A 72,089-nucleotide genomic window follows, 5' to 3' on the forward strand; every position below is an offset into this window, starting at 1 on the left:
TTAGGAAAAAATAATAAAAAATAATTCTAACCAATATGATCATTTGAGTAGGGACCACTTTTTACACTTTCCAAACAAACAATTAAAGTTACATTTGTAAACCAAACAAGCAATTTATGATTCCAATGGAATCAAAAACAAACAAAGAAAAGTATAAAAGTGAAATTGATGAGGTGGACAACAACTTTCCAAGTTGTGTCATAAATACATAACTTTACCAACAACAACCAAACAGCCCCTAAAGGTGATTTACGTATAGATTGAAAACAAAAATGATTTCTGTAAAATGACCCCATTTTAAGGTGGTTTATAGGGAAAAACCTAAATGTGTCCCTATTAGCCTAAATGGTATGAATAGAGTAGGATGAGGCCCTGAGAGACTTGATAAGTCCACTATCACGAGGAGCCAAACCAAACATCTGATTAATCAAATGAAATCTTGCAAAGGTACAATTGGTGAGCTGTACTTGCAAGGATTTTTTACTGGCTGCTCTCTGCTACGCAGATTTCATGCACCAAGAATAACAATGTGGCAATCCAACATCAACGCGATGAGTTAGATTCTCGGAATCTCAGATCAGAATCTCTCTTTGGTGTACCAAGAATAACATGGAATCTCAGAATCGAACAACGAGTTTGAAGAGGGGAGTTTGTCACACATCTGTAGCCGTTGCTTGCTTATTCTGGATTCTGACGAGACATTAAGCTTCAACTTTCATGCTTAAAAATTCAGTTCTTCTCCGTGTGTGATCTTTGCAGTTAGTTAAGCTGGTGTTTCGCAAAATGTGTATTGTTTGATGTATTGTGGTTTGCTGTAAGAGTTTGAAGCTTCATGTTGCATGTTGTATGAAGTATGTCGCACCTATGTGCTTGTTGCAGGCATTTCAGAATATCTTTTCTCCTTTATCCTCCTTAATTTACAGGTTCTAGCTATTTTCTTGCGTGGAACTGTGAGGAAGAAAACTCAAATTTGCTTTGTTTATTGTACAAGTTAACTGAAGGAAAATTTGTTTCAGCAACATCATATTGAGTTTACTCTTTCTCCGATGTCGATTGTATAACTTTTGAGACGGTTATATCATCCTCAAAACTTAGGCACGACATGCATCTTCATCCGCACGTAGTCACGTACAAAACTTAGACGCACAACAGCATAGAATTCAACTCCATCCCCTTTGTTAGAGATAGAACCTTCACTCTGATTCAGTACAAACAAAAGCATTCAACATGACTCGATATTAATTCCTCAACATCAATGCATAAATTCCTCAGAACGCAACAATCAGGCAACAGATAATGGTTCAAATTTAAGATAAACAAATTCCAGAAGAATAACAAGGACTACTATAAGATCATAGAGAATTTACACGGTCTGGACACAGAAGTACGTGTTATGGACGAACCCGGGGATTCAGGATTTTGTCCGGTGGTGTCCTTTATATCACTTACTAATTCTAAAAGTAGGCCGCGAATGTGACGATTGTACAATTTTATCGTTCTTAGTGGTGTCCTAGGTGTCCCAAACAGGACATACAGTGGTGTCCCGCGACAGCACATGGCTCTCTGTAGCTCCGCCGCTGCTCTCATCTGATGCCGCCTTCAGTGTAATTCCCTCGCCATATCGCCCAAATTCTGGCCACTCCTCCTCCTCCGATGCCCCTTTCAGGGTAACCTTCTCGCCATTCCTCCTCCGAAATTGAAATGTTCCGGCATTTAGATTATATGCCACAGTTCCAAGCGACCTGAGCCAGACAGTTCCCAGGATAATCTTAGGTTCACTCATCGGAACGATAAACAAGTTCGATGGCATGATGACTCCTTGTATATCCAAAGGCACAGCCTCACACATTCCTTCTCCTCGAACCTTCTTTCCATCGGATAACACGGCTGAACGGCGTTTGTTAGTGTTGATAGGCAGTGCGGCTCTTTGTACAATCCTGGGATCCACATAATTGTTCAAAGCTGCCATGGCGACAAATACGCGTACCTCACAGCCCTCGACCTTACCTGCAAACTGCATCGGCTGCAGAGAACCTAGATGGTCCTCTCGCACCTCTGGTGCTCCCTCCAGCGAATCAACCTTATTCGACTTCAATCGGCCAAATAGCTTCCTGAAAAAGAAAAACTTCGTACCACCACCCCTAAGGTGGAGGGTAGATTCGTTCCGGATGCTGTAGTCTGCGAGGGTGCGGCCGTCCTCCAGCTGCTTCCCAGCAAAGATCAGCCTCTGTTTGTCAGGGGGGATGCCCTCCTTGTCCTGGATCTTGGCCTTCACGTTGTCAGCGGTGTCCGAGCTCTCGGCCTCCAGAGTGATGGTCTTGCCAGTGAGGGTCTTGACGAAAATCTGCATCTGTAGAACGTACCAACGGATATGACGATCGACAGGGAATTTTTTTTTTCTTTTTCGAACAAAGTTCTACGAATAAGAATCCGATTCGTCAAAAAATTAGAATTTTAGAGATGACCCTCGTAACGCAGACGGGCAAACTAAAACCCAAACATATACTGCATGAGCAGCTTAAATCACGATAGTGAGAAACAAACTTAATGCATGAGAACAATCAGAGGGTGGATTGCGATGAAATTACTTCTAATATATACCAGTTTAAGTCGAGTCTCAAAGAGCCTAACGGCATAAGAGGCTAAAAGAGAGAGCACTAAAACCCCAAGAACTCATTGAATAAAAAAAAAAAAGAGAGAGATCAAGACCGAACCTTTGAGAGAGAGAGAGAGCAGTTGATGGTTGCTTCAAACTCTGAGAAAGAGAAGCTTGTGGATTTGGTGTTTTATTTATACACCAAGAAAGTCCTATTCCTATGAGAATTCAGTAAACTTTTTAATTTCGGAAGAATAAAAAGGCTTATTTGTAAACTTTACAGTCCTGAGTATGAGAGACTCCTTAGCTACGTTATGCCTTGAACCGCCGATACGACTACGAGTGAAAAGATTTCCGTAAAAATAAAGGGTGTACACTAATAAAACCCCAAGGACTCTCAGCATGCATTTTGAGGTAAACCCCAATAACTTTTAAAATTGCAACAAACCACCAATAACTTTTGGAATTGCAGAAAACCCACAATAAATTTCCACGTTTTGTCTATAACCTCATTGGTTAGAGCCAAAAAAACAAAATAAAAAGGCATTTTCAAAGTTCTTGGAGGTTTATTGTGATTTACCCCAATCTCTTTTGGGGTTTAGTGCAAGTTATTGGTGGTTTATTGCAAAAATCAGAAATTTCTCGGGGGCTTAGTGTAATTTACCTCTTTCTTTAACAACTTTGATAGCCTAAAGTTTTTCTTCACATGTAAAAATACCTTAAAGTTCAACAAAATTTAAATTAGATATCCCAAAAGTTAACGAAAATTTAACTACCATATCCGGACTCTAACAAAAACTCGGAGGAGACCTTGTAAATTAACAGATACTAATTTACAAGAGTAGCATAAATTAAAAAAATAATTCTCCAAAAAAATACATAGACCGAACATTTGAGAGAAAATCCGATAAAAAATTGAGAAAACTCTTTAATCAGAAACCAAAAAAGGAGGCTTTTGGGTTTCCTTTTTTAACCGTGCCTGCCCTTGTATGGCTTCTTTTAAGGGCGTTGTTTTTAAATTCGTCCCATGTATCTTTCATATTTTTAATGTTAGTCCCTTGGTTAATAAATGTAATATTTACTCTATGGAATTCTCTCAGATATCTTCAATCTTAACCAAACATTGTTGAGATTTCTCCCTTCTTATTTATTCATCTCGTCATAAATTGAGTCACGATATTACCACGCTCCTCATATGACAAGGATATACATGTTTCTCACATAGAGACTTCACTATTTCAATTAATATAATTTCTTTTCCATTGAAAACGTATAAATTTCCATTTCGCCTTCCAATAAACTAAAATATCTTCATTTAATAAATATCTTCATGTTATTAAATAATCTAAAAGGTACTTAAACGAAAATTTTGAGAAAAGTAAAGGGAGGGGGTAAAATATTCAATGTAAAATTAGAATTCACCTCCTACGTAGCTATGGAGTCTTATTTCAAAAAGTCGAAGGGTTTTTGGCCTTGTCTATTCCCAATTTCTAATTATTAGGTTTCGTAATATTTGTGCTATTCACTTGTACTATTAACAAGTAGCTGTTATTAAGCCAAAGTTTCTCGCATTAAAAAAATCACAGTTCAAAAAATAAACTAATAAATCAGTAAAAATTGAAAGGTGGCTTCAAAGTTCAAACGCTTACAAATTGGAATAGATGTGTCAAAAATTACAGAAATATAAAAGATTCAGGGGGTGGTATATAAAAATTGAAAGACCGCTTCCTTTTTCTCCCTCAACATGAAAAATCCGTGTTGTACAACCAAAAAACCCTAGTTTTTTAGTTCTTCTCTCGCTGCCGTCTCCTCTTCTCGCGATTCCTCCGCTTCTTGCATTAATCGACTTGCTCCACAGACGATTGAATATGATCAATTTGATCATGATTTAGTTTCTGCCCTTTTTTTCGATTATTAGTTGCTTGATTTTGGAAAATCTAAAAGCTGTCTTCTTTTTAATTATTTTGAGGAGATATACTGATTTTTTTTGCCTCCATTGATTGTTGTATAATGATGTATATTTGAATATGTTTTGGTGTTGGTTTTATTTTATTATTTACCTTTTTTTTTTTGAGTCTAAGTATGTTCTTTGTTATGCAACCAGTTCTTTTTTTTATTTCTTTTATAGCTTCAGTAATCATGTCTGTAATTGGGGACATCAAAGATTACATTTTTCATGTTGCAGCATGTTTGTTAAACTAGACAATGGAATTGAATTTCGAGTTTTGAGACAAAAGAGATAAAGGAAGAGGAGGAGTTGAAGAGGGATATAGAACAGGAATTCTATTCTATATGTAAATGAAACCAAATCCTAATTTTCTCTAAAATGATGAAGGGGGAAAAAGGATGGAGATAATGATGGTGTGTTATCGAAAAATTATTATAAATTGCATCATATAATTTTAGAGGGTTTGTCGATTACTTGAGCGTTTGGCAACCGTTGTGTTTTTGCTGTTTCTGTTTTTGTTTTTGTACAATAAAACGCGTTTGGCAACCGGGGCGTTTTTTGACTTGACCCTTTACAAAATCCAAAAAATAAACACTTTCCTCAAAACACCAAAAATGTGTTTTGAGATTCTGTTTTTTCATCTAAGTCGTCGAGGTCGCGCATGCTGCCAGCCCGTCGTCCGGCAGCCTGCAGCCACCCGCCTATCTCCGTCGCGTGCCCCGGCCGGTCGTCTGCCCGCCGGCCGACCCATTCGCGCGCCCCCGGGCGCGCCGCCTGCCCGCCGCGCCATGCGCCGCGCCCGGGGGTGAAAACAACACAATTTAGAATGAAACAGGAGGAGGTTGATGTGTGTTTAGTGGCTCGCGGCCCGACGTCTCAGCGCCGCGCAGCATACGCCGCTGCGCCGCACATCGTCGCCTAGCGCAAAAAGCAATACGTCGGAAAATGCTAAAAGAAAAAAAAGTGAGCCTATTGCCAAATAAAACCGCACGGCCCGGACGGCGACGTTGGCTGCCCACGCGGCCCGCGTCGCACATACCCGTCGCCCACCACCGCCCCATCGCTCGCCGCCGCCCGCATGTTGCCGGCCCGCCGACGGTATTGTTCGTGCCCCATCACCGACGTTTCGCCATCGGACGTCCGCCCGCCCCGTCGGTCAGTGCCGCGGCCACACCGCTCGCCGCCGCCGCCGCTTTATAAATAATAACTATAAACGGTGTTTTCAAACATGTTTGAAAAAAAACACCATGACATGGTGTTTTTCTAAAAAATACAACAAAAACAAACACCTCGATTAATAAACAGTAAAATGCTACAAGGTTTTTGTACTGTGAATTACTACTTCACGAAGGTTTATTAAAGTAACTATAGAGAAATAGGCTATAAGATTTAAAGTAACTGTAGAGAATACGGTATTTAGTAATTGAATCTTTACTTTTATTTTCAATGATTGGAAATTAGCTAAACATATGGCTTCCTCTCTATATAGGTTTTACTTGGGACCACGAAAGTTTGTTGATATCAGAAAGATGGAGCCAAACCCTGATTTTCTTGAATCTTCAGTTCTTTTAGATGAAACCCAGTAAAGTGAAGGCTATAACAATGGTTATAATGATGGCTTGCTCTCAGGAGAGGAAAAGGGAAGAGAGGTGAGTCTAAAAGTAGGCTTCGAAGTAAGAGGAGAACTAGGATTCTATCGTGGATGTGTTGATATCTAGAAATTAGTTGTTCAGATTGACTCAGGAGCATTTTCGTCAAGAATCCAGAAAACCATTGAGCAATTGAGCGAGCTGTTGAACAAGTATGCATTTCTTGAACTAGAGAATGAGGGGATTCAGGAGACGATGGATGCCATTAGGTTGCAATTTATACTTATTTCGGCGAATTTCAGAGTGAAGTTGGAGTATCAAGAGTATCCGAAATTATCCAAACAGGAATTTGAAGATATTTAGTTTCTAACAGTTGTATGCAATGTGTTTTGGTTATATATTTTGAAGAACAGCACATGAGGACATGTACTTTATGGTTCCTCTTTTCGCCCTTCTTTTGTTATCTTTTTTTTTTTTTTAATATTAGAGTATTAGACTTTGTTGTAAGTACTTTTGAGTTCAAATTAATGTTAGCATTACTTTATCTTGGACACAGAATGATTATTATATCATATTGAGCGTGTTCATGACTTCGCTCTTTCATGATTTTTACTAATATGTTCTTACCAAGTATCAGCAATCATATTGGTATATGATGATGGACCTACTACACATGGCATTCATGTGATACTGAAAATATCATGATGTCCTTTTCATTGGTTTGGAATCAATTACGTTTCCTTACTAGCATAAATTGCAATATCTGGTTTTGAATGCCTTCTATATATGGTGTATTGGCTTATAGTTACTAATGATCATGAGACATGGTAGGCTATATTATTCTCATGTTTTCATATTTGTTTTTATACTTTCCATAGTTACATTTTTCTCGCAATATTTGAAATTAAAGGATTAATGAGAGGAGTGTACATGAAAAATCCAATTCCATTACCTCTTAAATAATGGGTATTTTCAAAAATACTCACCACATCTTAGTATTTACAAAATTACCCCTCAGATCACCACCTTTGTGAAAAAATATCCCTAAAATCAACAAATTATCAACTTGGTGCTAGAACTTTGACTATTCTATTGATAATTTTTACATAGTGAGTATAAGTTCTTATCAAAGTCGATGATTCAAGGAGTAATTTTACAAATATTGAGATTTGGAGGGCATTTTTGAAAATACCCATGATATAAGGAGGTATATGAAAATAACCCTGCATTCTATGGATAACTATTTACTTTCTCAAAACTAACAAATTGAAACAATGGCATCTTCTCAAACAAGCAACTCACTTATAGTTTCTCTTTCCTTTTCAATATCCTCTCAAAATAACCCAAAACCCATTTCTCTTAAATTACCCACTTATAGTTTCTCTTTCCTTTTCAATATCCTCTCAAAATAACCCAAAACCCATTTCTCTTAAATTACCCAAGACCAAGCTCAAGTCCATAAACCTCATCCTCTCAAAATAACCCAAAACCCATTTCTCTTAAATTACCCAAGACCAAGCTCAAGTCCATAAACCTCATCTGTTTTTGTTCTACTTATCCTAAAACCTTTAGATTCAAGAGCTTGTCTCTATCATTCTACTTTAGAAATTAGCTAAACATAGAGCTCCCTCTTTATACAGGTTTTACTTGAGACCGCGAAAGTTCGCTGATAATAAAAAGATGGAGCCAAATCCTGATTTTCTTGAATCTTCAGTTCTTTTAAATGAAACCCAGTACAATGAAGGCTATAATGATGGTTATAACAATGGTTTGCTCTCAGGAGAGGAAGAGGGAAGAGACCCAGTACAATGAAGGCTATAATGATGGTTATAACAATGGTTTGCTCTCAGGAGAGGAAGAGGGAAGAGAGGTGGGTTTAAAAGTAGGCTTCGAAATAGGAGAAGAACTAGGATTCTACCGTGGATGTGTTGATATCTGGAAATCAGTGGTTCGGGTTGACTCAGGAGCATTCTCGTCATGAATCCAGAAGACCATCGAGCAATTGAGTGAACTCTTGAACAAGTATCCACTTCTTGAACCAGAGAATGAGGGGATTCAGGAGATGATGAATGCCATCAGGTTGAAATTCAGACTTATTTCGGCAAATTTGGAGGTGAAGTTGGAGTATATATGAAGGGTATCCGAAATCATCCAAACAGGAGTTTGAAGATATCTAGTTTCTAAGAGTTGTACATAATGTGTTTTGGTCATATGTTTTGAAGAATAGCCCATGAGGATGTGTACTTATGGTTCCTTTTTTCACACTTCTTTTGTTATGTTTTTCTCAAGATATTTGACTTTGTAGTCCTAAACTTTTGAGTTCAAATTAATGTTTGCATTACTTTATCTTGAAGACAATATGATTGTTATATCATATTGAGTGTGTCTCGACTTTGCTCTTTTAGGTTTTTTACTAGAGTGGTGCTAGGGACACACCCTTAAACCACACTCCTAACCACATCCCTCTCTCTCTATATTGTTTTTTAGATTTTTTTAATGAAACATGTGGGTCCCAAGAAGCACTATAGAGAGAGAGGGATGTGGTTGAGAGTGTGGTTTAAAGGTATGCCTCTAACATTTCTATTTTTACTAATATGTCCTTAAGTATCAGCAATCAGATTGGTACATGATGACCTAATACACATGGCATTCATGTGATACTAAAAATATCATGATGTCATTTTCATTGGTTTGGAATCAATTACATTTCCTTACTAGCATAAATTGCAATTTCTGGTTTTGAATGCCTTCTATATATGGTGTATTGGCTTACACTTAATAATGATTGTGAGACATGCTAGTCTCTTTCATTCCCATGTTTTCGTATTTGTTCTCATACTTTCCATAATTACACTTTCCTTGAAATATTTGAAAGCAAAGGAATAATAAGGGGTGCACGTGAAATATCCAATCATATCACATCTTAAATCATGGGTATTTGCCAAAAATACTCTCAAGGTTTTAGTATTTGCAAAACTACCCCTCAAATCATTATTTTGTGAAAAAAAAATATCCCCAATATAAACAAATTCTTCAACTTGGTGCTAAAAAATTGACTACATTATTGATCATTTTTTCATTGCGATTATAAGTTTGCTTATCAGATTTAATGATTAATTGCTTTGAGGGTAATTTTTTCCAAAACAATAATTCAAGGGGTACTTTGCACTACTGAGATTTGGAGGGTATGTCTAAAAGTACCGATGGCGAAAGGGGTTTATATGCAAATAACCCTACATTCTACGGGTAACTATTTTACTTTCTCAAAACTAACAAATTGAAACAATGGCATTCTCTCCAACAAGCAACCCACTTATAGTATCGGTTTCCTCTTCAATATCCTCTCGAAATAACCCAAAACCCATTTCTCTCAAACTACCCAAAACCAAGCTCATGCCCGTCTCCTCGTCAGAATTCAGCACTCTTCTCCAATCCTGCATCGACTCTCGCTCTCTCACACAAGGAAAAGAGCTTCACTCCCAAATTAAACAAGCTGGGTTTGAAAAAAACAGAGACTTGCTTCCAAAACTCATCAAACTCTACTCTGTTTGTGGCCGAATCGATAATGCTCGAGAACTGTTTGATAGAATTCCAAAGAGGAACTTGGATACGTTCATCTGGACTTCATTGATCAGTGGGTACACTAGAAATGGAAACCCAAGTGGAAGTTTTGACATTTTCTCTAAAATGCTTGAACATGGAGCTGAACCAGATGGTTACACTTTTTCGGTCTTGTTGAGAGCTTCAGCTGAATTGGGTTTTCTCAAATTAACAGGTCAGTTGCATTCGTTATTGGTTAAGTGTGGGATTAGAAATCATTTATCCGTTGATAACTCGCTTATTAATGCTTATGGGTCTGCTGGGGTTATTGATAATACAAAGAAAGTGTTCGATAGAATGCCTACCAGAAACGTCGTTTCTTGGTCTTCTATGATTCGGGTGTTTTCCTCGTTAGAGAAGTTCTCTGAGTCGTTTGCATTGTTCTACGGAATGCAAGTTGAGGACGGTATTAAACCCAATGAGGTTACCATTGTTTCGTTATTGCCTGCTTGTGGCTTCTTTTCTAGTTTTAGGAAAGGCCAAGCTATTCATGGTTGGGTCATCCGAAACGGGTTCAATTTGAATTTGATAGTTGGTTCCTCACTAGTGACGATGTACTCTAGATGCGGAGATTATGAAGGCGCTTTTAAGATTTTTAATAGCTTGGGGAGAGGAAACGTCGTTCTTTGGACTTCTATGATTGAAGGATTCTCAATGAATGGAAAATTCGATTTGGCATTAGAATTGTTTCGAATAATGCAAGATCAAGGGTTGAAGCCAAATTATATCACTTTGGTTGTGATCCTTTCGGCTTGTAGTCATGGTGGACTTGTTAATGAAGGGATTGAGATTTTCGAAAGTATGTCAGAGAAATTCTGTATTGAGCCTCGTATTGAACACTATTCTTGTGTAGTTGATATGCTTGGGAGAGGGGGAAGACTTGATGAAGCTGAGAAGTTTATAGAGAAAATGAGGGTAAAACCAACTGGTAGTGTATATGGAACATTGCTTGGAGCTTGTCAAGTTCATGGTAATGTAGCGCTTGGTGAGAGATCAGCCTACAAGCTTTTCGAGCTAGAACCCGAAAACGCAGCAAATTATGTGATTTTATCAAACATTTATGCCTCAGTAGGGAGGTGGGATGATGCAGGAAGAATAAGGAAGTTGATGGTCACCAAAGGATTGTCAAAAGATGCTGGGTATAGTTGGATTGAGATTAAAGACAAAGTTTATATATTTGGTGCTCATGATAAGTCACATTTGGAGATTAATGAGATATATGAGATGTTGGCAAGATTAGATGAACTTATAGTTAAGGCAGGTCATGTTCCTTCTCTGAAATTTGTGTTGCTTGATATAGAGGATGATGATAAGAAAAAATTGCTGTGCAGTCATAGTGAGAGGCTAGCCATTGCTTTTGGTTTGTTGAAAGCTCCTCCAAATGTGCCTATAAGGATTGCAAAGAACCTGAGAGTTTGTGGGGATTGCCATAATGCAATCAAGGTAATATCTAAAGTTGTTTCAAGGAAATTTATTATTAGGGATACTAATAGATTTCATCATTTTTCACAAGGATCTTGTTCTTGTGGGGATTATTGGTGATTACAGCCAAAAACTTAAATTTCTTGTTTTTTTTGTGTGGATATTCTAGTGTTTTTGTATAGCCTGTTGTTTGAACAATAAGATCGATAGCATCAATTGTTTAGTTTCTTTTGTTGATTTTATTGGAAATAAATGTCTGGATGCATAAATGCATTATCCACTTATTCAGTTGGGATGCTCACAAAGCATGCTAAGCAAAAGACTTTTTCATCCTCTAAATTCTCATTATTATGTCTGGAAGTTACGAGTCCCCTTCCTAATTGACAATTGAAATCATTTCAAATTCAGCTGACAATTTGGAAGAATTACTGATCCAGGTTCACCACCTAGTTGCCTTACTGAAACTTCTTCTCCAAAATATTAATTTCAATGAAGAAAACGAATTACTTTCTAGATTGAACTTTCCAACAGTTAGTCATATAAAACAGGATTATTACTACCCTTTGATTTTTTTCAATGTCTGCCAAGATACATGTTTGATGTTTTGTGTATGGTTTGATGTATTGTGGTTTGCTGTAAGAGTTTGAAGCTTCATGTTGCATGTTGTATGAAGTATGTCGCACCTATGTGCTTGTTGCATGTTGTATTTTGCAGGCATTTCAGAATCTCTTTTCTCCTTAATTTACAGGTTCTATTTTCTTGCGTGAAACTGTGAGGAAGAAAACTCAAATTTGCTTTGTTTATTGTACAAGTTAACTGAAGGAAAATTTGTTTCAGCAACATCATATTGAGTTTACTCTTTCTCCGATGTCGATTGTATAACTTTTGAGACGGTTATATCATCCTCAAAACTTAGGCACGACATGCTTCTTCATCTGCACGTAGTCACGTACAAAACTTAGACGCACAACAGCATAGAATTCAACTCCATCCCCTTTGTTAGAGATAGACCCTTCACTCTGATTCAGTACGGACAAAAGCATTCAACATGACTCAGATATTAATTCCTAAACATCAACGGATAAATTCCTCTGAACGCAACAATCAGGCAACAGATAATGGTTCAAAATTAAGATAAACAAATTCCAGAAGAATAACAAGGACATGCTACAAAAGGGGAAAAAAGAAAAGAAAATAAAAAACTCCGCAGTCTGCCTTTGGAGTTTACTCCTATCCTCCAACTGGGGATTCAGGATTTTGTCTGGTGGTGTCCTTTATATCGCTTATTACCTCTAGGTGTCCCAATCAGGCAATACGGTGGTGTCCTGCGATGCCCCTTTCAGGGTAACTTTCTCGCCATTCCTCCTCCGAAATTGAAATGTTCCGGCATTTAGATTATATGCCACGGTTCCAAGTGACCTGAGCCAAACGGTTCCCAGGATAATCTTAGGCTCACTCATCGGAACGATAAACAAGTTTGATGGCACGATGACTCCTTGTATATCCAAAGGCACAGCCTCACACATCCCTTCTCCTCGAACCTTCTTCCCATCGGATAGCACGGCTGAACGGCGTTTGCTAGTGTTGATAGGCAGTGCGGCTCTTTGGACGATCCTAGGATCCACATAATTGTTCAAAGCTGCCATGGCGACAAATACGCGTACCTCACAGCCCTCGACCCTACCCGCAAACTGCATCGGCTGCAGAGAACCTAGATGGTCCTCTCGCACCTCTGGTGCTCCCTCCAGCGAATCAACCTTATTCGACTTCCATCCGCCAAATAGCTTCCTGAAAAAGAAAAACTTCATACCACCACCCCTAAGGTGGAGGGTAGATTCGTTCTGGATGCTGTAGTCTGCGAGGGAGCGGCCGTCCTCCAGCTGCTTCCCAGCAAAGATCAGCCTCTGTTTGTCAGGGGGGATGCCCTCCTTGTCCTGGATCTTGGCCTTCACGTTGTCAGTGGTGTCCGAGCTCTCGGCCTCCAGAGTGATGGTCTTTCTGGTGAGGGTCTTGACGAAAATCTGCATCTGTAGATCAACCTTATTCGACTTCCATCCGCCAAATAGCTTCCTGAAAAAGAAAAACTTCATACCACCACCCCTAAGGTGGAGGGTAGATTCGTTCTGGATGCTGTAGTCTGCGAGGGAGCGGCCGTCCTCCAGCTGCTTCCCAGCAAAGATCAGCCTCTGTTTGTCAGGGGGGATGCCCTCCTTGTCCTGGATCTTGGCCTTCACGTTGTCAGTGGTGTCCGAGCTCTCGGCCTCCAGAGTGATGGTCTTTCTGGTGAGGGTCTTGACGAAAATCTGCATCTGTAGAACGTACCAACGGATATGACGATCGACAGGGAATTTTTTTTTTCCGAACAAAGTTCTACGAATAAGAATCCGATTCGTCAAAAAATTAGAATTTCAGAGAAGACCCTCGTAACGCAGATGAATAACAAAAAAGAAAACAGGAAACTAGGGGGGGAAGTCCTCAAAAGTTTAGGTAATTTTCTCTAAAATAACAAAAAAAAGTGGCAACTCAAAAAAAAAAAAAAAAAATCAGTCTTAAAACTTCTAAATAACTTAGCTTACCTTATAACCCCATAAAAGTGAAAGAAAATGGTATCTTCGTAGAGCCAGATACAATATCCACTAATCAAACTCTATAATCAAACTTATCAAACACATCCGAACATCATAAACCTACGTAAAGCCTTCTTCATGATTCTAATTCCTTCAAAGAACCACAAAAACTTCAAAAATTAATTGAAACCAGTGGAAAGAAGATAAAAAGACTATATGATTTTTATAATACGATACTAATAAACAAGCTCTATAACCAAATAAAAATATTAATTAGATTGCTGAAAATTCTTCAATTCCTACTTTTCTATATATATAGTTTCATCTCAAAACAACTCTCAGATATACAAGAAAAATAACTCTAAACCAACAACTACCGATTGAAACAATAGTCGAATCAAAATAGTTTCGAGATGCACAACATTAGGGTCTCATATTACAACATAACAATACAAGCAGTAATTGGATAAAAAGTCATCATTGAATAAAAAAGAGAGAGACCAAGACCGAACCTTTGAGAGAGAGAGAGCAGGTGGTAATTGCTTCAAACTCTGAGAAATATTTGGTGAGAAAAAAAAGTGGATTTGGTGCATTATTTATACCCCAAAGAGTCCTATTCCTATAAGAATTCAGTAAACTTATTAATTTGGAAAGAGTAAAAAAGGCTTATTTGTAAACTTTAGAATTTTGAGTATGGGAGGCTCCTTAGCTACGTTATGCCTTGAACCGCGGATAAGAGTGAAAAGATTTCCATAAAAATAAAAAGGTGAATTACACTAAAACCCCAAGAACTCTTGAGCACTTTGCAGTAAACCCGCAAGAACTTCTAAAATTGCAACAAACCACCAATGACTTTCGGAATTGCAGAAAACCCATAATAAATTTCCACATTTTGTCGATAACCTCATTGGTTAGAGACAAAAAAACAAAACAAAAAGGCATTTTCAAAGTTATTGGAGGTTTAGTGTGATTTACCCCAATATCTTTTGGGGTTTAGTGCAAGTTATTGGTGGTTTACTACAAAACTCAGAATTTTCTTGGGGCCTTAGTGTAATTTACCTCTTTCTTTAACAACTTTGATAGCCTACAGTTTTTCTTTGCCTAGAAAAATACCATAAAGTTCTACAAAATTTAAATTCGATATCCCAAAACTTAGTGCCTTTTTAGAAATAGGAGTTAAACTTAGGGGCTCTTTAGACTATCTACTTAGGGGCTCTTTAGACTATGTACTTTCCCAAAGTCTAATTTATAGATATATCAAATTAATGAGAATGATATAATCTGATATTCCATGTGCCAAGCACAATCTTAAAAATTTATATTTAGCATGAATATACAGTATATCAAAGTTAAAAAACAATAGGCTATACGGATATTTTGCTTTTTATACAATTATCATAAACATAATAAAAAAATGAAAAGATTGACATTTAAACCGTACTCGAAAGTTTTCATTGATGTATATGCATGTTATAGTAACCAACTCAAAAGTTTAAAAATTCGTTCTTTGTAGAGCACCGGATAAGTTAGCTTATAAGTCCAATTCCAAAAAGCTAGTGTATCCTAGTTTTTGAAAAACTAGCTTCTAATTAAGCTCACCGAAACAACCTAGGTTCAATCAAACAAATTTTTGTTATAGCAAAATAATTTTTATAGTATTTTGATCATAAAAGTCAAAAGTTACTAAAATCTAGAATAATCTCTACCTACCTAGCAATATTTTTATAATTTCACATGCGGCATGTATGTTCACATTAAATTCGAGATGTTTGCTACAAGTATTTTTTTTATCGGAATTACTAGTTGGAATTGTAAATATCATATTACAGGGTGTTCCAGTTAATTACGTGGAAGTACATGGTGTTGTAAGAAATTCCAACTACTCCTAATTAATTATATAGCACTTCTAATTCCATCAAGACACTTTTCAATTGAAGCGCAAAGACAGCTCTGGTCAACCTATCTGAAAATATTCTGCATGATGTTGTGAATAATTTCGTTATTTTAAATCGAGGAAACTGAGGATATTTTCCCAATTTAAATCTAATGGGGTTATTCCACAATATTGAGTATTTGCTCTCACCAACACAAACCGGGTTAGATAACTTCAAACCCGTAACCCGCTAACTACCGACTCGGGCACCAATCGGGTTAAGGCTTCGGATAAGAGGGACGTGCGGTGAAAGATTGAGAAACCGCGGAACAGAATACCGCGTGGGATGAGGTCACCGCCGTCTTCTCTTTTTAAAGAAAAATTACTCAATGACCCAAAATATGGGACTAATAGAGGGGACAAGTGAGGTGTCTCCTCCAATTGAATAATGAGTTAACCATTATTAATGATGACCAACTCATTATCTAATAAGAAGAGGACACGTCAGTTATCTCTCCTATTAGTTCCATATTCTTGGTCCCGTAGCAAAGCTCCTCTTTAAATACACAGAAGAAAGAAATCCCTTCTCCCTCGTGATACTTCGATTGTTTTCCACCTTTTCGTCAAGTCTCGAGCTAGGGTTTCCGATCTCAAAACTCCCAAAGGCAAAAAGTTAGTTTCCTTATTTTAATTCTGTTTTACTTATCGCCTGATTTATAGAAAGTTCTGATCTTGTTAATTTATTTGTGAATCTGAGTTATTTCTGGTGGAAAAATCTGTTCTTTTTATGATAGTTACGGTTGATTTCTTGATAATTAAGGGGGGGTTTAGTAGATCTAGTTAGATATTTTGGTTTAGTTTGAGTTATGTGGATTAGGTGCTGCTTGTCTATGCTTGAGAAATTGTTTGATGTTATAATTATTGCCCTTTTCTCATCTTTAAGTAAAGTTGAAAGGAATATATTATCCAATTTAGGGAAATTAATTAGGGTTAGAAGACAGATTATATCGCATGGCAACTGGTAATTTTGGGGTAGAGATTGCAGTTCATCTATAATTTTTCACATATCCCCCTTACATCATGGGTATTTTCAAAAATACCCTCTAAATCTCAGTATTTGTAAAGTTACCCGTTGAGTCATCAATTTTAGAAAAAATTAGCTCAAAGTAATTAATCAACTTTGATAAGCTAATTTATAATCACAATGTAAAAATTATCAATAAAATAGTCAAAGTTTTAGCGCCAAGTTGATAATTTGTTGATTTTAGGGATATTTTTTTCTCAAAGTTGGTGATTTGAGGGGTAATTTTGCAAATGCTAAGATGTGGGGTGTGGGGTATTTTTGAAAATGATCGTTATTTAAGAGGTAATAGAATGTGGATTTTCATGTACACCCTCATTAATCCTTGCTTTCAAATGTTGCGAGGAAAGTGTAATTATGGAAAGTATAAAAACAAATATGAAAACATGAGAATGAAAGATGCTAGCATCTCTCACAATCATTATTAATTATAAGCTAATACACCATGTATAGAAGACACTTAAAGCTAAAAATTGCAATTTATGCTAGCGAGGAAATGTAATTGATTCCAAACCAATGAAAAGGACGTCATGATATATTTTCAATATCACATGAATGCTATGTGTATCAGGTCATCATGCACCAATCTGATTGTTGGTACTTATTTAGGACATATTAGTAAGAATTCTGAAAGAGTAAAGTCATGAACGCAATATGATATAATAATCATTCTGCGTGCAAGATAAAGTAATGCAAACATTGATTTGAACTCAAAAGTTCAGAATACAAAGTCTAATACTCTAATATCTTAAGAAAAAAATAATAAAAGAAGTGTGAAGAAAGGAACCATAAGTACATATCCTCATGGGCTATTCTTCAAAACATATAACCAAAACACATTACATATAGCTGTTAGAAACTAAATATCTTCAAATTCTTGTTTGGATGATTTGGATACCCTTGATACTCTAACTTCACTCCGAAATTTATTGAAATAAGTCTGAATTTCAACCTAATGGCAGCCATCATCTCCTGGATCCCTTCATTCTCTAGTTCAAGAAGTGGATACTTGTTTAACAGCTCGCTCAATTGGTCGATGGTTTTTTGGATGCTTGACGAGAATGCTCTTGAGTCAAACCGAACCACTAATTTCCGGATATCAACACATCCACGGTAGAATCCTTGTTCTTTGCATACTTTGAAGCCTACTTTCATACCCACCTCTCTTCCCTCTTCCTCTCCTGAGAGCAAGCCATCATTATAACTATCGTTATAGCCTTCACTGTACTGGGTTTCATTTAAAAGAATTGAAGATTCAAGAAAATTAGAATTTTGCTCTATCTTTTTTATATCAACAAACTTTCGTGGTCTCAAGTAAACCCTATATTAAGAAGGAGCTTTATGTTTAGCTAATTTCTAATCATGAAAAATAAAAGTAAAGATTCAATTACTAAATACCTTATTTTCTACATTTACTCTACATTTTGTAATCTGTTTCTCTATAATTATTTTAATAAACCTTCGTGAAGTAGTAATTCAAAGTACAAAAATCTCTTATCATAGTAAGTAATCGACAAACCCTCTAAAATTATATGATGCAATTTATAATAATCTTTCAATAACACGATCATCTATGATGCACAGATACGGATATGGGAACGCATACGACACGGACATGGATACAGGATATGACAAAATCCAAAAAAATAGGATACAGAGATGCACCAAGGATTTTTTTAAATTATTATTATATATAGAAAAATTTATAAAATTCAACTAATAATCTAAGATATGAATCTATCACAAAATAACAAGTTTGTAAACAAAAAGGAATTGGAGTACATACTCATTCTATCACAAAATAACAAGTTTGTAAACAAAAAGGAATTGGAGTACATACTCATTCTATCACAAAATAACAAGTTTGTAAACAAAAAGAAATTGGAGTACATACTCATTCTATCACAAAATAACAAGTTTGTAAACAAAAAGAAATTAGAGTACATACTCATTCTATCACAAAATAACAAGTTTATAAATAAAAAGTATATCAAGATGAAGTGGAAGCTAGTCCGATGACTTCTTCATTGCCTTCATCATCAGCAAATAATATGGCCTCCATGGTGGGTTCATCAAGACACAAGGTGGCGACATCAAGAATTCCGACACCCTGAAATGAGTCGAATGCATCTCCACCAATATCTCACAGCTTCGATTCTCCTCCTTGATATTCTTAGGATGGCCGAGAAAGCAAACGAAGATTGTTATGCACATACACAAGATCTTCTGCCCTTGTCCATGTCATATTGTTCCTCTTCAAAGAGTGAATGAATATGTACTTCAATTCCTTTCGCAGCAAGAGGATGAGCAGGGTTGACCCGGAAGCTTTAAGGCCAATGCTTGCAGATTGGGAGCTGAGGATCCATAGAGCACTCACCATAGTTTTGGATCTATCAATCCTCTATCAGCAAGAGCATCTAGATCACTAAAAGTGTCAAGAGAGGCCGAGAATCTAGCATATTCCAAGTTAACTGTCATCCGTTCATCAGCATTAGGATAATATCTTCTTAGACACTTAGACCTTTCTGAAGAGACCTTCTCATCCTGATGGGGTGCTTGCCGATGGATATTCTCATTGAGCCATATCTCGTGATAATATCTATTAAAGTTTAACATTGAATTAGACATTATTAATAAAAATAATCACATCAAAAATAATGATTTGATAACATAATCTAAATTATTACATTGGATTCAAAGAGTGCGCCAAGCACTGAAGTGGCGTGTTGCTCTTATTCCATCTATCCACCAAGATCTTGTGTACGACATCATAAAATGAGAAGGGATCATTTTCTCTTTTGCCCTCATGTCTATAAATAACAATATTTATCTTCTCAATCATTGTATCCCACATACCATATACCAAATAAAGGCTGGGCTTGTCGGTATCGGTGAGTCAGATCATATCATATATAGGAGCAGTGAAAGCAATAATATAATCCACCCTATCCCACCACAAGTCATCAAACACTTTCTCCTTAACAAACTGTGCTTTTCCCACATCATCATCTCTGTACAAGCTCCAACGGTCGCTAAAAACCATATTTTTGAGGCTTCTCTTAATCATCGTTAGCATGATGATCCATAAAGCAAATCGGGTATCAGCAATTGAAAGAAGCTTCATCTTCGAATGCTCATTGAACATAGCCAACCTCATTGAGTGATTCATGATGAAGTTCTTAATCGTCAAAGCATCTTTTGATACCTCTGTAATCCAGTTGCACCCTGCATAAGTAATTGCATTAGCCTCTGTATTCTTCGCAGCACAAATATTCTTAAGGTCTAGATTAAGGGTGTGAACAACACATGGAGTCCAGAAGATGTGTGGAAATTTACCCTCCACAACTGCCCCTACGGTCTTGCATGCCGAAGCGTTATCAGTAATGATTTGGATCACATTTTGAGGCCCCACCTCTCTAATGCAATCTTCAAGCTTCTCTGCAATGAAATATCTATTCTTCTTCGGCATTCACGCAGTGCAAGAACATTGGTCCGTTTTCTGAGACCGCAATGAAATTTATCAGTGGCCTCCTCTGTGCATCTGCCCAGCCATCATTGTAAATAGAGTAAATAGAGACCCCCTTCTGCTTCCATGTGCCCCTGATGAGCTCCAACAACCTCTCTACGTGAGCCTTCTCACGTTGCAAAAGAGTGATCTTCAAAGAATTATAACCCGGAGGCTTGTAACCGGCAATTGGATTGCTTACGGCATATGTGAAAGCTCTGGAGAAATATGGATTTCTTGTCAAATTAAATGACAGCCCACCGGTATAGAACATCCTTGCAATGATTGAATCCATTTCATCTATTGCTCCTGTATTGAAGGCATGTTCAACGGTGGTGGCTCCCCTCCTCTTTGGCTCACTTTGACGAGAATGCATGCTTTGACTTCCTGATGCTGCACTTGAAGTTGAAGAACCTGACATCGTCACTGTCCTAGGCATAGAAGTCCTCAGCCTTGTTTCTGTTTGATCCATATCAGTTTGCATGTCTCTCATATTGCGCGGCTTATAACCTCTGCACATTTTAATTCTTTGCTCACTAATCCGCATTAAATGAGCTTTGACCCTTGAGTAGGAGGATGTAAATACTTCATGACAGTAACTACACATCGACTACCAATTCCCCCCTAATTTACTCATCTTCTCCAACTTCGTGACATACTTCCACAAAGGAGTGTGATCATCTTGAACAGACTATGCACCAGAACTACATTCTGCTTCCATTGCTATAAACAACAAGTGACAAATACTAATTAAATATTAAACCATAACATATATGGAACATAATACGAAAATCTCGATTTAGTATAAATGAGTAGCTTTCTCCATCAGATTTATGATAATAATATGAGCTATTAGCATGCATAACATAGAGAAGTTTATAAGTTTTCACAAATTACAATGCAAGAAATATGTATTTTCATTTAAAATATGAAATATGTTTTTTAAGTAAGAATTAAGTGATTTAACAATTAAATATTTACATGTTCATAATTTATTAGTTAGCATGCTAATTACTATTTTAAGCTCTTTTTCTAATTATACTAATTAATAAGTTGTTGCTCACTGACTTGTTTTTCTTTTTACAGATTATACTTCAGAGTTAAGTAGCAACGAGCAAGGATGAATGATCAATCAAATTTTCCAACACAGCTACCAAAATAAATATCCATAAAATTCATTCATTAAATATGTATATTCATATTGTATTCCTATTTTCTAATTAGAAAATCTTCATATTCTAATTAGAAAATCTTCATATGTATATTCATAATTCATTTGTGTAATGTTAATAATTCATTTGTGTTAAAAACTGAAATTGAAATTGAAAAAATATTTATATGTTAAGAAATTGAAACTAAAATTGAAAAATAACAAAATACCAAATGAAGTGACTTGCTCAGTTGCTCAGCAGTAGCACAAAGCTGCATGAACAAAAAAGGTAATAGTCTTTAAAAAAAATAAGTGAAGAGAGAGAGACTTAAGAGATTGAGAGAGAGACTCAGTTTGACAAAGACGGAGAGATTGAGAGATGGAGATATTGAGAGAGAGAGAGAGAAAGAGAATCGGAGAGAGACTCAGAGTTTGAGAGAGACGAAGAGATCGAGAGACTCAGAGAGAGAGAGAGAGAAGACGAGATCAACGAGTTAGAGATCTGACCTAGCAGCGACGAGTGGAGCCAAGATCAACGAGGACGAGCGACGGGATCTGAGAGAAGACGAGATCGATGGACGAGGACGAGCAACAGGATCTGAGAGAAGACGAGATAGATGGACGAGGACGAGCGACGAGATCTGAGAGAAGAAGAGATCGATGGCGGCATCGCGACTCAGGTGAGTGAAAATATTAGGGTTTAGTTTTGGGTTTGGGTTTCGGTTATGGGTTGTCTTTCAGCGATTTTTTTTTTCTTTTTGTTCGGCGAATCCAAGCCGTGTCCCCTTGACCGTGTCCCCCCTAGTTGGACCGTTGATCCGTGTCGGACACAGATTGACCGTGTTCGACACGTGTCGTGCACGTGTCGTGCACGAATCCGTGTCTGATGTGGGTCAGACACGGATTCGTGGCCTCTGGGGGCGAATCTGTGCTTCATAGACGATCATCTCCATCCTTTTTTCCCCTTCATCTACGATTTGGTTCCATTCACATATTGATTAGAATTCCCATCCCATATCCCTCTTCAACTCCTCTTCCTTTATCTCTTTTGTTCAAAACTCCAAATTAAACTCCATTATCTATAGTTTTAACAAACACATTACAATGTAAAAAAATAATCTTTGATGTTCCTAATTACAGACATGATTATTAAAGCTATAGACCCAGTTGTAGGAAAACAGAAGGAAGGGAATTTTCTGAACCAAGAGGAGAAGTGGGATCATCAGTGGGTAGGCAGGGACATTACTTAGCGCATTGCAAGGACATAACTTAGCTCATTGACTAATTCAATTTCGACTAGCCTAGTGGCACAATAAAAAGCAGATTTTTGCCTGCAAGCAAGTCGTGTAGGAATCCGAGGAATTCTTTCTGAAAATGCGACTCTTCTGAAAAGAGGAACTTCTCTCTTAAGCTTGACCACATACACCAGCGGGAGCTTCAATTGCAATCGTCATAATTGCAATAGGCATATTGGCCTATATGAATCCCCTTGTCTGGAAGTTATGAACCTCGTACTCGTCTCTCTTTCACCTCGTATTTTGAATAGGCAACACGTACACAAGCAAACAAAGGAACTGGGTTACGATGGAAACGGTCAATCAACGTTTTTCAGTTTGAGTAGGGACGGTCGTCTCGTTCACCACAACTATATGCTTTGATTTAGATAAGTCAGTGATTGAAGTCAAAGCATGGTCCATGAAGTCAATGAAGTCGCGGGGTCAGCAAGTCAAATCGTTTTAGGGGTAGGTTAGCGCATAGCAAGCATTTATAGCAGGCAGATAGGTCTGAGGTTGAAAATAAAAAAAAGAAACTGGTTGCGTAACAAAGAATATATTTAGACTAAAAAAAGTTAAATAATAAATAAAACAAAACCAGAACTAAAACATATTCAAATACACATCATTATACAACAATTAATACTACAATGACCAAGTCTTTATCCCAAATGTTTAGGGTCGGCTACATTAATCTTATTTTTTTCATTTCATTCTGTTATGGGTCATCTCCTTCGTTAAGTTAGTCTTAATCATATTATTCTTAATTGATTCTAACCAAGTCATTCTAGGTCTACTTCTAGATCTCCTAGCCCCATTAACTCTAATATTATCGTTTTTCCTAATTGGTGCACTAAGGGGTCTCTATTGTACATGCTCAAACCATCTTAATCTATTCTCTCTCATATTATCCTCAATATGAACAATCTCTAATTTACTATGGATGCACTCATTTCTTATCATATCTTTTAATGTATACCCACAAAACCATCGCAACATTCTCATTTCTACTACACATTTTTTTGAACATGTTTTTTAATTGCCCAACATTTTGAACCATAAAGCATAGTTGGTCTTATAACCATCATATAGAATTAACTTAAATTTTATTGGTATTTTATGATCACATAAGACTCCCGAAGCACTCTTCCATTTCAACCATCCCGATTTGATTCGATGCACAACATCATCTAACTCACCATCATGCCTAATGATTGATCCTAAATAGCAAAAATGATTAGTTTTAGATATTTTTTTGCCATCAATATGTACCATAGGCTCTCTTCCTTTCCTAGTTTTACTAAAAGTGCATTCCATATATTCAGTTTTTGTTCTACTTATCCTAAAACCTTTAGATTCAAGAGCTTGTCTCTATTATTCTACTTTAGAAATTAGCTAAACATAGAGGTCCCTCTTTATACAGGTTTTTCTTGAGACCGCGAAAGTTTGCTGATAATAAAAAGATGGAGCCAAATCCTGATTTTCTTGAATCTTCAGTTCTTTTAAATGAAACCCAGTACAATGAAGGCTATAATGATGGTTATAACAATGGTTTGCTCTCAGGAGAGGAAGAGGGAAGAGACCCAGTACAATGAAGGCTATAATGATGGTTATAACAATGGTTTGCTCTCAGGAGAGGAAGAGGGAAGAGATGTGGGTCTAAAAGTAGGCTTCGAAATAGGAGAAGAACTAGGATTCTACCGTGGATGTGTTGATATCTGGAAATCAGTGGTTCGGGTTGACTCGGGAGCATTCTCGTCAAGAATCCAGAAGACCATCGAGCAATTGAGCGAACTGTTGAACAAGTATCCACTTCTTGAACCAGAGAACGAGGGGATTCAGGAGATGATGAATGCCATCAGGTTGAAATTCAGACTTATTTCGGCAAATTTGGGAGTGAAGTTGGAGTATGAAGGGTATCCGAAATCATCCAAACAGGAGTTTGAAGATATCTAGTTTCTAAGAGTTGTACATAATGTGTTTTGGTCATATGTTTTGAAGAATAGCCCATCAGGATGTGTACTTATGGTTCCTTTTTTCACACTTCTTTTGTTATGTTTTTCTCAAGATATTTGACTTTGTAGTCCTAAACTTTTGAGTTCAAATTAATGTTTGCATTACTTTATCTTGAAGACAATATGATTGTTATATCATATTGAGTGTCTCGACTTTGCTCTTTCAGGTTTTTTACTAATATGTCCTTAAGTATCAGCAATCTGATTGGTACATGATGACCTAATACACATGGCATTCATGTGATACTAAAAATATCATGATGTCATTTTCATTGGTTTGGAATCAATTACATTTCCTTACTAGCATAAATTGTAATTTCTGGCTTTGAATGCCTTCTATATATGGTGTATTGGCTTATAGTTACTAATGATCATGAGACATGGTAGGCTATATTATTCTCATGTTTTCATATTTTTCTTATACTTTCCATAGTTACATTTTCCCCCCCATATTTGAAATTAAAGTATTAATGAGAGGAGTGTACATGAAAAATCCAATTTCATTACCTCTTAAATAATGGGTATTTTCAAAAATACTCACCACATCTTAGTATTTACAAAATTACCCCTCAGATCACCACCTTTGTAAAAAAATATCCCTAAAGTTAACAAATTATAAACTTGGTGCTAGAACTTTGACTATTCTATTGATAATTTTTACATAGTGAGTATAAGTTATCAAAGTTGATGATCAATTGCTTTGAGGTAATTTTTTCCTAAATCGATGATTAAAGGAGTACTTTTACAAATATTGAGATTTGGAGGGCATTTTTGAAAATACCCATGATGTAAGGGGGGTATATGAAAATAACCCTGCATTCTATGGATAACTATTTACTTTCTCAAAACTAACAAATTGAAACAATGGCATTCTCTCAAACAAGCAACCCACTTATAGTTTCTCTTTCCTTTTCAATATCCTCTCAAAATAACCCAAAACCCATTTCTCTTAAATTACTCACTTATAGTTTCTCTTTCCTTTTCAATATCCTCTCAAAATAACCCAAAACCCATTTCTCTTAAATTACCCAAGACCAAGCTCAAGTCCATAAACCTCATCCTCTCAAAATAACCCAAAACCCATTTCTCTTAAATTACCCAAGACCAAGCTCAAGTCCATAAACCTCCTCAGAATTCAGCTCTCTTCCCCAAACCTGCATCGATTCTTGCTCTCTCTCTCACAAGGAAAAGAGCTTCATTGCCAAATTAAACAAGCTGGGTTTGAAAAAAATCAGAGACTTGCTTCCAAAACTCATCAAACTCTACTCTGTTTGTGGCCGAATCGATAATGCTCGAGAACTGATTGATAGAATTCCAAAGAGGAACTTGGATACATTCATCTGGACTTAATTGATTGGTGGGTACACTAGAAATGGAAACCCAAGTGAAAGTTGACATTTTCTCTAAAATGCTTGAACATGGAGATGAACCAGATGGTTACATGTTGTCGGTGTTATTGAAAGCTTCAGCTGAATTGGGTTTTCTCAAATTAACTGATCAGTTGCATTCATTATTGGTTTAAGTGTGGGATTAGAAATCATTTATCCGTTGATAATCGCTTGTTAATGATTATGGGTCTGTTGGGGTTATTGACAATACAAGGAAAGCGTTCGATAGAATGCCTACTAGAAATGTTGTTTCTTGGTCTTCTATGATTCGGGCGTTTTCCTCATTAGAGAAGTTCTCTTAGTCGTTTGCATTGTTCTACAGAATGCAAGTTGAAGATGGTATTAAATCCAATGAGGTTACTATTTTTTGTTATTGCCTGCTTGTGGCTTCTTTTCTAGTTTCAGGAAAGGCCAAGCTATTCATGGTTATGTCATTCGAAACGGGTTCATTTTGAATTTGATAGTTGGTTCCTCACTAGTGACGATGTACTCTAGATGCGGAGATTACGAAGGCACTTTTAAGATTTTTAATAACTTGGGGAGAGGAAATGTCGTTCGTGGGACTTCTATGATTGAAGGATTCTCTATGAATGGGAACTTCGACCTTGCATTAGAATTGTTTCGAAAAATACAAGATCAAGGATTGAAGCCCATTTATCACTTTGGCTGTGATCCTTTCAGCTTGTAGTCATGGTGGACCTGTTAGTGAAGGGATGGGGATTTTCGATAGTATGTCAGAGAAATTTGGTATTGAGCCTCATATTGAACACTATTCTTGTGTAGTTGATATGCTTGGGAGAGGGGGAAGACTTGATGAAGCTGAGATTTATAGAGAAAATGAGGGTAAAGCCAACTGGTAGTGTTTATGGAGCATTGCTTGGAGCTTGCCAAGTTCATGGTAATGTAGAGCTTGGTGAGAGATCAGCCTACAAGCTTTTCGAGCTAGAACCCGAAAACGCAGCAAATTATGTGATTTTATCAAACATTTATGCCTCAGCAGGGAGATGGGATTATGCAGGAAGGATAAGGAAGTTGATGGTTGTCAAAGGATTGTCAAAAGATGTTGGATATGGTTGGTTTGAGATTAAGTTTATATATTTGGTGCTCATGATAAGTCACATTTGGAGATTAATGAGATATATGAGATGTTGGCAAGATTAGATGAACTTATAGTTAAGGCAGGTCGTGTTCCTCCTCCTAATTTTGTGTTGCTTGATATGCAGGAAGATGATAAGAAAAAATTGCTATGCAGTCATAGTGGGAGGCTAGCCATTGCGTTTGGTTTGTTGAAAGCTCCTTCAAATGTGCGCATAAGAAGTGCAAAGAACCTGACGCCTCGTTTGGTACGTGAGAATGGACTTAAATGAGTATGAAATGGAAGAAGGAATGAAATAGAATGTATGTGGGAATGGAATGGTCATTCCCATTACGTTGTTTGGGTGTGTTTATAGAATGAAGCTAGAATGAAAATCGCATTCTCATTCCCATGTTTGGTATCACTAGTTCACAAGTGAGAATGAAATCTTATTTTATAATAATGCCCTTACAACAACATAGATTTTTAATAAGATAAAAATAAATATTAATGATTATAACTAAACAATTTTATTTATGCATATGTTATATTAATCTAGCTATGTTTTATACTAATACATATGTTATCTCTCAGGTGTATGTTCCGTTTATATTTTTTAAACAATACTCACTATTTATTAGTCTTAAAAAAAATTAAAGAAAAATAAATAAAAGAGTTTCACATCTTTCATAGGTCCAAAAATAATATAAAGAATGATATCCACAATTCACAGTTCTAGATATCAAAATTAACTCATTTGATAAATTATCAATATGGGTATAATTGAAAATTACGTAACTAATTTGATTCTCACTTGAATGGTAATGATCATTCCTTATCAATTCACTTGGAATGCTCATTCCCATAAAAAGTGGGAATGGTCATTCCATCTTTTAAAAAATATGTACGTTTGGTATCGGGGAATGAAAAGTTAGAATGACCATTTCATTCCACCTCATTCCCGCGTACCAAACGAGGCGTGAGAGTTTGTGGGGTGCAATAATGCAATCAAGCTAATATCTAAAGTTGTTTCAAGGAAATTTATCATTAGAGATACTAATAGATTTCATCTTTTTTCACAAGGATCTTGTTCTTGTGGGGATTATTGGTGATTACAGCCAAAACTTAAATTTTTTTTTGTTTGGATATTCTAGTTTTTTTTGGATAGCCTGTTGTTTGAGCCATAGATTGATAGCATCGGTTGTTTAGTTTATTTTGTTGAATTTATTGGAAGTGAATGTCTGGATGCATAAACTTTTGAATGTATTATCCACTTATTCAGTGGGATGCTCCCAAAGCATGCTAAGCAAAAGACTTCTTCATCCTCTAAGTTCTCAATTATTACGTCTGGAAGTTATTAGTCTCCTTCCTAATTGACAATTGAAGTCATTTCCTTGTGCATATTAATTGCTGGGAAAATGCAAAATCAGCCGACAATCTGGAAGAATTACTGATCCCGGTTCACCAGCTAGTTGCTTGACTGAAACTCTTTCTCCAAAATATTAATTTTAAATGAAGAAAAAAAATTACTTTCTAGAACTTTCCAACAGTTAATCATATAAAACAGGATTATTCCATAATTAACCTTTGATTTTTTCAAAGTCTGCCATGATACATACTGGTCTTCTCTGTGGAAATTTAGTAGGGGTGTTCTCCCTGGAAATTTAGTCCTCCAGCACTATAAATATGCACGCTCATTGCTGGCCTTCAGCAGCAAAATAACCAAAAAAAAAAGGATGGCCAAAATACTACCAACTCTCGTGATTTCTCTTATTTTAGTCCAAATGATCTCAAATGTAGCTTGTCTCCGAATCAATCTCACCCACATTGACTCCGAGCTCAACCTGACCAAATCCGAGATCCTCGAACGAGCCATTCGTCGCACCAAACACAAAATTATGAGCCTAGCATCAACCGAAACCCAAATCCAAACCCCATTGATGTTTTCCAGCAATTCCTATTCAATGGATTTCTCAATTGGATCCCCATCAGTTCCCTTAACTTGGCTCATGGACACCGGCAGCAACCTAATCTGGACAGATTGCAAAACTTCATTTAACCCCTCGAATTCTTCAACTTTCACAAAACTACCCTGCACAAATCCCCTTTGTCAATCTCTTCCTTTTCGACCAACTTGTGCGCCAGACTGCGACTATACATACTCTTATGTTGACAACTTAACTGTCCAAGGTGTGCTTGCTAGCGAAACATTCGCATTCGGGTCCAATAGCCCAGTATCAGTACCGGGTATCGGGTTCGGGTGCAACATGCGCTCCCGAGGCCTGTTACCCAACGCTGCGGGGTTAGCAGGATTAGCAAGAGGCAAGTTGTCGTTAGTGTCACAACTTGGCGCAACGAAATTCTCATATTGCTTAACTTCTTATGGTGAATCAAAATCAAGTCCTCTTTTATTAGGTTCATCAGCCATTTTATCTGGCTCAGTCCAATCTACTCCATTTGTTACTAATCCAAATCGACCTGTTCTCTATTATTTATCACTAAAAGGGATCAGCGTCGGGTCTAAACTTCTAGCAATCGATAGTTCAGTTTTCGCGTTGGATTCTGATGGTAACGGCGGTTTTGTTATTGACTCGGGCACAACTGTAACGTATTTAAATAACAAAGGTTATCAAGTAATGAAGCAAGAGTTTGAAGCACAGGTGAATTTATCGGTTGCTGACTCATCCGCGACATTGTTTGATCTGTGTTTCTCTTTGCCTAGCGATCAAAATGCGGCTGTGATTGTTCCTGAACTAGTTTTTCACTTTGAGGGTGCTGATATGCAAATTCCTGGGACTAATTATTTTACTGGGGTTTCGAATACGAATCTTTTGTGTTTGGCTATTTTACCGACGGATGGAATCTCTACTTTGGGGAACTTTCAGCAGCAGAACATGCACATACTGTATGATGTTGGTGCTGAAAAGTTGTCATTTGTGCAGGCTCAATGTGATCAGGTTTGATTAGCAATCGATAGTTCAGTTTTCGCGTTGGATTCTGATGGTAACGGCGGTTTTGTTATTGACTCGGGCACAACTGTAACGTATTTAAATAACAAAGGTTATCAAGTAATGAAGCAAGAGTTTGAAGCACAGGTGAATTTATCGGTTGCTGACTCATCCGCGACATTGTTTGATCTGTGTTTCTCTTTGCCTAGCGATCAAAATGCGGCTGTGATTGTTCCTGAACTAGTTTTTCACTTTGAGGGTGCTGATATGCAAATTCCTGGGACTAATTATTTTACTGGGGTTTCGAATACGAATCTTTTGTGTTTGGCTATTTTACCGACGGATGGAATCTCTACTTTGGGGAACTTTCAGCAGCAGAACATGCACATACTGTATGATGTTGGTGCTGAAAAGTTGTCATTTGTGCAGGCTCAATGTGATCAGGTTTGATTACTTTTAGAACCATAGGTTGTTGCTTTTGCTGTGATTTATAAGAATAAAGTATGGGGAGAAATAAAGAGTGTACGAGTGTTATGATGTATTGAGCTTGAGATGTATTATTTATATGTAACAGTCTTTTCCTTTGGGAAATATATATTGTGTGCTATTTCTCTTCAAGAAGTCTGCTAAGATACTTTATCAGCATCATATTTTTTGGTGAATTACAGAAATTTTCTGTGCATTAAATATATTTTATTAAAGTTATAGGTAGGCAGATATTCTTTATATAACGAAATTCTGCATAAAATCTGTTGAACAAACCTAAGGCAATTCTACAAGTTAGGCTGGTAAATGTGTGTTAGATTCTACGGGAGTTGGCTGGCAAAATATACCAAAACTAGCCTGTGTGATATATTATACGAGAATATTGAAGTGATTTTGTGTTTTTAGTTTACCTTTTTAGGGCAAACTTCACAAAACTAACATGAAACTTGAGGCCCCATTCGATAAGGGTTAAGGGGGTTTAGCCCTCTTTAACCCTCCAAAGGGGGTTAATTTGGTCATAGGGCTAACAAACCATTTCCAAGTTAATGGTGACATAGAGCCTGATGAGAGATTGGCCGACGAGGGTTTTTTTTTTTTAGCTAGAACCTGAAAATGCAGCAAATCATGTGATTTTATCTAACATTTATGCCTCAGGAGGGAGATGGGATGATGGAGGAAGGATAAGAAAGTAGTTGTTGGTCATCAGAGGATTGTCAAAAGATGTTGGACCCAGAATATTCTCTTGTATATCTGAAGGACAGCTCCTCTATTTTTCACTTATTATGTGTATTTATCACCTGTAAATAATTGTGTCTTACAATATTGTTAGTACAATAGAAGATATTTTCTCCCATCTTCTTCTTGACAGGACAGGATATAGTTGGATTGAGATTAAAGAAGAGGTTTATATATTCTGGTGCTCATGAGTAAGTCACATTTGGAGACTAGCGAGATTTATGAGATGTTGGCAAGATTAGATCAACTTATAGTTTAAGGCAGGTCTCGTTCCTTCTGCTAATTTTGTGTTGCTTGATATAGAGGATGACGATAAGAAAAAAAAAAAATTGCTATGCAGTCATAGTGAGAGGCAAGCCATTGCTTTTGGTTTGTTGAAAGCTCCTCCAAATGTGCCCGTAAGGATTGCAAAGAACCTGAGAGTTTGTGGGGATTGTCATAGTGCAATCACAATAGCTAATATCCAAGGTTGTTTCAAGGAAATTTATCGTTAGGGATACTAACAGATTTCGCCATTTTTGCACAAGGATCTTGTTCTTGTGTGGATCATTGGTAATTGTACCCCAAAACTTGCAATTTTTGGTAGCCTAATCTTGTACTTTGTCATTGGAGAAGCCTTCAGTCTAATTATACCTGCATACTAGCTTAGCCTTGTTGTAAATGCATCTTAAGAGTTTGACTGCATAAACTTTCGAATGAATTATTCTTTTATTCGGTTGGGATGCTCATTTATAACCTACTAATAAAGCTATTGGTGTTGAAGATAGAACGGAAATTGCAGGAAAGGGTTCTGCTCACAGTACTCTAGTCATAATGCAACGATTATGGGATTTAATTTTAATTTCCAATTCTGCAGTATGACAAACTCGTCAATACTTGGTAAAATGATGACTAGAATCCATTCCCAAGTCCTAACAAATAGAGAACCGAGTCATGGCTTGCTCACAAAGCAAGGACCTTTCATCCTCTAAATTCTCATAATTATTGACAAATGAAGTCATTTGCTCACGCACATAAATACTGATGTCACATATCACAGACGGCTGCTGAAAAATGACCGCACCCAGGTTCACTAGATGCTTTAACTTGAGAAACCTTTTTCTCCAAAAATATTAATTCCTGCAGTAGAGAAAAATATACTCTCTTGATTGATTGAGCTTTACGGCCATTTGTCAATATTATGAAACGTTACTTCTTAAATCAAATCAAAGGATTATTCCACGACGACTAAACTTTGTTCAAAGTCTCCCGTGATGCATACAGGTCTTCTCCATGCAAATCTAGTCCTGGTCTTCTCCATGCAAATTTAGTCCTCCTGCACTATAAATGTACATACTCATTGCCTATCTTTAATCATCTCTTCGATCTACACAAAAAATAACAGCGGCGAAAAAAAAAATGGCCCAAATAGTGCCAACTCTCCTGATTTCTCTCATTTTAGTCCTGATGAACCCGAACGTCTTGGGTATTCGTATCGGTCTCACCCATATCGACTCCGAGCCCAACCTGACAAAGTCCGAAATCCTCGAACGAGCCATTCGTCGAACCAAACACAAACTTACGACCCTAACGTCAACCCAAACCCAAATCCAAACTCCATTGCAATATTCGAGACCATCCTATTCAATGGATTTCGCGATCGGATCCCCATCAGTTCCCTTAACTTGGCTCATGGACACCGGCAGCAACCTAATCTGGACCGATTGCAAAGCTACGTTTAACCCCTCGAAATCTACAACCTTCGCAAAACTCCCCTGCTCAAACCCCCTTTGTCAATCTCTCCCTGATCAACCAACTTGTGCACCGAACTGTGACTACACATACGCCTATGGTGGCGGAACAATTATTCTGGGTGTGCTCTCTACCGAAACATTCACGTTCGGATCCAATAACCCGGTATCAGTACCGGCTATCGGGTTCGGTTGCAACACGTACTCCATAGGCCCGTTACCACCCAACGCCGCGGGGATAGCGGGATTAGCAAGGGGCAAGCTGTCGTTAGTGTCGCAGCTTGGCGCGACGAAATTCTCTTATTGCTTAACTTCCTACGGTGAAACAAAGTCAAGCCCCCTTTTGTTAGGCTCATCGGCCATTCTATCTGGTTCAGTCCAATCTACTCCACTAGTTACTAATCCGAATCAAGCTGTTCTTTATTACTTATCACTAAAAGGGATTAGCGTCGGGTCACAACCTCTAGCGATCGGTAGCTCAGTTTTCGAATTGGATTCTGATGGTAGCGGCGGTTTTATTATTGACTCGGGGACGGGTGTAACGCACTTAAATAGCGAAGGTTATCAAGTATTGAAGCAAGAATTAGAAGCGCAGGTGAATTTGTCTGTAGCTGATTCCTCGTCGACAGAGTTTGATCTCTGCTTCACTTCGCCTAGTGATCAGAATGCGGTTGTGAATGTCCCAGATCTGGTATTTCACTTTGAGGGAGCTGATATGAAAATTCCCGGAACTAATTATTTCGTCGAGGTTTCGAAGTTGAACCTCAAATGTCTGGCTATTTTACCGACGGATGGAATGTCTACTTTGGGGAACTTTCAGCAGCAGAACGTGCACATACTGTATGATGTTGGTGCTGAAAAGTTGTCATTTGTGCAGGCTCAATGTGATCAGGTTTGATGTGCACATACTGTATGATGTTGGTGCTGAAAAGTTGTCATTTGTGCAGGCTCAATGTGATCAGGTTTGATTACTTTTAGAACCATAGGTTGTTTGCTGAAAAGTTGTCATTTGTGCAGGCTCAATGTGATCAGGTTTGATTACTTTTAGAACCATAGGTTGTTTCTCTTGCTGTGATTTACGAATAAAGTTTGATGAGAAATAAAGAGTGTATGCATGAGGGCTAATGGTGTACCGAGCTTGAGAAGTACTATTTAGATTGGACCATAATGTAATAACAGGGGCCCAACAGTATGAATGGGCTTTGTTCGTAATGATAATAGGGACCATCATACATTGATGTGGGGCTAAAGAGATGGAGACTGATGGGTTTTCCCACTCATATTGCCCCCATCCTTGACTCGTCTCCACCCATTTTCTATGTTTAACCGTGTGTACGTGGTCCGATCACAAGCCAACCTATTCATACTGTTTATGGCTAATTAACGAGGATTAATTTAACATATATAGCTCATTATGCAATAGGGAGGGGACACCTCACATGTTCCCTCCATTGGTCCCATTTTTTGGATCCTTAAGAGCATCTCCAACAGCTTCCCCAAAATTTTCTCCAAAATAGAGAAACAAAAGTCATATTCTCCAAATTATTTTTGCTCCAACTCCAACAGCTTCCCCATTTTGAAAAATCGCATTTATTACAATAATAAAGCTCTCCCCAAAAATTTGAAGAATGCTGCAGATTTGGGGAAGGCTCCCTATTTTTTTCTCTTCCTTCCCTATTTTGGGGAATGGGATGAGGAATCTGTTGGACCAAAAAAAAGCTCTATATTCCCCAAAATTGAGTATTTCAAGAAGATGGGGAAGCTGTTGGAGATGCTCTAAGGCATTTTTCTTAACATGTAGATCCTTAAGAATTTAGCGCTATCAAATATTTGTGGTAGATAGACCTTATGTTTCGTCGTACTCTGCTCGCTCCTTCCTCATCCTCCGCTTCATCTGCACTACGTACAAACTTACATCTGGAACAGTGTACCGGCCAGTGGAGAGGAGTTTCGGAGGATGACAACGGCGTACAGTTTAGTTTCAGAAAGATCTATCCGTCAATATCAAACTCAAAATTAGGCTAAAAAAACGAAGTCCTCTCATTGCTTAAAACTTCTTATGGTGAATAAATATCAAGTCCTCTTTTATTAATTAGTCTCATCGGCCGTTTTATCTGGCTCAGTCCAGTCCACTCCTCCCGTTAATAATTCAGATTATCCCGTTTCCTATTACTTATCACTGAAAGGGGTCAGTGTCGGGTCTAAGCTTCCAAAAACAGACAGTTTTATTTAACTAATGAGAGGGTTATCAAGTATCCAAGCAAGAGTTCGAAGCACGGGTGAATTCATCGGTTGCTGACTCGTCGGAGACAGAGTTTGATCTGTGTTTCTCTCTTCGCCTAGCGACCATCAGAACTCAGTTGTGAAAGTTCCTGAACTAGTTTTTCACTCTGATGGTGCGCGCTGGTATGAGAACTCCTTGCGGTGACCATTTCACCGGAGTTTCGAAGATGGAAATCTTCTGTGTTTGGCAATTTTACCGGTGAGCGATGGGAAGTTTATTTAATTTGGTGAATTTTGAGCAGCAGAATATGATTTTGGTGCCGAAATGTACGTCCTCACTTGCGCAGGGTCAGTGTGATCAGAGTTGATCATTTTTTTTACAAGTGTAGGTTTTGTGAATAGAAGTATTATTTAGGTGTAACAGTAGGTTTTGTGTCTAATATTTTTCTTCAACGAAGGCTGCTGAAATACTCTACTAGATATTGTGTTTTCGGTGAATTACAAGAATATTCTTTTTCATTAAATATTTCAACAGGTTAGGCCAGCAAACCAAAGGCAGCCCACTTACTACGTTATATGAGGGTTATCGAAGTGATTTTATGTTGCTACTTTTAATTATAGAGTAGATTTCGCAAAACTACTGTTAAATTTGAGTGTTCGTACAAACCGATTCCACAAAACTTCAACGTGAGGTTTTCACCAAACATCATGCTTGACGATAATTAGGAAAAGTTATCATGTACGTGTTTAACATGTAACGTGTTCTGAATGTCATGATTAAGATAACCTTATCTACGTATACTTTATATTCCTTCTATCATCCCCCCTAACCCACCTCTTTTTTTCCCCTTAAGATACGACATAATTAGTGATAACTTGCAATAATTTTCTTATACTGTATGTTTGATGCTTAACCAGTTTAATTAACCCGAAACTAGCGAGCCGACATGCTATCTTTGTTAGAAATCATGTTAACCTTAATATTCGGCAAAATTCGTAACAAACAAGTCTCTGAAAATGTTGGTAACGCAAGAAACAACATCAAAATCAATCACAAAAAATGTACGGCTATCATTACTCATTTCTTGTGATCCAAGGTTTTTGTGGTCCTTTATATGCGCGTGAGGACAAAACGAAACTACGAGGAGGAGGTTACTTCTACTTCTTCATCACTAGTTGCTTCAAATAGGATATTTTTGATTTTGCACATGACTCTTTGCATTATTATTTATTCATTTATTTGTAAAGAGAAACTTTAGAAAAATTCATGGGAAAAATGTGTCCAGGCCCCAAAAGCAGAATGTTCATGTGACCCGCCCCCTTATATTTTGCCCCATGTGATTCAGCCCCAAATACACATTGTATTTGTGTTAAGGCCCCAAAGTACCAGATCCTGAGAAAAACCCAACAAAAGTTACAAATTTACCCTTTGATTTGATTGAGCTTGGTAACTGCGTCCATCCTTTTAACCCCATCCCATCTCTCTCTCTCTCTCTCTCTCTCTCTCTCTCTCTCTCTCTCTCTCTCCACTCTATCTCTCAGCTTCTCCTTCTCTCTCACTTTCGTCATGGCCGCTGAAAATGATCAGACTGAGGAGCTCGTGGAAGGCGAAGGCGAGGACGGTGGTCATGGAGTCGGAGGTCGGGGAGTCATCTTAGAAACAGCTCGTGAACGCGGGTTCAACAACAAACACGGAACATGGTCCGGGGACCCGCGAGCTGACGGAGCCTGGGGCTTTGGTCTGATGCATCGTTGTTCTCCCCTTTCTAGGTTACGGAATATCTTTACCCAAATCAATGTCTTAATCAAGATAGTGCTCTTGTTTTCTTGTAATTTATGAAGGGAATCGATATTTTTTTGTAGTTTTTCTCTTTCATTTAATTGAAATGAGATCTCCTTGGATTCTTGAACAGCAGTTTGGGTTTTTCTTTAATGCCTTTTTCTTGTGTGATTTGGTGATTGACAGAGTTTTGTATAAGAGATTAACAGCAGAAATTCAAAAGCTCACATTGAATCTTCAGACATATCGACATTTAGCTAAAAATTGAAGATAATGTGATTAAAAGTCGACTAAAGAATCTAAGAACCTGTGAATTTGAAAGGGGGGTCAAGGAAAATTAGAACTATAAATGTTAGTTCTAAGGGCTGTTATGTTAGTTCTAAGGGCTGAAATGTTAGTTCTAATGGCTAGAACTAACAAAGAGCCCAAATTTAGTTCTAAGGGCTGTTATGTTAGTTGTAAGGGCTGGAATGTTAGTTCTAATGGCTAGAACTAACAAAAGGGCTCTTTAATGTTAGTTCTAATGGCTAGAACTAACAAAGAGCCCAAGAGCCCCAAGGCCCAAGGCCCAATCAAAGACCTTTAAATATATATTGTAGTTGCATGGGCTTGAACTCCTAACCTCCTCTCCAAATTCCCAAGCTTTACCACTAGACCAAGTAGCCAAAGTGTTAATGTTAGTTCCACTTAAAGTTAGCTCTTACTTGCCATTAGAACTAACATAAAATAAGTTAGAACTAACATGAAAATAAGTTAGAACTAACATGAAATAAGTTAGAACTAACATGAGTTAGCTATTGATAGAGTTTAAAAAATGGCATAAATAACTAGAGTTAGAACTAATACTGTGCAGAATAGAACTAACACTCTACAGATTAGAACTAACACTGTGCAGATTAGAACTAACACTCTACAGAATAGAACTAACACTGTGCAGATTAGAACTAACACTCTACAGAACGGAACTAACACTGTGCAGAATAGAACTAACACTCTACAGATTAGAACTAACACTGTGCAGATTAGAACTAACACTCTACAGAATAGAACTAACACTGTGCAGATTAGAACTAACACTCTACAGAATAGAACTAACACTGTGCAGATTAGAACTAACACTCTACAGAATAGAACTAACACTGTGCAGATTAGAACTAACACTCTACAGAATAGAACTAACACTGTGCAGATTAGAACTAACACTCTACAGAATAGAACTAACACTGTGCAGATTAGAACTAACACTCTACAGAATAGAACTAACACTGTGCAGATTAGAACTAACACTCTACAGAATAGAACTAACACTGTGCAGATTAGAACTAACACTCTACAGAATAGAACTAACACTGTGCAGATTAGAACTAACACTCTACAGAATAGAACTAACACTGTGCAGATTAGAACTAACACTCTACAGAATAGAACTAACACTGTGCAGATTAGAACTAACACTCTACAGAATAGAACTAACACTGTGCAGATTAGAACTAACACTCTACAGAATAGAACTAACACTGTGCAGATTAGAACTAACACTCTACAGAATAGAACTAACACTGTGCAGATTAGAACTAACACTCTACAGAATAGAACTAACACTGTGCAGATTAGAACTAACACGCTACAGAATAGATCTAACATGGTATAGATTAGAACTAACACGCTCCAGAATAGAATTAACATTGTATAATTTAGAGATAGCTTGTTATAAAATAGAACTAACTTGTATAAATTAGAACTAACTTGGCATAAATTAGAACTAACGTGGCATAAAATTAGAACTAACATGGTATAAAATTAGAACTAACTTGTTATAAAATAGAACTAACTTTGTATAAATTAGAACTAATGTGGTTAGTTCTAATTTTTACCAGCTCGTGTTAGTTTTAATTTATTTAATGTGTTAGTTCTAGTGTTAGTTCTAACAGATATCGTGTTAGTTGTAATTTATTTAAGTCATTAGTTCTACGTAATTGTTGGGTCTAAACGCCATGTTAGTTCTATTTAATGATGTGTTAGTTCTAGCTTCTCTAGTGTTAGTTCTAACTGGTATCGTGTTAGTTCTAATTTATTTAAGTCGTTAGTTCCAGCGTAATTGTTAGGTCTAAATGTCATATTACTTCTACTTGATGATGTGTTAGTTCTAGCTTCTCCAGTATCAATTCTAACAGGTATCGTGTCAGTCCTAACAGGAGCTCAACTAGAACTAATATAGCCACTAGAACTAACGCTTATATTAGAACCAACACTAGCTGGAAGTAGAACTAACATTAAATAAGTCAGAACTAAATTAGAACTAACATAGAACAACATAAAATAAGTTAGAACAAACATTAAATAACTTAGAACTAACATTAGAACTAACATGAATTAGAACTAAATTAGAACTAACATAAAATAAGTTAGAACTAATATTAAATAACTTAGAACTAACATTAAATAACTTAGAACTAACATGAGTTATTGCTCATGATAGAGTTCAAAAAAGGGCGGGAAATTTCCCTCTATTTTTTCCATCAGATTGCATTAATGGGCGTGACTTTCCATGTAGTTTGTGGACCAGACGTCTAGGGAAGATAAGTGGAGGGGTAATTTCGGGTTTTTTTTCAAAATACAATCTCTTTTTTTATACTGCTGACGTGGAGGGGCCTTAAAATATTAAATGGTACTTTTTGGGGCTGAATCACATGAGGCAAAATACAAGGGGGCGGGTCACATGAACATTCTGCTTTTGGGGCCTGGACACATTTTTCCCAAAATTCATATATGTTTTTCTCAATAGATAGAAGATGGACGGACAATAGTGGATTTTCTTTACTATTAAAAGTCTCATAGATAACATAATAATAAAACTTATAATAATAAAAAATTACAATATACAGACTCGTGTCTTTAAAATCCATATTTTTTCTGTTTCTACTGCTTGTTCACAATTCTTTTTTTCTTTCTCTTTACTTTTTTTTTAACTCTGTTTTATTGATTATCAACCCCTAATTCTTTGGCCACGCCTAGCTCATAAAAGTTCTTAATAAATTCGATTACATGTAAATTTACATAAACGGAAACTATTTATATATACTCTTTGATTGATTCTAGTAAGCATAAGTTATCCATGCTCAAATAAGAAACCAAGCAAGGAGTTAAATGCAAAAATCCTTTTGTTAGAATATTGAAACATACTCTTAAGAAAAATTTCAAATTCGAAATACTAAACTTGGACACAAAGAAAGAAATCTCAGCGGGTTAGACTTCATCCTGACGAGCCAATTTTTTTTTCAATGAAATCCTCATTAATCAACCTTTTATATTTCTAATACGAACCCTGGGGCAAAAAGTGAAAAGGAGAAAATCTATATTAAATTAAATTAATCTCTACGATAATAAAAAAGAAAGAAAAGACGTGATCAGATAGAAGAAAGTCATCATTTATTAATTATCCGATCACAAGCAGAACAAAATCCTTTCTTTCCTCCTCTTTCTCTCTGGAAACAAAAAAAACACCCTAAAAACTGCCCTAAATTCGTTAAAGTTCGTTGCTTTTTTACTTGAATCAATCGCGTTTCGATCGGAGATGGCGGATGTGAAGACTTGAGTCTTGAATCGGGGGCTGTTTCTACTTGATTCAGGTTAGGGCAAAAGAAACAGCCTGGGGTTATGATCGTGAGATACCGTGATCTAGGGTTTGGTCTCGATCGGTTGTCACTGATTGCTTCTCTAGGGTTTTGGGATGAGGAGTGAGGGGCAGAAGCCTCAAGGATCCGGGCGAAGCAACAATGGATTCTTGAGGAGCTTCTCGAGTTACCTGAGGAGCGGCGCTTCGACGGTGGCGTCGACGGTGAAATCGGCGGGCGTATCGGTGGCTTCGTCGATTGCTGATCGTGATGAGGATGCTTCTCGTGATCAGGTATTGGATGGAAATTTGTTTTGAGGGTTTTTTAATTTATAAAACTGAACCTAGCTATACAATATTAGATACAGATGTAGCTAGTGATACGCCAAATATGACAACTTTGATCCAAACATAGGTATGTGTACATAAGATAGCAACTTAAGACTTCAGTATAATAGCAACTGAAGCATAATTTGGGTTTAAAAATAATTCAGTATGAAATTTTCAGGTTTAAGAATGATTTTGGAAGTGGGTGGATTTAAAAAATAAAACTTTGGGTCCCTTTTTTTAATTTGGTGTTTTGATGGTATTTGATTCATGAAAGTTTGTTTGTCTTTGATTAGATACATTTTTTTTGGGGTTGGATGAGTGATTAGAAGGTCTATCATGTGAGTTGCTTGACAATATGTGATGCTATTGTGGAAATGTCTTTTGAGTTTGTGATGGTTGTTGTAATTGGGAGATGATTGGTTGGGAAATTATCAGGGGCACAATTTGTTAATTGGAACGGATGATTTTGAATTTGCTTTTGCAGATGAAAAGGATAATGTATTGTAGTATTTCTTGCTCCGCAGAAAACTTTTCTTTGTTGCGGCTCAAAAGTAGTCTTGTACTGCTTTTGGGAGGATTTCTTATTATTGGAAGAATCACAGCTGATGATTTTGTGCGTAAGATGTTTGACTTTTGGATGGTTGTAAATAGTGGGAGTTGCATTTGCTCTTTGTCAATTAAACATTAGAAAAGATTGTGCGTTATCAGCTTTCTTATTCAGAAAGCGTTTTTTGTAGTCGTTGGAGAGTATGCCATGTTACTTTTGGAAGTATTTCTTACATTCTAAGATCATTTTTTTGATGATCTTATGGAAAGCTGTTGAATTTAGGAAATATAAATCATTGCGTTTAGGCGTGTTATTGGTGTGAACTTTAATTAGGATTTAGAGGAGTCAGATTTTCTATTTGTTGATTAGAAAAGTTACTCTGTCAGAGCAGTAATGAATTGTTGGATCTCTAGGAACAAGGGAGTCAGAGCTTCTTCTTGTCGGTTAGAGCAGTAGTGCATTGTCAGATTTCTTTGTCTGGAAAGCATTGTTTGTCATGGCACAAGAGTCTCATTATGCCAATTTTTGATGGCTCGAAGAAAGATTTTTTTTCTTGATGCATTCGAGGAAAATTTAATGTTACTATTCTGGAAATAAGTTATGGTTTTTCTTTCCCTTTTAGTGTTTGTTGCATTTGCCATTTTTAGCATACTAGTGACCGTTGTATTTCGACTTACCAAAGTAGAGAAGATGTTTGGTGTAATCGAGATGAAGCTTTTTCATACACTTGCTATGATCTAAGTTGCATGGGTACGGTACTAGTACGGGTATGGGTACGGGACACGGTAAATTTGTAAAAGATAGGTATGGGGACACTTTATATATGCATGTTATGTATATTTATTGACGCAGTGTGGAAGTGATAACCTCGGAATTCACCAATGGTGTTCTCTAAATCCACAAAGAACGATCTTCGAATCCACGAAGAAAATATTGAAAAGAGAAATTTTATTGATGAAAATGTATTCTCCTTTGGGGTTACATGACTCTTCTTAAATAGAAAAACAAATAAGACTCCTAGTAAGACTAGAATTATAAAAATAGAAAGTATCAAATAAGACTCCTAGTAAGACTAGAATTACACAAAAAAGAAAGTGTCAAATTCTATCTATAGAAAGTATCAAATAAGACTCCTAGTAAGACTAGAATTACACAAAAAAGAAAGTGTCAAATTCTATCCTAAAAAGACTCCTTATAATAGAGGAAACAAATCATGAATCGGAATTGATTTTGTTTCCTAATCTAATTTGACTCTAAAATTAAATTTATTTCCTAATCTATATTCCCTAATCTAAATAGACTCCAACTCAGATTAAGCGTCCTACATCAGTCTTCCCTTGTTGAAAGAAGCTCGACCTCGAGCTTATATTTGCTTGAATAGTAACTCCATCGATAAGTAACTTTCTTAACCTGCATCGATCAGCATCCGCCTTGTACTTAGCATTGATTTTCTCCATTTGTTCTTTTACCTTCTCGGTTAGGACTTCTTCTGAATCAAATTCATATATTATTCTTTCTGACATCATGTGTATTTTATTAGCGGCATGTGGATGTGCAGTTGACTTCAAAAACTCCTCAAAATATGTTCCATGTTGCTTCTCATATTCTAGTGCTTGAAGTATCATCAAATCATTTTTAAAATTATTCACCAACTTTTCTTCTAGGGAAGAAAATCTCTCTCGTGTCATACTCCATACACAATTCTTTCATCTCCTTTGTCTCTAGCCCTCCACCAAGCAATTCACACATATCATCAATTGTCTCACTCACTAATTTATCCTTCTCCTCCATCGGAACAATATCGATATGTGTAACATCACTCACAATATCATGTAGAATATTCATCTTCATTAACATATTATCATCAACATCAGGAACCACAGAATGAATCTTGATGGTGGCAAAATCTTCTTTTCCGGGGGTGAACGTCTTGTTGTTTACCACCACTAGAGAAGCCTTCTCCTTAGCAATCTCTGTCTTAAATGCATTCAGTTCTAGGTTTGACATAATTGATGAAGTCTTTATCGGTTCTTCCTCGGTGCTCTTCACAAATCCAGACTCTTTCTCAGAGATGAATTGAGGTTTCTTAATTTTTTCATAATCATAACTAGTTTGATAACTCTCTAAAAACATCCATGATAAAGGTCGTATGTCGTTCTGCTCAAGTTCTTGCTCCACCTTCGTTAGACGGACCGTAGCGGCTAAGGTAAAAGAATCTTTTAAAGACACCTGACATTGTTTGTAGTTAGAAGGTAAGAAACGATCTCTCAATAATTTCATCATCTTTTCCCACCTTTTGACCTTCGGTTTTCCTTGACGAGATCGATTCAGACAAACAGACTCCCACCAAGCTGAAGCTCCACCTTTGAGTCGGTACGCCACCAATTTTACCTTACGCTCTTCTGGGATCTCCATATACTCAAAGAACCTCTCTACTTCTGCAATACAGTCGTGGAATTCTTCGATATGAAGTTGCCCGTTGAAAGATGACAGATCCATCTTCATCTTGAAACCTCCAGCGTCATAATTTTCCCTTCGTCGACGGTCTCTGCGATAAACACCGCGGCGTAGTGGTGCATATTGATCTTCCTCGCTGTCGGATTCATCATATGGAGTTAGATCACGTCGTTGGTGACCATCAACGCGATTTTGAACTCCCATCGGGTTCAGACGCTCCACTGCCATCGTAAGTCGCTCTATGACAGCCCTCATCTGATCATCATTGGTCTTCAGTTGCTCTACGTCGGACCTCAGCACGTCGAACTCAGTTCGAAGAATAGGGGCTTCATCACCTGTCATTGGATCGGAGGATTAAGGCTCTGATACCAATTGACGTAGCGCGGAAGTGATAATCTCGGAATCCACCAAGGGTGTTCTCTGAATCCACAAAGAACGCACTTCGAATCCACGAAGAAAATATTGAAAAGAGAAATTTTATTGATGAAAAGTTATTTTCCTTTGGGGTTACATGACTCTTCTTAAATAGAAAAACAAATAAGACTTCTAGTAAGACTAGATTTATAAAAATAGAAAGTATCAAATAAGACTCCTAGTAAGATTAGAATTACAAAAAAAAAATGTTAAATTCTATCCTAAAAAGACTCCTTATAATAGAGGAAACAAATCATGAATCAGAATTGATTTTGTTTCCTAATCTAATTTGACTCTAAAATTGAATTTATTTCCTAATCTAAATAGACTCCAACTCAGATTAAGCGTCCTACATCATTTATATGTATTAAAATGAATAATTTACATAAAATTAGTATTGTTTTTTCATTTGCATAAGATTAATATATAAGAAATAGATGTGAAGTGTTGAATATACGTCCAAGAAGTGCATGGAGAGTGTTTTAAATTAAAACCCGTATTATATAATTGAGTATACTCCCGAATAAACATATGCATATATTCAAGAAGTATCCAAGAGGTTTGGGTACGGGCACGGGCACGGGTCCAGCTTCCTAGTAGAAGTACCTAGGAAACATAGGCTATGAATGATCTTGCTATGAATGATCTTTATGTGCAATATATAAAATATGTTGATTTTTTGCAAATTTTATTACTAGAGATTATTGTGTTTTAGTATTGTTGGTGGGGATGAGTTTTTGTTAAAAAAATGAGAATGAGATGGATATGCCCTTTTCATAAGTAGAAGTATAACCTGTTATTGCATCCCTAGACCTAAAAAGGCTATTGTTTGTCACTGATCATGATTGTTGTATTGTTATACTTCTGGAAGCATGGATAAGGTGTGTACAGTCTAAACATTTGCAATGAATTTGATAGGTCATAGCATCACAAGTTTTATCTGTATTTTTTGTTCTTATTTTAGAAAGAATAACTACTTGTCAAATATCAAAGTGGATGGTGGATTTGATAGGTCATGATATTGTTGTAAAGAACCCGTCATGTAACTCGTTATTTTGTGTCATGTAACCTAATAGACCCTAAACATTATGTAACCCATTAAAATAAGTCATAAACATGATAACTCTACGTTATTACGATATAATATGCGTTATTTCAATATAACCTATGTTATTTTAATCAAGGTTTTAAATGTCGGATGTCGGGTTAATGTCGGACGGCTGAAATCCATGTCGGATAGCGGAAATCGAAAATATATCGGGGGACATGGACTAAATATCAGATTGTCATATCGGGTGGTGCACATATGTATAATGTCATGTCCTAAATGTAATCTAAGCATTCCTAAATTCAATATAAACATACTCTATAAATTCTAGAGGTAGCGCCGGTGATGGGTGGATTCCGACGTCACAGGGAGGCAGTGCAGGCGACGGGACGTCGCAGGGAGGCAGTGCCGAGGCTCTTCTTCTTCGTCTGCTTGGGGTCCTTCGGATGAGTCACCAACCACCCTCTTCCCTTTATCCCGATGATGAGATACCCTGTCGCCTTCGGGTTCAGTTGGTGTTCGGATTTTGGGGCGCAACGGGAGATGGACGACGGGGGTCCAAGATGGTGGGGGGGGGAGGGCGTCGTTGTTCACAAAAGGAGTGATCAGTTCTCAAGTTCGTTATAGCCCTAATTTTTCTCTTTTCTTTCTATCGGGTTCATAAGAAACCCTTAAACATGAGAACGGGTCAAACGAGCTTGGGTTTTTATCACTAAACTCAATCCCGATAATAAAAAACAAATCTAAAAAAAGGGTCATATCGGTCGATTTTTCAAGGCTGGAAAATCGGCCAATTTGCCCAATATGGCCCCGATATTTCCGATTTGGCCTTGAAAACCGATATACGAGTTGAAAACACCCATGTCATGTCGCTCAAGCCCTCAAACCAACGTGTCGGCCAACATTTAAAACCTTGATTTTAATATAACATGCATTATTCCAATATAACTTACGTTATTTCGATAAAATGTATTATAGAGACCTAAGAGTATTTTTATTCTTAAAACTTGAAGTAATTACTTAATTACTTTTGAATTGTTTGTTAAACCTTCGTGGCTTATTTTGGCTTATAAGATTGTGCAATTGTGAACGTGACTAGTAAAATGAATGTGAAGTTATGCATGAGTTGTAAATTTGTGATTATATATTTGAAATTTGAATATTCTATTGTGCTTCTTGTTAGTAAATATGTATAGCTTGCATTAAGTTAAAGAATTTTTAGGGATATGTTATTTGTATTTTGATGTTTTGTTCCCAATTCTTAAAATTGTCATGATCATCTTTTGTATTTTTAAAGTTAAGTAGTAAGAAAATACATAAACTACATTATGCATTGTGCTCTAAGCTATTGAGAGGCCTTAATTTATACATTATTGTATTTTTCGAAATTGCTTAAGAATTGATAGTGTTTTGATTTTTTTTCTTGTGTAAAATTTGAAGTAAATGTGCTTTTGGATTGGTTGTTAAGCATTTATGATGTATTTTAGTTGAGAAATTGTGATGATATATGGTTTTATTTTTGAAAACTATGGTAATCCTATTTATTAAAAACATTGTGAATATATTCTATTACTAAATATAAATAGTTAAACAGGTAACCTATGTTATGCGTTACGTTGTTTTACGTATTCTGTTATCGGAAGGTGAGCATTCTGTTACACTTGTTGGGACAAACCCGGGGCCCAATAGAGTAGGATTGCAGCGATAGCAGAGTGGAAGTAATAAAAAAAGGAACACAGGTTTACATGGAAAACCCCCTAAATGAATTTGGGGTAAAAATCATGGGTAAGGATAGAAGAATTCACTATGAGAAAAAACTTTGAAGTTAATCTCTCTTTACAAGGAGATATTCTCTATTTTTTCTCTTTTATATGAGGAGTTGTTTCTGGGATGTATATTTTCTGAAGAGTTTTGGACCTATTTATAGTGTTTGAAAAAATACTATGTACTAATAAAATAATATTATTTTACTATGCAATCAAAACTTTTAAACTCTGCCTAATTGTCAGTGAAGGGACGGTGCCTAACGGTGGGGCCCATCACCTTTTTTAATTTTCAACAAATGCGGTCTTAGTTGTTAATAATCTTCCACTTGAAGATTTGATTGAGTATCAATCATATCTTCATATCATTCTTTCTATCTTGTCATCTTCATGTTGCTCACGTCTCCGACAGATCACAAGAGGATCGACACCAAATAAATTTATCAGTATTGATTGCTTTTGTCAAAAAATTTACTAGGTTGTCTTTGGTGTGAATTTTCTGCATATCCACTATTCATTTTTTTACTTTCTCACGAACGAAGTGGTACTGAACTCGAATGTGTTTTGTCGTTGAATGAAATGTTGGATTTCTTGCTAAATGCAAAACACTATTGTCTGTCACAAAATAGAAAAATCTTCTTTTGGTCATGTCCGAGTTCCTCCAACATCATCTTCAACCATATCGTCTTTTTACTAGCTTGTGTAGCTGTTACATATTCTGCTTCTGTTGTTAAAGTAGTCACAACTGACTGTAGTTTTGAAACCCAGCTTACAGCTCCGCCAGTAAGTACAAATACATAGCCTGTGGTGGATTTGTTATTATCACGATCACCTACATAATTAGAATCAACATATTCATTGACAATAAAATCAGAACCTCCATAACATAATGCAACATTTGAGGTTCCTTTAATGTATCTTAGAATACTCTTTACAGTATTCCAGTGCTTTTTATCAGGATTTACCATGTATCGACTAACTACTCCCACTGTTTGTGTAATGTCTGGTCTTGTACAAATCATAACGAACATTAAGCTTCACACTGCTGATGCATTTGGTACTCGAGACATATCCATTATCTCTTCTTCATTGTTAGGACTCATACTAGAGGATAACTTGAAATTAACATGAAGTGGGGTAGAAATTGACTTAAAATTCACACCAAAGACAACCTAGCGTATTTTTTGACAAAAGCAATTAACACTGATAAATTTATTTGGTGTCGATCCTCCTGTGGTCTGTCGGAGACATGAGCAACATGAAGATGACAAGATAGAAAGAATGGTGTGAAGATATGATTGATACTCAATCAAATTTTTAATTGGAAGATTGTGAGCAACTAAGGTCGCATTTGTTGAAAATTAAAAAGGGTGGTGGGCCCTACCGTCAGGCAGCGTCCCTTCACCGGCAATTAGGCAGAGTTTGAAAGTTTTGATTGCACGGTAAAATAATATTATTTTATTAGTGCCTAGTGTTTTCTCAAACACTATAAATAGGCCTAAAACTCTTCAGGAAAAATTCATCCCAGAAACAACTCCTCATATAGAAGAGAAAAAATAGAGAGAGTACCTCTTTGTAAAGAGAGATTGTAACTTCAAAGTTTCTCCTCAGTGGATTCTTCTATCTTTGCTCGTGATTTTTACCCCAAGTACATTTAGGGGGTTCTCCACGTAAATCTATGTATTTCTTTTTTTATTACTTCCACTCTAAGGATTTAGGATCTGCAAACAAGATTCTAGGGATGCAAATTTATCGAGACAGAATTAATAGGAAGATTTGGCTTTCTCAGAAGAATTATTTGAAGAAAATATTACGGCGTTTTAACATGCAAGATTGTAAGTCAATTTCTACCCACTTCCCGTTAATTTTAAATTATCTTCCAATATGAGTCCTAACAATGAAGAAGAGATGATGGATATGTCTCAATTACCGTATGCATTAGCAGTGAGAAGTTTAATGTTTGCTATGATTTGTACAAGATCAGACACTGCAAAGCAGTGGGAGTGGTTAGTCGATACATGGTAAATCCTGATAAAGAGCATTGGAATGCTATAAAGAGGGTTCTAAGATACATTAAGGGTACCTAAAATGTTACATTCTGTTATGGGGGATCTGATTTTATTATCAATAGATATGTTGATTCTGATTATGCAGGTGATCGTGATAATAGCAAATTTACCACAGACTATGTGTTTGTACTTGCTAGCGGAGCTGTAAGCTGGGTTTTAAAACTACAGTTAGTTGTGACTACTTCAACAACAGAAGCAAAATATGTAGCAGCTACACAAGCTAGTAAAGATGCGATATGGTTGAAGATGGTGTTGGAGGAACTCAGACATGAACAAAAGAAGATTTTTTTATTTTGTGACAGTCAGAGTGCTTTGCATTTAGCAAGAAATCCAGCATTTCATTCAAAGACAACACACATGTTATCCATATTTTTAACTTTGGGTCACACTCATGATATAAGGTATCGTTCTTTGAGTTCTGGTAATAGTATCTACTGCTAACTTGTTAAATAGCAAAAGGGAGCCAACTTGAGTAATGCATGAGGAAGTTGTTTAAATGCAATGTATAACATTTTTTAAAATTGTGTAGGAGAAAAATGAGTAAAATTGACCTGCGCTGCCGAGGCATTAGCATGAAAATAAACTAAAAAGAGGAATAAGGAAAAGCTTCACAATTGCGTTACAGTACTTAAGCCGAGTTACCAATTTGGCAAATTAGAGATCTAAACTCTTCAAAGTATTAATAGGATTCTAAGAAATAAATGATAACAACTTAAAATTTATACTTACGAAGATTCATTTGAAATTACATGGATGCTTAAAACTATTTTATTTATTAACTCAATTCATTTGATTATATATGACAATGTGGAAACAAATTACCATGTGCATTTGGTGGATTTAAACACATGTCATTGGGATATATCTAAATAAGAGAAAATAATTAATAACTAAACGATTGAAGCTTCACTTACTTTTTTTGGGATGATGTCTCATTGGTGTTTCCTTTCCAAATGTGATCCCATATGTCATAATCTTGGAAGGTTCTGCCTTTGTAGTCTGGACAATATCACATAACAATTTAGAAATAATAAGCATCAAAGCAAATGAAAATAGTAAACATCAAAGCAAACTCACATCCACTGTATCAAATTTGCTTCCTTCCTCTTTAGAACTCCTTGTCTTTGCCATGTCGACATAATTTAGAAAAAAATAAAACTAAATTTTGGTCATAGAATTGATGGTAAATTATAGGGAAAATTCACAACTATATTCAATTTGGAAAGTATATATAGAAGATAAAAAAGATACCACCTCAATGCTATCCAAAGTTTTAACTAAATAAATAATCCTCAAAAATTAACTTATCAAAACATTAACTCCTCCAAAATTATCAACAACCCACTTCACAAAATCCTACAACGCCCCACAATCCTCTATAAGCAGCCAATGTCAATCCACATTACTCATCCCCTCTCCTCTAATCTCCTCCACCGCTCCTCGACATCGATCTAAGTTTGTTAATTTTTCCTTGTTTCTTTTACTTTTTGATCCATGAATTCGTTTCCCCGTTTTTTAATAAGGAGGGTTTGGGATGATGTGGAGAGATGATGACTTGAGAATTCAAAATAGGGGGTTTTGACTAAAAGTATCGGGAGGAGAAGAGGGGTTTCTAGATAACTATAGATTTATGCTTGTGGTTGGAATTTTTTTAATTATGTTTGTTTTGGATGTACACTGTAGATATAAACAATGCTTATCTATAGTTAATTGAAAATATCAGGGGAGAAGAGAGGTTTCTAGAGAACTATAGACTTATTGTTCTGGTTGGAAATTTTTTAAAATTATGTTTGGGTTGGAGATGCACATTGAGGTCACTGTGTAAAATACATGATTGAAAAGATAGAGGTGAGGAAGGAGCAGTGCAGAGGTGAGTGATTGAGTTGAAAGTAAAGATGACTCCATTTTAGCCGGTTTCCTTCTTTCCACAAAATATCTGAAAGAGGGGAGAGAGGAGCGGATCCCTCCTCAGCCAAATAAAAATCGATTATTGAGAGAGCTATTATTAATATTGGAGGGTAAAAAATTAGCACCACAAGAGTTAGACCTTGAGACTCAAAATATAGCCTCTTACCAACTAATCTATGAAGTAATTAGGTGACAGTGCAAAGAAAATTGTTTAAATTATATCGTATATTATAAATTATATTATATAGTATATAATAATATAAATAATAACAGTAATAACAATAACAATTTTTTTGGGACTAAGAGTGATCTTAGAAGCAGATAGGTTTAAATATGATGAAGTAAATCTTTAATTTTTGAAGGAATAAATCCTTTATGTGAGAATTTCAGGCTTAAAAATAAATTAGGTGAAACGTGGGATATTTAGGGGGGGAAACTTCAATATATATTATTATATTATGCTAGTTGCCAGCTGTTATTACTACAGTGCCTTGGAAGTTGGTACAGTGTAGTTCTTTTTGGGCTAAAAAGTTAAATTAGATTAAAATTTGGACTAATGAGTAAAACTAATTTCTTTTTCATACCAAACTATTGGGTGTCACTGTGCTTAGGAACAGTCGTAGACCCATTAGTTTTAGTACATAGATAAATACCAACTTCGTTTTTTGTTACTATATTGAGCTACCATTTCACTGTTTGAGTTCAATTAATTAACCCTTAACTGAGTAGTGGTTTGGAGTTTTAATAACATGAAACCGGTTCTTGTTACATGGTTAAGCTGTTTTCTTGTGTGAGTACTGATTAGTTGGTCCTTCGAGAAGAAATGATAGTGATGTGCTATTCAAGCACCATCTCTTGAAGCTTTTGATGTGCATCTTGTTCTTTGTCTACAACTTGTAAGGCTGTTATTTCATTTTTCTTTGTCAATTCGTAATTTGGGTCATTTGTTCTTTAGGTACTCTGGGCTGGATTTGACAAACTAGAATGTGAAGGTGGTGTCCTGCGGCAAATTCTCTTGCTGGGTTATAGGTCTGGTTTTCAGGTTTGGGATGTTGAGGATGCCGATGATGTCCGGCTATTAGTTTCTAGACATGATGGTCCAGTTTCTTTACTGCAAATGCTAAAGAAACCTGTTGGATGGAAAAGTTCTAGGGACGAATTTGCTGACGTTCGCCCATTGCTGGTTGTTGCTGGAGATCTATCTTTTTCTGGCAGTGATAATAATTCTGATGATGGTATCTTTCCTTGCAATGGAAGTGCAGGTTCTGCCCTGGAGCTGGGTAATGAGAACTTGCTGCCTACGCTTGTTCACTTTTATTCATTAAGGACACATGAATATGTTCATGTTTTGAAGTTCAGAACAGCAGTTTTTTCAGTGAGGTCTAGTCCTCGTATTGTAGCTGTTTCTCAAGCTGCTCAGGTATGCCCACTGTTTTGTCTTCTTCATACTACCATTGTATCTTGAGATCATAAGTTTAAGAAGAAAAGTACATATGCTGCAGATTCATTGCTTTGATGCTGGAACTTTAGAGAGAGAATACACAACTCTCACATCTCCTATAGTTTTGGGAAGTCCTGGTTCTGGGGGTATTGGTTATGGACCGCTTGCAATTGGTCCCAGGTGGTTTGCATACAGTGGAAATCCAGTTGTTGTTTCAAATACTAGCCGTGTAAGTCCACAACACCTGACTACTGCTTCAAGTTTGTCCCAATTTCCTTCTGATGGAAGTTTGGTGGCGCATTTTGCAAAAGAATCAGGCAAACATCTTGCAGCAGGTATTGTAAGCCTTGGAGATATTGGGTACAAGAAGCTCTCGAGGTATTGCTCTGAATTAATAGCTGATGACAATGGCTATCTAAAGCATGGGAGTTCCAGCTTTAAAGCTAATGGTGCAACGAATCTTCACGTGTCTGATGTAGACAATGTTGGAATGGTATACAGCTGATACTCTTGTATCTTTTAGTTAATCTTTTCTTTCTTGCAGCATATTCTTTCCCCAGTATATTTAAATATCACTTTGATCTTTCACGTTCCTATTATTTTTGTTGCATTTATAATAACAAGGTATACCTTGAAGTTATCTTTTCTCTCATTCAAATAAAAAGAATAAAAAGGTCACTGTTTGAAGCTCATTTAACTCCTTCAAGGAAATTTTTGAGGGCCTGAGTCTATCTTTTGTTCGACAAGGTTCAATTGGGCATTCTTTTTTTATCTCTCTTTATTTTCTTAGCGTACAGGTTTTATTTTGCACCTGTATATGCATAGTTCTATTATTAACTGTGTATTATTAATTAATTCAACTTTCTCTTGTTACTCTTTTCTGTGTTATTCCTCTAATTCTTGATATTTGGTTGATTTTTTTTCCTTCACAATGACAGGTTATTGTCCGAGACATTGTTCTCAAATCTGTTATTGTGCAATTTAGGGCGCACAAAAGTCCTATTGCTGCATTATGTTTTGATCCAAGTGGGACTTTACTAGTCACCGCATCCATTAGTGGGCATAATATTAACGTGTTCCGGATCATTCCTTCTCCGCATTATAGTTCATCACATTCTGATGCAATGGGGACTTGCATTCATCTTTACAGGTTGCAGCGTGGCATCACAAATGCGGTAATATTCATACAAACAGTTGCGCTTCTTTTCTTTAACTTCTGTCTGGTGTTCCTGATCTTTCTATTGATATATCAGGTTATACAAGATATCAGTTTTAGTGTTGACAGCCAACAGATAGTGATCAGCTCGTCTAGGGGAACCAGTCATTTATTTTCTATTCCTCCGTCTGCAGGATCTGCGAACATCCAGGTTTCTGATACCAATTTGATACTTGGTGGCTATTCACCAGATTTGACATCAAGGACTGGTGCTCAGAGCTCAGTTCCATCTATTAATTCCAAAAATGAAAGCCTTTCTTATCCATGTGGAAATCCAGTTACAATATCAGCTATGAGCAGAATAAGGAATGGCAATGGATGGAAAGGCACTGTAACTGGCGCTGCAGCTACTGCTGCAGGTCGTGCAAGTGCTCTTTCTGGAGCCATTGCTTCTGTCTTCCACAACTGCAGGGGGTCTAGGCTATACCCTGACTTCAACTCGTTGAGGGTAAAATACCACTTGCTTGTTTTCTCTCCAACTGGAAGCATTATTCAGTATGTATTGAGACAGTCAACTGAGGAAGATATTGGCATTGACATGTCTGGGTTAGGTGCAGTTTCTAGTGGATTGTCACAGGAATCTGATTCGAAGATTATGGTGGAGCCACTTCAAAAGTGGGATGTTTGTCATAAAAGGAATAGAAGAGATCGCGTTGATTCTGTTGATGTTTATGGTGAACATGGCAACGGAGAAAGCTCCAAGTTTCTCCATAAAGTGGTAAAAAAAGGAACAAGTGTCTATCCCATTGACAGCGGTTTAGGCACAAAAGTGAAAAAGAATGCCGAAGGAAACCATCACAAGTATATATCCGAGGTTGAGTTGCATATGCGTTCGACTCATATTCCTTTGTGGGGAAAGCCTGGGGTACTTTCATGTTCTTGATGCATGAGCACGATTTTTGTTGATTTGATAATATCTTTTTCTTTTAGTTGTAATGCGTGAATGCAACGTCTTGATCTTTGACTTTTTGGTTTGGCAGATATACTTTCAGGTGATGATGGGTGAGGACATCATTACAGACAATGACAGTGTTATGGGTGGAGAAATCGAGATAGAGAGAGTTCCAACTCGAACAATTGATGCTAGGTCAAAGGAACTCAGACCAGTCTTTGACTATCCTCAATTACCAAGATTCCAACCATCAAGGTTTTCCTTCTTACCCTTTGAGTGCATATTGTCCTATTGAGCTTCATGCATATGGATTTGAGCTTATTGTTTCTATATCCAAGTAGATGGGGAAACATTACAAAAATATTATCCAATGGAGCAGTTAGCCATTTCGATATCGTAAATGGTATAACACAGGTGAATTTGATTTAAGATTTTCGTAGTATAGTTGTTAATTCTTGAATGTACATTGAAAGTATGAACAGGCATGTGTTCAAATGTTTCCTAGTTTGGTACATGCATTCTACGCACGTTAACATTTTAATTGGATATGTCTAAATATAATTTCTAAATAAATTGCCAGGGGCAGGGTTGCACAAGCACATAAAACATGATTGCGTTAGTCAAAAGTGTTTTTGCATCAGTCCTATGGAGTCAAAAGTGTTCTTTCGTAAGTGCATTAAACGTGATACCATAAGTCCAAATTGTTCTTGCATTAATCCACTGCTTGAACCTTTTTTCCCCTCTTTAGGTTCAGTGCTTTTGATTATAGCGGAAATGGATTGCTAATGCATCAAAAACCTGGAATTTCCAAGGATGGATGGCTTTCACGCAGAAGCAGCTGTAGCTCTCTTGACCACATATCTGAAAGTTCCGCAGCAGGAGAGCATCCCAATACCATGAATAAGAATTGTACGGGTACTTTTCATATATCTGCAGAAACCGGACAGGAATTTGTAAACAATGACGAGGACAGCCAGAATGTGAAAGACGATCTTGAGTTTGTAAATAACAGAGACGGCCTGAAGATGGGACCCAGTCTCGAGTGTGTAAATAGTAAGGAAAACCTGAAGATGGAAAACCACTTAGTGGATCACGACAATGACATCTTCTAAGGCGAGAAACTTTTAATGTCATTTACATACTCCAAAAGACCATAAATTACATGAAAGCATGAAAACTAATCCTTCCTTGTTTGTTATTGACAGATTGAATGAATTGTCGAGGCTTGACGTGGTTAGATCTTCAGTGTGTGCAGCAGCTATTCTTTCATTCTCTCAAAATGCATTTTAACTTGTGTTTATATATGTATAGTAGTGGTTAAATGTAAAGCAAAGAGGGATTCGTCTATGAAGAGATTGCATTGGGGATAAATTCCATTCTGGGTGTACCTTTGTAATCAGATATTTCTACATTAAGTTTGCAATAATCGAGTGTAGTAGCGATTTAAGTGCTACCATGTATGGATATATATACTAATGATGCAGCTATAAAAGTAGAAAGCTCTTTCTGTTTGTGGTTTTTGTTCTTGATTCTCTACTTCTGACATGTAGCTTTTTTTGAAGGAGTATATTGTGTTGATGGAATCGGAGTATCTGCTTTGCTTTGTTGCCTACATTTTGTTACTTGAGGTACTTTTGGTACTCAAGACATCAGTATCGATTGAGAGATTCTGCATCCAATTCTCTACTTCTGACATGTAGCTTTTTTTAAAGGAGTATATTGCGTTGATGGAATCGGAGTATCTGCTTTGCTTTGCCCCCATCATTTTGTACTCAATACATCAGTATCAATTGGGAGATTCTGCATCCAATACTCTGCGTTAAAAGTCTTGGTAGTGTAGTTTTGAACATCGTAGGCGGTTATTTGCTGCAAAATAAGTGAACTTTCCATGTTCAAAGTTTGGTTTTGAGAAAATTTCCCAAGTTTCAGATGATCTTCCTCTTTCAGTTGGCATTATTAGCTTGGGCCTTGGCCTTAGAATGCTTATCTTTAATCGTGCCTCCATGTTTGACTCTGTACGTTGACATCTTACAGAATCAGCCGCTAAATATTTTCTTCAACTGGCTTTGCCTGTCATACTTCCCCATAAGATTCATCATCAAAGAGAATTTATGACATCGAAACCCAAACGTAACACTGATAAGACAGAAGAATCCTCAAAACTGGTGCATATATAAGCCTAAAGCAGGAAATATTTATATGCATGTTTGATGACTTGAAAGCTTGATGCACAATAAATTTGATTACCAAGAATCTGCATTATGTGATGAATGAATACTAAGCTAAATGGTCGAAAAAAATAAATCGGACAAAACATGTTTACTAAACATATAGACAATAATCTATGAAAGAATTTTAAAGTATGCAATTATTTTCCAGCAGATTGATGGAAAAACATTTAAAAAAACTGCGGGTTATACTCCATGAAAACCACAAGTTATTTTCCATTGGGTCGAAGGATAAAAATTTACCAAAATATTGAGTTATAGCCCATGAAAATCGTGATTATGAAGTACGCATAATTTACTTGTCATTGGAAGGAACAGAGCATAAAAGGCCCATCTCATGGATCATAACCCACCAAAAGTATAAATTTTGAGGTAGTCATAATTAATTGTTATTGGATCAAAGGAATAATAACAAATAAAAATCGTGGGTTACAACCCATGGAAATAACGAATACTAAAGTATGCACAATTAATTGCTAAATGGTCGAAAGAAATGAAATGAACAAAAATATGCCTACGAAAGTCATGAATTTTGAAGTGTGCATAAATATTTTCATTTGGCCGAAGAAAAAAATTTAAAATTATCATGGGTGCCCATGAAAATCATGAATGACCGATGAACGAAAGTTTAATTCCATCAACCCGAAACTATTGAAATAAACTAAAATCATGGGTTGTAGCCCATGAAATCGCGAATTTTGAAATACGTTTAATTACTTATTATTGGGAAAATCGAACATAAAATCCAAAAATCATGAGTTATATGACCCACCAAATTGTGGATTTTAAAGCAAATCATAGTTAATTGTTAATAGGTCGAATGAACAATAATGGATAAAGACCACAGGTAATAACCTATGAAAATTGTGAAATTGGCATTCGCACAATTAATTGCTAAATAGTCAAAACGAACAAAATTGAGAAAAATCATGGACTATAGGTCACAAATTTTAAATATGCACAATTATTTTTCAATGGGTCGGAGAAAAAAATTAAAAAAAAATCTTGGGTTATAGCCCATAAAAATCGTGAATTTTAAATTGAACATAACATACCAAAATTGTGGGTTATAACCCACCAAAATCATAAATTTTGAAGTAGTCATGATTAATTGTCAATGGGTTGAATGAACGATAATGGACAAACATCTCATGTTATAATTCATGTAAATTGTGAAAAATGAAGTTCACATAATTAGTTTCTAAATGGATGAAATAAAAATATATAATTAAAAAATTTATGGAGTATAGCTTACGAAAGTAAAATTCTTTTTAATTATGCATAACTATTTTCCATTGGGTTGAAGAACAAAAATTAACAAAATTGTGGGTTATATAGCCCATGAAAGTTATGACTTTTCGATGAAAATTTTTAATTCCATCAGGTCTGAAATAAATTAAAAATCATGGGTAATAGCCCATCAAAATCATGAACTTTAAGTATATAAAATTACTTGTTATTGGGATGAATCGAACATAAAATGCCAAAATCGTGGGTTCTAACACACCAAAAGTGCAATGAAGCAATCTATGAAAATTGCCAAAATCATGAGTTATAACCCATGAAAATTGTGAAAATTAGAGTTCACACAATTTATTTTTAAATGGTCAAAATGAATAAAATTGAGAAAAATCATGGACTATAGCCCTATGAAAGTCAAGAATTTTTAAGCATGCATAATTATTTTCCATTTGGTCGAATAACAAAAATGTACCAAAAATCGTGGATTATAGCCCACGAAAAGTGTGAATTTTCGATGAGAAAAATTTTAATTCCATCAAAAAGAAACTATTGCAATAAATTGCAATCCCAGGCTATAGCCCATCAAAATCACAAATTTTAAAGCACGTATGATTACTTGTTATTCGGATGAATAAAACTTAAAATGTCAATATCAGGGTTATAACCCACAAAAATTGTGAATTGAAATAGTTATAATTATTTGTCATTGGATTGAATGAATGATAGTAGGCATAATCGTGCGTTATAATCCATGAGAATCGTGAAAATTAAAGTTCTCACAATTTATTGCTAAATGGTCAAAATGAAGAACATTGAGAAAAGTCATGGACTAGCTTATGAAAGTCATGAATTTTTTAAATATGCATATATATTATTTTCCATTGGGTTGAAGAATAAAAAAATTATGAAAGTCATGGGTTATATAGCCCATGAAAATTGTGGATCTTTGATACACGAAAATTTAATTCCAACATGTTGAAACTATTGAAATAAACTAAAAATCGTGGATTGTAGGCCATTAAAATTGTGAATTTTGAAAATCATGAATGTTTGATAAACAAAAATTTAATTCCATCAGTCCAAAACTATTGAATAAACTAAAATCATGGGTTATAGCCCATAAAAATTATAAAATTTTGAAGTACCTATAATTACTTGTGATAGGGACGAATTTTACCTAAAATACCAAAATCGTGGGTTATAACTGTAACGCCATCCAAAATCGTATCCGGTATTGATACAGATTCGGATGCTATTGACCAAGTCAGCCGAAAGTCCCAAAACCAAATACCCCGTATCTTGACCAAACTAAATCTTCATCATAAAAATATTAGAAAGTTGCACTCGAGTTAGTGAGTAAACAAAGTCAACGCAATGGTTTAGAGAGCTTAGTGTAGTGCTTGAGTGAGTTATTAGATTTGAGCGGCATTATTGTAAATATTAAAAAGTTAGGGAAATGAATACTTATGCTTTTAATCGTTTCGTTTCAGATCCAACTTAGTATCTTTCTCCGAAATGCAGAGGAAAAGCTCGGAAATCAAACGACTTCTCTGAAGGCAATTTTTTTTTTGTCGTGTACTAGCTATGTTTGCATATTTTGATTCATGGGTTTTCTTGGATCTAGCTATTTTTATCAGAAATATATATGCTTTTGGATAATAAGGAAATAGTGTAATTTCTCTATGGAGCCTTGATGATTTGATGTCAAGCTAATTGCGAATGTTTCCCATTACGAAGCTAAAAAATGGGTAATATCCGAAACAGGGAATAATGAAGGTATATATTAGTGGAAATCAATAAGTTTGAAAAAACTGAAATTGCCAGGTACATTGCTAATAGAATAAAATAACTAAAAATGGCCTAAATCATGGATAATAGCTCATGAGATCATAAATTTTGGCATCCGTAAAACTATTTACCAACATATCAAAATGACTAAAAATAACCAAAAATTATAAATTATAGTTTCTGATCATGAATTTTGACATTCACGAAATTATTTGCCAATTGGTCAAAATGACTAAACATAACCAAAAAATCCAGGGTGATAGCTCACAGAATCGTGATTTGTGGCATCATCAAAAGTTTTTGCGAATGAATTGAAACAACTAAATATGGCTAAAAAAGTGGATTGCAACTCAAGAAATCATGATTCTTGGCCTCTACGATATTATTTACTAGAGAATTATAACGGCTAAAAATGGCTAAAAATTATGGACTATAACTCACAAAATAATAATTTTGTCCTTGGCAAAATTATTTGCCATAGAACTAGAACAATTAAAATTTGCCAAAAATCATGAGTTTCTCAGGAAATTGTGAATTTTATCCTTCGTGAAATTATTTGCTAATAGGTCGAAATGACTAAAAATGAGTGAAAAATTATGGGTAATAGCTCTCGAAATCGTGAAATTTTTCCTTTGCAGAATTATTTGCCAATGTGTTTAAGAAATTAAAAATTGCCAACCAAAAATCATGGGTTAGCTCATGAAATCATGAATCTCAGCTTCCACATTAATATTTGTCACTGAATTAAAAGAATTAAACATGTCCAAAAATCATTGGTATAACTCACCAAATCATGATTTTTTGACCTCCATGAAATTCTTTGCTAACGGTCGAAACCACAAAAAAGGCCATGAATCATTGATTATATCTCATGAATATAATATATATATATATATATATATATAATATATATATATATTAATATATATATATATATATATATATATAAGTTGATAGTGAAAACTCTATCAACTTAAGGGATAGAAATAGTGATCCACCAAACTTTTTATCCATGGATCTTACCTAGGATCCTTGCATGTATATGAAGAACTTTTATATTAATAATGAGTGGCTAAAAAGTTTGGTGGATCACTATTTCCTATCCACTTAAGTTGATAGGAGTCTTGCTCTTTCTCTCTCTCTCTCTCCTCTCTCTCTCTCTCTCTGCTCTCTCTAGATATATATATATATATATATATATATATATATATATAATATTATATATATATATATGTGTGTGTGTGTGTGTGTGTGTGTGTGTGTGTTGTGTTCTTCACCAAATTATTTTCAACAGGCCAAATCAACTAAATATGGCTAAAAATCTTGGATTATAGCTAGGTCTGTCCAAAAAGCCCACCGACCGGGCCCGGCCCGGAACGACCAGGACCCGATCGGGCGCGGCCCGGGCCGGCCTCGGCCAGAAATCCGGGCCTGGTCGGGTTCTGGGCCCGGGTACAGGCTTGCCTCAGCGACGCCCGGCCCGGGCCCGACCCTGCCCCGGAACAGCGCCGGCGCCGGGCAAAAATCCGAGCAGGGCAGCCCGGGCCGGAGCCGCGGCTCGGCCCGGCCACAACGGTCACAAGAGTGACCGTTGTGACCAAAACGGGCGGCGCGGGCCACAACGGTCAGCGAAAACTGACCGTTGTGGCCGACCCGGCCCGGCCATAACGGCCATAAACGGTCTTTTGATCGTTTTGTCCCAAAAAACGGCTATTTTGTGAGGTTATTTTGGTCATTTGCTTAGGGGGCTGGTTCTATAAATAGAGGGGGGTTTTCATTTGTTTTCTTCACACCAAAACTCATCTACTTCTCTCTTATACTCTTATACTCTCTTATACTTTCTAATCTTTTCATCAAATGGCTTCCGGATCTAATTATGAAGAGCAAAATCTATCACCCGATCTTGAAATGAGTCCTCCTACTGGGTCTACTCCTACCGAAGTTAATCTCGAATCCGGTGGCGACGAATCTGCACCAAGAGCTCCTAAAAGGCCAAGATCTGATGTGTGGAATTTTTACGAGAAGATCAACGTCACCAAGGATGAACACGGTAGGATCCTCACCTAGAAGGCTAAGTGTGCGTTGTGCGGTAAGATTTTTTAAGCTCATCATAAGAGCGGCACTAACCACCTCAAACGTCATTTAGATAAACACAACAAAGGCCAGACTCCTCAAGGTGATATCCGACAATCTACGATTTCTCAATCCTCCTCTTCTGGTAGTCTCGGTAGTTGGAACTATGACGCTGTCAGAGCCAGGAAATGCGTAATCAGGTTTATCATTCTTAAAAACCTTCCTTTTAAATTAGTAGAAGATGATGAATTTGAAGATATGTTTAGAGATGGTTTTTATCCTGCATTTAAAAAATTTTCTCGTCAAACCTGTCAACGTGATATTTTAAAATATTATCAGGAGGAACAAGGAAAAATAATTTCTTATTTTAAAAATTTAAACTGTAAATTTTCTTTAACTTCTGATATTTGGACATCTAGAGAACAAACTGGATATTTATGTATCACAGCACACTGGATTGATAAAAATTGGCAAATGTTTAAAAGAGTTGTTTCTTTTATTGCAATAGAAGAGTCACATACTGGTATTAATGTTGTAAATTTAATAATTGAAGAACTTATGAAATTAGAAATTTTAGAAAGAATATTTTCTATTTCACTAGATAATGTAAGTATTAACAATGTAGCTGTTGATTTTATCAGATCAACTTTATCATTATCATGTCATGGTGATCTTTTTCATATTAAGTGTATCTGTCATATTTTAAATTTAATTGTTCAAAGTGCATTTACTGAAATTAAACTCATGATAAAAAATGTTAGAACAGTTGCTTATATGCATAATACTTCTGAACAAAGACTTAAAAGATGGAAACAATTTTGTAAAAGAAAAAATATAAAGCCCAGACTAATTCTAAAAGATGACCATAGGTAGAATTCCACCTATGCAATGTTAAGTGTAGCAATAGAATATAAAGACATTATAACTAATTTTATAAATTATTATGCTTCCAATTCTAGTTCTGGTAGCACTTATGGAATAACTGAAGATGAATGGACAATTATATGTAATTTAAATAAAATGTTACAAGTTTTTTATGATGCTACAATGTTATTATCTGGCTGTTATTATCCAACCATTACTTTACCTGCTTTACAAATTTTAAATATTCAAAAAATTTTTGGGAAATATCGTATGGATGATACTTTTGGACCTATGGTTTTTCAAATGGAGAGCAGATTTAATAAGTACTTTAGGCCTATTCCTCATATTTTTGGTTTGGGGTTCTTATTGATCCATGCTTGAAGGAAATTGGCCTTCGAAGTTTGTTGTAATCCTTGTATGATAATCAGATTATAGACTTAGATGATGGAACCACCCTTACTGCTACTACTCATCATTTAGCTATTAAAAATTATTTTCAAACCTTATATGATGAGTATGCAGCTAGACATGGTGTAGCTACAAACAGTCTACAGCTTCGGTTTCTTCAAGCTCATCCCGAGGTAAAAGTGTAAGTTTTGATAGGTATGCAATGATAGCTGAGCTAACTGGTGGATCTGGACTTGGATCGTCATCATTGGAGGTTTCTGAAATAGATGAATATTTATCTGCTTCTTTAGTTAAATGTTAAGAAAATACTTTAGATATTTTGTAATGGTGGAAAGTATATGGATCAGTTTCATATACTATACTTTCCACCATGGTTCGTGACTTACTAACAGTGCAGGTTTCGACGGTAGCTTCGGAATCCGCCTTCAGCACAGCAGGACGTTTGATCGACGACCACAGGACATGTTTAGATTCGTATACTGTACAAGCGGTGATGTGCTTACAAGATTGGTGAAGGTACGAGAAGCGAACGCAAGGCATCGATCGGATGGCTGGAATTGAAGATAAATTTAAAGAATTGGGACTAGCAGATAGATATAAATAATAAATAATATTAATCAAATTGTAATTTTTATATCTTAGCTTAAAATTTGTAAAGAATTATTTTGGAAATAGTTGCTAATGATAGTGATATAGGTGAGTAGGTGCCAACCTAGTTGGGATATACTTATCTATTGTGATGCGATGAATTCCAAAATAAATTTGTACTTGTAATTTATAAATAATTTATTAATTATTAATAAAGAATTTATTTTTATTATTTTTATTTATAATTTATGTCATTTTAAGTGATTAATAAAATTATTGTTTTTTATTAATTTTTTTGTCTTTTTTTTATAATTTAAATTTTAAATAAAATTTAAAAAAAAGAAACCAGGCCGGCCCGGGGTACCCAGGTTCGGGTCCGGGCTCTGGTTTTGCCCGGCCAGGATGGACAGGCCTAATTATAGCTCACAAAATTGTGCTTTTTAGCCTCCAAGAAATTATTTGCTAAACAATTAAAACTATAAAAAGTTACCAAAAATTATAGATTATAGTTTATGAAATTATAAATTTTAAATTCTATAAAATTATTTGCTAACATATCGAAATGACTAAAATTGGCCAAAAATTATGTATTATAGCTTCTGAAACCGTGAATTTTGGCTTGCACGAAACTATTTGATGATGGGTCGAGATAGCTAAAAATGGTCAAAAATCATGGGTTATATAGGTCATAAAATCATGATTTTTCGTCCCAAAAAATTATTTACCTAAGAATTGAAACTACCAAAAATGGCAGAAATCTTGGGTTATAGCTCATGAAATTGTGAACTTTGGCCATAGAGAAACTATTTGCCAACGAGTCAAACTGACTAAAAGTTACCAAAAATCATAGGTTATAACTCATGAAATCTTGAAGCTTAGCCTCAGCAAAATTATTTGCAAATGGGTCAAAAAAACAAAAACTAGCCAAATTTTGAGGGTAACAACTCATAAAATCGTGAATTTTAGCCTCCACTAAATTATTTCCAATGGTCAAAACGACTAAAAATGGCCAAAACTTGTAGAAGTATAGCTTATGATAGTGAATTTTGGACTCCGCAAAATTATTTGCCAATGGGTTGAAATAACTAAATACAGCCAAAAGTGATGGATTATAGCTAACGAAATCTTCATTTTTGCCTCTGTGAAATTATTTGTCAAAGAAATAAAACAACTGAAAATAGCCAAAAATCATGGGATATAGGTCACAGAATTGTAACTTTTGTTCTCCAGAAAGTTTTAGTAAAAGAATTAAAATAGACAAAATTTCTTAATTATAGCTCATGAAGTCTTGATTTTCGGCCTCTGTGAACTTACTTGCAAAAGAATTGAAATAACTAGAAATGGCCAAAAAATCATAGCTTTATAGCTCATGAAATTGTGAATTTTATCTTCTACAAAATTATTTTCCAACGAGTTGAAATGATAAAAATTTCCAAAAAAAATATTGTTTATAGCTCATGAAATCGTTAATTTTTTCTGTGTAATATTATTTGTTAATGAGTCGAAATGACTAAATATGGGCAAAATGTAGGATCTAGCTCATGAAATCTTGATTTTTAGCCTCCACGAAATAATAGAAACTACTTATAATGGCTAAAAATCATGGGTTATAGCTAGCAAAATCTTGATTTTTGCCTCCGTGAAATTATTTCACAAAGAATTGAAATAAGCTAAAAATGGCCAACATTCATGGGTTGAGAGATCATGAAATCGTAAATTTTGACATCTGAAATTATTTGTCAATGGATTGAAATGACTAAATATGGTCCTAAACTCTTTATAATAACTCTTGAAATCATGAATTTTGGCATCCATAAAATTATTTGTTAATGGGTCAAATGACTACAAATGGTCAAAAAATCATGGGCCGTATCTCACGAAATCGTGAATTTTAGCCTTAGTGAAATTATTATACAATGGGTCAAAATGACTAAATATGACCAAAAATCAAGGATTATTACTCACGAAATTGTGAATCTTGACCTCCATGAAATTATTTGCTAACAGATCGAAAAGACTAAAAGTAGCTAAAAATCATGGGCAATAGCTCATGAAATGTTGAATTTTGGCCTCCATGAAATTATTTGCCAACAATTAAAACAACCACAAATAGCCAAAATTTATGGGATATAACTCACAAAATTATGAATCTTGACTTGCATGAAAGTTTTCTCAAAGAATTAAAACAGCTAAATATGGCAAAAAGTGTGGCTTATAGCTCTCAAAATCTTTATGTTTCGTCTTCATGAAATTATTTACCAAAAAAAATTAAAACAAGTAAATGGCCAAAATTTATGTGTTACAACAGAAATTCCGAATCTTCTCCTCCATGAAATTATTTTCCACCAAGGAAAAATGACTAAAAGTGGCCAAAATTTATGGCTTATAGCTCATAATGTCTTATGGCTAATAAAATCGTGAATTTCATCCTCTACAAAATTATTTACCGATAGGTCAAAGTTACTAAAAATTGCCAAAAATTATGGGTTATGAATCATTAAATCGTGAATTTTTCTCTGTATGAAATTTCCAATGAGTCAAAATAACTAAATATGGCAAATAAATTGTGGGAAATAGCCCACAAAATCATGATTTATGGCCTCTGCAAAATTATTTGCCATCGAATTAAAATAACTAAATATGGCCACAAATTGTGAATTGAAAAACATAATTTTTGACCTCCATGAAATTATTTGCCATAGAAATTAAACAAATAAAAATTGCCAAAAATCATGAGTTTCTTCGAAAATTGTGAATTTTTTCCTTTGCGAAATTATTTTTCAATGGGTCAAAATGACTAAAAATAGTCAAAAATCATGGCTTATAGCACTTGAAATCATGAAATTTTTCCACCACAAAATTATTCGCCAGCGGGTTGAAACAACTAAAGATGGCCAAAAATCATACGTTATAACTTATGAAATCGTGATTTTTGACTCCCGTGATATTATTTGATATCGAATTAAAATAACTAAAAATATCTAAAAATCATAGATTATAGTTCATGAAATCATGATTTTTGATATCAATGAAATTACTTGTCAAAGAATCGAAACAACTAAAAATGGCCAAAAATCATGAGTTGCTCATGAAATTGTGAATTTCAACATGTGCAATAATACTATTTGCTAATGGGCCAAAATGATAAAATGGCCAAAAGTCATGGATTCTAGCTTAGAAAATTATGAATTTTGTCCTCCGTGAAATTATTTGCCAAGGGGTTAAAATGACAAAAAAAAGCCAAAAATTGTAGACTATAGCCCTTGAAATTGTAAATTTTGGCCTCTGTAAAATTATTTGCAAGCGAGCTGATATGACTCAATTTTGACTAAAAACTACGAATTATAACTCACAAAATCATGATTTTTGTCTTTCATGATGTCTTTTGCTCAAGAAGTAAAATGACTAAAAAATATTCAAAAATCGTGGGCTCATAAAATCATTATTTTTGCCTCTTTAAAATTATTTGTTAAACAATTAAAATAAAAATGACCAAAAATCATGGGTCATAACTCTTAGATTGTGAATTTTAGCCTCCACGAAATTATTTTCCAAATAGTCGAAACAACAAAAAGGTCAATAATCAATGGTTATAGCTTATGAAATTGTGAAAATTGGCTACCACAAAATTTTCTATGAATAGGTCAAATCAACTAAATATGGCTAAAAATCATGGATTATAGCTCATGAGATCATAACTTTTAGCCTCCGTTATTTGCTGAAGAATTGAAACAATTAAAAATGGCATAAAATCCATGGGTTATAACTCATGAAATCGTGAATTTTTCCTTACGTGAAATTATTTGCCAACATATCGAAATGACTAAAATGGTCAAAAAATTTTAAATTATAGCTCCTAAAATCATGAATTTTGGTCTGTAAGAAATTATTTAGCAATAGGTCGAAATGGGCTAAAATAACCAAATTTCATGGGTTGTATAGCTCAGAAAATCATGATTTTTTGCCAAAAAAATTATTTATGAAAAAATTGAAATAACTAAAAAGGGCCAAAACTTTGGTTATACTCCTGAAATCACGAACTTTAGCCTTAGAGAAATTATTTTCCAGCGAGTCAAAATGGATAAATAGCCAAAAATCGTGGCTTATAGATCATGAAATCTTAAATGTTGTCTCCACGAAATTATTTGCCAACATGTCGGATTAGCTAAAAATGGCCAAAAATCATAGATTATCGTTCATGAAATTGTGATTTTTTCCCTCTACGAAATTATTTGCTAAGGAATAGAAATAACTAAAAATGGTCAAAACTCGTAGGTTACAGCTCGCAAAATCGTAAAATTTTCTTGTGTGAAAATATTTGCAGACGTGTGAAAATGATTAGAAATGACTAAAAATTATATATTATAGGTCCTAAAATTGTGAATTTTGGCTAGCATGAATTTATTTAGCAACAGGTCGAAATGGCTAATAATACCCAAAATCGTGGGTTATATAACACACAAAATCATGATTTTTTGCCTCAAGAAATTTATTAGAAAAAGAATTGAAACAACTAAAAAGGGCCTAAATCATGGGTTATAGCACATAAAATCATGAACTTTGTCGTTAGAGAAATTATTTGCCAGTAGGTCAAAACGGCTAAAATGGCCAAAAATTATGGTTTATAAATCATGAAATTGTGAATTTTTACCTTCATGAAATTATTTACCAACAAGTCTAAATTACTAAAAATAGCTAAAAACCGTGGGTTCTAACTCATGAGATTGTGAATATTAGCCTCCATGAAATCATTTGCTAACGGATCAAAAAGACTAAAAATGACTAAAAATCATGGGTAATAGCTCATAAAATTGTGAATTTTGGACTCCGTGAAATTATTTGTCAATGGGTAAAAAACAACTAAAAATTACCAAAAATTAGAGATTATAATTTGATCATGAATTTTAGCCTCTACGAAATTATTTGCCAGGGTCAAAACAACCAAAAATGGCCAAAAGTTGAGGGTTATAACTCAAGAAATCTTGATTTTTGACCTTCGCAAAATTATTTGCCAACAAATGGCAACAACTAACAATGACCAAATATCATGAGATATATCTCACAAAATCGTGATTTTTGGGCTCTATAAAGTTTTTGTTAAAGAACTGAAACAACTAAATATGGCAAAAATTTTGGATTATGGCTCATGAAATCATGATTTTGATCTCCATGAAATTATTTGCCAAAGAATTGCAACAACTGAAAACAATCAAAAATCATGAGTTGCTAATGATATTGTGAATATTGTCCTCCTCGGATATATTTTCCATTGGGTCAAATTGACTAAAATGGCCAAATTTTATGGCTTATAGCTCATGAATCGTGAAATTTGACCTCTACGAAATTATTTGTTAACGTCAAAATGTCTAAAAATTGGCAAAAAAAAATCATGGGTTAGAGCCCATGAAATAGTAAATTTTTATCTCTGGAATTTATTTTTTTGTGCCAATGACTCAAAATGACAAAATATTGAATTTTAGGTTATAGCTCATAAAATCAGGAACTTTGTCCTCTTCGAAATTATTTTGCTACCAAGTTGAAAAGACTAAAAATGGCTAAAAGTCATGGATAATAGCTCATAAAATCTAGAATTTTGGCCTCCACAAAATTATTTGACAATGGGTCGAAATGACTAAAAGTGGCCAAAAATTATAAATATAATCTTTTAATCATGTATTTTTCCTCCACGAAATTATTTGCCAATAGGTCGAACTAACTATAGTTGGTTAAATTTCATAAATTATAGCTCATGAAATCATAATTTCTGGCCTCCGTAAAATTATATGTCAAAGATTTGAAACTACTAGAAATGGCTAAAATAGTGGGATATAGCATGCAAATCATGATTTTTGGCCTCCTCAAAGTCTTTGCAAAAGAATTGAAGCAACTAAACATGGCCAAAACTTATGTATTATAGCTCATGAGTTGTTGATATTTGGCCTCTGCAAAATTATTTACAAAAGAATTGCAAATGCTTAAAATGGCCAAAAAGCATGAGGTGCCCAGCAAATTGTGAATTTTGACCTACGTAAAATTATTTAGTAACAGGTCGAAATGACTAAAAATGGCCAAAAATCGTGGCTTACAACTCATGAAATCGTGAATTTATAATCTGCAGAGTTTTTTACCAATGGTTCAAAATGACTAAAAATTACCAAAAATTATGGGTTATTGCTCATGAATCGTAAATTATTTTCTATACAAAATTATTTTCCAACGAGTCAAAATGACCAAATATAGCCAAAAATTATGGGATATAGCTTAAAAAATCAAGATTTTTATCCTCCACAAAATTATAAGCCAAAGAATTCAAACAACTAAATATGGCCAAATTTTATGGATTATATATAGCTCACAAGATAATAATTTTTGGGCTCTGTGAAATTATTTTCCAATGGATCAAAACGAGCAAAAATGACCAAAAATCATGGTTTATAGCTTATAAAATCTTGAATTTTATCCTCCATGGAGTTATTTGCCAACGTGTCAAAATGCTAAAAAAATTCCCAAAATCATGGTTATGGCTCATGAAATCATGAATTTATGTCTATGAAATTTTCCAACGAGTAGAAATGACTATATGTGGCTAAATGTTATAGGTTATAGCTCACGAAATCGTGATTTTTGTCCTCCATGAAATTGTTTGTAAAAAGAACAGAAACAACTAAAAATGGCCAAAAATCATGAGTTGCTTACAATTTTGTGCATTTTAGCCTCTAAAAAATTATTTTCAAAGGGGATGAAATGACTAAAAATGGCTAAAGATTATCAATTAGAGCTCACAAAATTATGAATTTTCACCTACATGAACTTATTTGCCAACGCGTCAAAACAACTAAAACTCGTTAAAAATCATGGGTTATAGCACAAAATCGTGAATTTTCACCTCCATGAAATTATTTGACAATGGATGGGAATGGCAAACAATAGCTAAAAATCGTAGATTATAGCTCATCAAATTATAAATTTTGCTCTCGGTGAAATTATTTGTCAATGGGTTGAAATGACTAAATAATGCCAAAAATCATACGTTATAGCTCAAAGAATCATGATTTTGGCTTCTGCGAAATAATTTGTCAATGAATTAAAATAACAAAAAGTGGAAAAAATCATGTTTTTTGCCTCACGAAATTGTGAATTTTGACCTCTGTGAAATAATTTTCCAATGGATCCATGCAACAAAAGGGCCAAAAAATTGATTATAGCTCATGTAATTGTGAATTTTGACCAACAAAATATTATTTGTCAACAAGTCATATCGAGTAAATATGGCCGAAAATCATGGATTATAGCCCACGAAATAGTGATTTTTAACCTCTATGAAATTATCGACTAGAGATTGAAACAACTAAATGTGACGCCCCTGTTTTCACACATGGCTGCAGTCCAAGGTGAACCCAGAGATGTCAAACCTGCCATGCACCCACACTGTACAATAACATGTTTCACCAATCACAGTAATATCCTCTAGTGAAATCAATTATAAGTGAAAGTACAAAACAGGCAAAATAAGGAAAAGTAAATACAATAGACATGATGTAGAAAGATATATCTCATAAATGATATCATGTCTGAACTGAAATAAACTGAAATACATCTGGAGTCTGAAATAAAGTAAAATGTCTCAACATGAGTCAACTGAAAATCGTACAAAGGCACCTAGCCTTTACAAATGGAATACAACTCTAATGTCTGAACAGTGAAAATAAATCTACGGTGGAGTCTCTACTAATAAATCATGCGACGACGACTATGCCAGTAACTCCGTTATCCTGCGGCTCTCCGGAACTCTGAGCTGCCTGAAAGGAAAATTTAAAAAAAAAAAAGAACAACAGCAAGAGCGTCAGAGCGCTACAACAAGTTCACCCCCACCGCCCCCAGGGGAAGGGCTCTATCTATTAAGCATGTTTACCTATATCATTTTTCCTGTATCTAATTGAATTAATATTTAGAAACTGACAACTCGAGACGTAGTACGTCGAGCGAAATAATCCAAACAAGGAAACCCTCATATATATATTGTATGTCTCAGGTAGTAAATAACTAAATATTAACCCTGAACTAAGCAATCGAAATATAACTGGAAAGTAAAGCATCATAATATACATCAGCATATGTATCTCATGTACTCGTATAGCAAAGTATCTCAACAATGAGTAGAAACACTTTTGGCATCCGCCAAATACTCAGGTAAATAGTTTATAATATTATTATT

General features: G+C 35.7%; 5 protein-coding genes across 21 annotated transcripts; 4 read left to right on the plus strand and 1 right to left on the minus strand.

The window, feature by feature from the left end:
- On the minus strand, positions 1,411-14,283 carry LOC109848242 (ubiquitin-like protein 1-40S ribosomal protein S27a). 6 transcript variants are annotated; one of them, XM_020417662.1, is made up of 3 exons: positions 14,235-14,283; positions 13,195-13,464; positions 12,262-12,912 (listed from the first exon to the last, which is right to left on the minus strand). In XM_020417662.1, exons 2-3 carry the CDS (start codon positions 13,462-13,464, stop codon positions 12,448-12,450), a joined length of 735 nt encoding a protein of 244 aa, XP_020273251.1. In that variant the 5' UTR covers positions 14,235-14,283; the 3' UTR covers positions 12,262-12,447. The 6 variants fall into 6 exon arrangements, with proteins under 6 accessions (XP_020273250.1, XP_020273249.1, XP_020273247.1 ...); XM_020417663.1 differs by having other exon boundaries at positions 13,195-13,525; positions 14,235-14,260; XM_020417661.1 differs by lacking the exons at positions 12,262-12,912; positions 13,195-13,464 and adding an exon at positions 1,411-2,350 and having other exon boundaries at positions 14,235-14,251.
- On the plus strand, positions 9,419-11,275 carry LOC109847986 (pentatricopeptide repeat-containing protein At3g26782, mitochondrial-like). Its single transcript, XM_020417221.1, has one exon. The coding sequence runs from the start codon at positions 9,419-9,421 to the stop codon at positions 11,273-11,275; it is 1,857 nt and encodes a 618-aa protein (XP_020272810.1).
- LOC109848244 (oral cancer-overexpressed protein 1 homolog) lies at positions 16,037-24,732 on the plus strand. 5 transcript variants are annotated; one of them, XM_020417665.1, is made up of 4 exons: positions 16,037-16,267; positions 17,639-17,789; positions 24,029-24,144; positions 24,215-24,732. In XM_020417665.1, the coding sequence occupies exons 2-4, from the start codon at positions 17,713-17,715 to the stop codon at positions 24,559-24,561; spliced, it is 540 nt and encodes a 179-aa protein (XP_020273254.1). In that variant the 5' UTR covers positions 16,037-16,267; positions 17,639-17,712; the 3' UTR covers positions 24,562-24,732. The 5 variants fall into 5 exon arrangements, with proteins under 5 accessions (XP_020273254.1, XP_020273253.1, XP_020273257.1 ...); XM_020417664.1 differs by having other exon boundaries at positions 16,039-16,267; positions 24,029-24,132; positions 24,203-24,732; XM_020417667.1 differs by lacking the exon at positions 17,639-17,789 and adding an exon at positions 21,268-22,011 and having other exon boundaries at positions 16,040-16,267.
- LOC109849648 (aspartic proteinase nepenthesin-1-like) lies at positions 27,761-34,137 on the plus strand. 5 transcript variants are annotated; one of them, XM_020419507.1, is made up of 3 exons: positions 27,761-29,983; positions 33,888-33,968; positions 34,039-34,137. In XM_020419507.1, exons 1-2 carry the CDS (start codon positions 28,820-28,822, stop codon positions 33,948-33,950), a joined length of 1,227 nt encoding a protein of 408 aa, XP_020275096.1. In that variant the 5' UTR covers positions 27,761-28,819; the 3' UTR covers positions 33,951-33,968; positions 34,039-34,137. The 5 variants fall into 5 exon arrangements, with proteins under 5 accessions (XP_020275096.1, XP_020275097.1, XP_020275095.1 ...); XM_020419504.1 differs by lacking the exon at positions 27,761-29,983 and adding an exon at positions 32,630-33,817; XM_020419508.1 differs by lacking the exons at positions 33,888-33,968; positions 34,039-34,137 and adding an exon at positions 30,087-30,626 and having other exon boundaries at positions 27,762-29,651.
- On the plus strand, positions 40,406-56,196 carry LOC109848186 (autophagy-related protein 18f-like). 4 transcript variants are annotated; one of them, XR_002248722.1, is made up of 9 exons: positions 40,406-40,892; positions 52,090-52,554; positions 52,637-53,068; positions 53,514-53,750; positions 53,829-54,656; positions 54,772-54,938; positions 55,025-55,097; positions 55,264-55,350; positions 55,432-55,568. XR_002248722.1 is itself a non-coding variant. In XM_020417567.1 (8 exons), the coding sequence occupies exons 1-7, from the start codon at positions 40,716-40,718 to the stop codon at positions 55,793-55,795; spliced, it is 2,670 nt and encodes an 889-aa protein (XP_020273156.1). In that variant the 5' UTR covers positions 40,408-40,715; the 3' UTR covers position 55,796; positions 55,889-56,196. The 4 variants fall into 4 exon arrangements, 2 of the variants coding, with proteins under 2 accessions (XP_020273156.1, XP_020273157.1); XR_002248723.1 differs by lacking the exon at positions 55,025-55,097; XM_020417567.1 differs by lacking the exons at positions 55,025-55,097; positions 55,264-55,350 and adding an exon at positions 55,889-56,196 and having other exon boundaries at positions 40,408-40,892; positions 55,432-55,796.

The sequence above is a fragment of the Asparagus officinalis genome, chromosome 7 (assembly GCF_001876935.1).
Source record: "Asparagus officinalis chromosome 7, Aspof.V1, whole genome shotgun sequence".
Classification (NCBI taxonomy): Eukaryota; Viridiplantae; Streptophyta; class Magnoliopsida; order Asparagales; family Asparagaceae; genus Asparagus; species Asparagus officinalis.

Bases quoted from the DNA above. Each gene is read 5' to 3' on its own strand.
- LOC109848242 (XM_020417661.1), bottom strand. From the start codon at position 2,350: ATGCAGATTTTCGTCAAGACCCTCACTGGCAAGACCATCACTCTGGAG.
- LOC109847986 (XM_020417221.1), top strand. From the start codon at position 9,419: ATGGCATTCTCTCCAACAAGCAACCCACTTATAGTATCGGTTTCCTCT.
- LOC109848244 (XM_020417665.1), top strand. From the start codon at position 17,713: ATGGTTTTTTGGATGCTTGACGAGAATGCTCTTGAGTCAAACCGAACC. The intron at 17,790-24,028 runs GTAGAATCCTTG...CTCTTTATACAG, and splicing joins CGGATATCAACACATCCACG to GTTTTTCTTGAGACCGCGAA. The intron at 24,145-24,214 runs GTTATAACAATG...GCTATAATGATG, and splicing joins CAATGAAGGCTATAATGATG to GTTATAACAATGGTTTGCTC.
- LOC109849648 (XM_020419505.1), top strand. From the start codon at position 32,651: ATGGCCCAAATAGTGCCAACTCTCCTGATTTCTCTCATTTTAGTCCTG.
- LOC109848186 (XM_020417567.1), top strand. From the start codon at position 40,716: ATGAGGAGTGAGGGGCAGAAGCCTCAAGGATCCGGGCGAAGCAACAAT. The intron at 52,555-52,636 runs GTATGCCCACTG...CATATGCTGCAG, and splicing joins CTGTTTCTCAAGCTGCTCAG to ATTCATTGCTTTGATGCTGG. The intron at 54,657-54,771 runs GTACTTTCATGT...TTGGTTTGGCAG, and splicing joins CTTTGTGGGGAAAGCCTGGG to ATATACTTTCAGGTGATGAT.